The sequence below is a fragment of the Neoarius graeffei genome, chromosome 10 (assembly GCF_027579695.1).
Source record: "Neoarius graeffei isolate fNeoGra1 chromosome 10, fNeoGra1.pri, whole genome shotgun sequence".
Classification (NCBI taxonomy): Eukaryota; Metazoa; Chordata; class Actinopteri; order Siluriformes; family Ariidae; genus Neoarius; species Neoarius graeffei.
Window position 1 is genome coordinate 2,705,090 of NC_083578.1, and position 72,089 is coordinate 2,777,178.

Sequence of the window (72,089 nt, forward strand, 5' to 3'; positions counted from 1 at the left end):
CTGAACACAGGTCTAAATCCTATTAAAAACCTGTGGAATGACCTGAAGAGGGATGTGTACAGGAGATCTGCTCAATATCTGATCGATCTGGAGCATTTTTGTAAGGAAGAGCGGAATAAAATAACCAAATGAAGATGTGCTACGTTGATAGCTTCTTACACAAAACACTGAGTCCTGTGTTACAAGCAAAGGATGCTTTAATATTGTGCTAATTAAGGGGTGTAAATACTTATGCAACCAGGTTACTGTACATTTTTTCTCTTTATTTCTTTCCCTAAAATGTTTCTATTTGTTTTTCGCTGGAATCGTGTTGGTTGTTATATCACTTTAAAGGTTAAAAAAAAAGATCTTATATGATTTATCTTGGTTTCATATTTTTTCTTCACAAAAACCTGCAATTTTAACAGGGGTGTGTAAACTTTTTATATCCACTGTATGTTCCTGTTTGTCAGTGATGGAGACCTCATATAAATTCTCTCATAATGTTCAGCTGCACGGTGAAGTGTAATTCATCCTAAATCTGTGTGACGGGATGTGGTTCAAGGCAGATATATTTTTTTACTTCCTGACTTTTATTAGCTGTAGCTCAAGTGCAAAACTAAAGAAGCAAACTTCAAAGACCAAACATATTTTGAGTGAGTGACTACATTTGGAGTAAAGAGACACTAAAATGCCTTTAAGACTGAATATTTTACATGGTGAGACCACAGAGAGGACGTTTAGGAGTCAGACGTCTCAATCTGGGAATAGATGAAAGCCAAAATAAATGACTGCCTGTAAGAACAACCCACACTTCTGTCTGTGTCCTTCTCTCTCTCTCTCTCTCTCTCTCTCTGTCTCTCTCTCGGTCACTGCTCAGCTTTAATAAAGACCAATGACGACGTTACTGAGCAATTAGGGCTGCGCTCTCTTACCACACTCCACCAATTAGTCTCATCCCTCTGCACATGTACATGGCATATGGCGAGCTTTATTCCATAACTGTGCTTTTCAATGAGCCATGAATTCAGACACAGATATTAGATGTCAAATTCAGCACTTCATGTTTTTAATAATCTTTTCAATCGGGTGAACGCTGCTGATATACAAAAGTGTTTTTACTTTAGGATTGATTATTGGTGTTTCACACTGCTGTGGTTTAAATTACCAATTAATTTGCATTTTGGGAAACAACCTTTAAAAACAAAAATAATAACTACACAAGGCGGCACGGTGGTGTAGTGGTTAGCACCGTCGCCTCACAGCAAGAAGGTCTGGGTTCGAGCCCCGCGGCCAGTGAGGGCCTTTCTGTGTGGAGTTTGCATGTTCTCCCCATGTCCACGTGGGTTTCCTCCGGGTGCTCCGGTTTCCCCCACAGTCCAAAGACATGCAGGTTAGGTTAACTGGTGACTCTAAATTGAGCGTAGGTGTGAATGTGAGTGTGAATGGTTGTCTATGTGTCAGCCCTGTGATGACCTGGCGACTTGTCCAGGGTGTACCCCGCCTTTCACCCGTAGTCAGCTGGGATAGGATCCAGCTCGCCTGTGACCCTGTAGAACAGGATAAAGCGGCTACAGATAATGAGATGAGATGAGATAACTACACAATCAGGTGGGGTTGGTCAGACCTCCTTCAGATGCCACCAGAACTGCTGAGAATTCCTTTGAAATAGGGCAGTGTTGGTAGGAATTCCTTCAGGCGTAGATGGGATTGGGTGGAATTTAATACAATTCCTTCATGGGAGGGATGGAATGGTCAGAATTATTTTGGGAGTGGCCAGAATGGTCAGAATTCCTTTAAGAGTGAGGGGAATGGTCAGAATTCCTTTGGGAGTAGCAGGAATGGTCAGAATTCATTTAAGAGTGAGGGGAATGGTGAGAATTCCTTTGGGAGTGGTGGGAATGGTCAGAATTCCTTTAAGAGTGAGGGGAATGGTCAGAATTCCTTTAAGAGTGAGGGGAATGGTCAGAATTCCTTTGGGAGTGGTGGGAATGGTCAGAATTCCTTTAAGAGTGAGGGGAATGGTGAGAATTCCTTTGAAATAGGGCAGTGTTGGTAGGAATCCCTTCAGGCGTAGATGGGATTGGGTGGAATTTAATACAATTCCTTCATGGGAGGGATGGAATGGTCAGAATTCCTTTGGGAGTGGGGGGAATGATCAGAATTCCTTTAAGAATGAGGGGAATGGTCAGAATTCCTTTGGGAGTGGTGGGAATGGTCAGAATTCCTTTAAGAGTGAGGGGAATGGTGAGAATTCCTTTGAAAGTGAGGGGAAATGGTCAGAATTCTTTTGGGAGTGGGCAAAATTAGTCAGAATTCCTGCAGGGCAGGATCTGTCAGAATTGCTTCAGAAGCAGTTGGGATTGAGCATAATTCCTTTGAGAATGTGCAGGTTTAGTTAGAATTCCTTGAGAAGTGGGCAAGATTTCTTTGACAGCAGATGGGAATGGGATTTAAAAACCATCTAGCACTTTTAGAACCTCTACTTAGTGGTAAAAAATGTAAAGTGTGTTATCCTGACATGACCGCGAACAGAAGGACACTGTGGTCCTGATACTATATCACTGAGGGAGTCGACCACAAGCAGGCAGCAGGTGCGATCTTACACCTGTTCTGTGATCTGATGATGAACTTGAATGTGAAATGACTTCTTTTTCTTGTCCTTCTCCTCTGAGTTTCTCTCTCTCCCTCCATCCTGTTTTATCTGGTCTTTTATCGCCTCCTAGCAGACATGGACTGAAATGGAGGAGCATGTTACCCAACCATCCATATCTCACACACACACACACACACACACTTAGAAGCTTGTAGCAAACCATCCGTTCAAGCATCTCCAAATCGATTTCAGCCTCTGCTCGAGTAACTAGATTTAAATGTTTACAGTGTTGGCCTTTTCACACTGCAGTTCCTGACTAAACAAATGGAGGAGGATTAAATGTTAGATTCTGTTCCACAACATGACTGGGAACTGAATTCTGGGAACGGGACTTGTTCAGTGGGTCTATTTAAACAGTGTGTGTCATTTACACCTCTGACATCACGAGACTGACGTGATGAACTGCTCCAGAGGTGTTCATTTTCAGTGAAACCACAGAGCCGAATATTAGGATGTTGTATGTCTTTCTAGTTTCGCGATAACATTTACAGTTTTTTAGGAGACACCTTAAAACTACAATTTTCTACTTTTTCAGCTAAAACAACACCAAGACAGGGTATCACTAAAATTCACGAGGTGATCTTGTGAATTTGTATTTCAACATAGGACATGAAGGATGTGAATTTGTTTCTGGTAGCAGTTATTCTAACTTCTTCAACTTTGTCTGGGTGAACCGTGACCTGTGAATTTCTAAGCCTTCGAGGGTACTTCAAAAAGTTCTTGGCCTCACCCAGAAAATGTCACAGGAGAAAGATTGTTCTTGCATTATTTTTCAACATCGTCACCTTTAACTTGAATACGCTTGGTCCACTGATGTTCAAGCTTCGCTATCCCTTTGCAGAAGAAGGTCACATCTTGAGCCTCCAGGTCCTCCTCAACAGCATGGAAGACTTCTTCATCACTCTGAAAATGACGACCACGCAAGTTTAGGAAACAGATAGAAGTCAGACGAAGCCAGGTCAGGTGAGTAAGGTGCATGTGGCAACAGTTCAAAGCCACATTTGGCTGCCCCTGCCCCCTGTGCTGTGTGGATGGACACATTGTCCTGGAGAAACAGCATGCCAGCTTGAAGCGTTCCTCCCCTTTTTTTCTTTGATTGCTTCTTTCAGTTGAGTTTTTGTGGAGAGTGATATTTAGCTTTATAGCATACAGTTGTGCCACAAAATGGGAGTTAGGCCCCTTGTTTCCAAGTGAGGCCAAGAACTTTTGAAGTACCCTCGTAGGTCTTGTGATCCAAGAAACCAAGTGTGTAGAAATTGGTCTGTTTGGCCAGTAATAAAGGACGAACTGGTGAGTTAATAAGTGGCATCACAATGGACTTTTGCCTCACTGTTTTCTTACTGTTCCTTGGCATGTACGTAGGGAAAGAGTCCATCTTCAAGTCTCCGGGTTTTGGCATAAGTAGTAGTTCCATCTTTTCAGTTCCTTTTCCTCTGCCTGTTGTATGTTCTTGTTAGTGGCATTGACTCCTCTGCTTCCTCACTTCAAAGATCTTTTCCCAGTTCCACACAGATGGCCTCCTTTACTGCTACTTATTTGCCCATAAGTTATACACAATTCCTCAATAACAAAAAAAAAAGTGTTCCTTGTCTCCTAGAGTGTCATGAATCTCATGATGTCACAGGTGTGAATTCTGCGTGATAATTGGATACGTAGCTGCTCGGATGAGCATTGAAACATCTATAGAATTAAATAAGCCCAGTCGTCAAGATTTGAAATAACCTGAAGGATTGAAAACTGGAATTAAAAAAATCTCTTTATAGCCATGTTGCAAAACACATCCTTCAGCAACCCTGCTATTTTTCCACATGAGAAGCTTGTTAAAGACTGAGCTAGCTTGTGAAATAATAATAATTTGCTTGACATGACTCACTAGACTGACATAATATTACGTACTATGACTACTGTGCATGTTATTAAACATGCCCTTGTCATTTCCCCTTGGAGGAATAACCATTGCTATCATAAAGGTCTGTTATGCTCCAAGCTGCACAGCTATTCCATCTATATACATGAGAGCTGACATACTTCACTTCATTCTGCTGGTTAATTAGTGGGCTAGCAGCACCCTGGTGGTTCAGCTGTCTATGGTTTCACCCTCATCCACTGTGCCACATCGTTGGATGTCCAACAGCTTAATTGATCTTGCTCTCTGGGTCAAAAGAAATAGAGGTCTGGTTTCAGTCTTTTCTCTTGCTTAGCATAACAGGCTAGTTTTCTGTGATGCAGTGGCTTCCTGTATCTCATGATATATACAGTATGTGGTGTGGTAGGTTTCACCCATCCAGATTGGCAGCTGTTAATGGGGTGGGAATTCGTGCCAAAATTGGATTGATTGGGTAAAGAAAAAGGAGTCCAGTTAATTTGATTGCTCATAATTCAGAATTTCTGACATCCGACTATGAAAAACCAAAGAAAACTCTCCTTGAATGTGGAATTCCTACTCAGGAAGGATTCATCTACATATGATGCAGAGTTATTATCATTTTGAAATTTTCATTAGTTTTTATTTTGGTCATTCAATGTTTTGTTTTGTATTTCAGTTTAGATTTAGTTTAGTCAGTTTTACGACTACGGGTTTGTTTGTTTGTTTGTTTGTTTGTTTGTTTGTTTTATTTTGAACTATTGACTACTTTTCATTTTATTTAGAGGTTTGAGAATCGGTTAGGAGTAGACATCCAACAGATCAGGAGAAACATGATGTCAAAATCAGGCTTAGCACTACTGCTGAAGAAGGCAATGTCCAGACAGTTGTACCCCAGGATCCGGTGATTGAAGTGCGGAAATTGATGATGATGATGATGATGATGATGATGAGTCTACATGTAGTTGTATTTAGTGTTAGTTTTAGTTTTCCAGGTATTCCACAGCAAATATCTTTCGAGTTTTACAACAGCTGGCATTACATTACTGCCACCTTCTGGAACTAGTCCGTTACTGTCTTGAGGAGGAAAACAAAACGAAAATGAGAATAAGGCTAATTTTACCTGCAATTCTATTTAATTTCAGTTCATATTGAATTGTTCATAATAGTTTTTATTTGGTTTTCGGGTTTATTTAAAAACGGTCTTTTTTATTGCAGTTAACGAAATTTATTTTTCACAGTTAGTTCTAGTTTTAGTCTTAATTTTTGTAAACTATAGTAACCCTGATACGATGGTCTGTGGACATGACAACTCACATTGTCAGCACTAAATAAAATGACACTTTCCTACTGTTAAATGTGATTACAATAATTGTAGTAATACTATAGTCCTTCTATATACAGAATACAAGCCGTAGGGAAGCCATGGCCTAATGGTTAGAGAAGCAGCTTTGGGACCAAAAGGTTGCCAGTTTGATTCCCTGGACCAGCAAGGATGGCTGAAGTGCCCTTGAGCAAGGCACCTAACCCTCACCTGCTCCCCAGGCTGCTCTGGGTTTGTTGGGTGTTGCTCTGGATAAGATCGTTTGCTAAACACCTGGAATGTAATGTAATACAGAACACGGTGTGATCAGAAAGTTCTGGGACTGTTCCTGTTATGAATGAACAGAGCATGGCATGGTCATATGGTACTTGCACAGCAGGAGTGAGCAGTAACTTTCATGAGTCAGTTTGCCACGTGATACTGCACCAACAGCCTGTATGACACACCATTTTACTGTGGACCTCAAACTTGAGCAGAGAACAAACATCAAACTGTGTTAAATTCAGGAAATCGACAACAGAGACCCTTGAAATGCTTCATGAACACAACCCCCGAACATGTCCAAGAAATTGAGTGCATTGTGTGTCAGGACTGTTGGGTTGCCCTGACCTCTGCTCCTCTTGATGCCACACAAAACACCTCGTCTGGCTCAGTGCTTATTGCCATCGGCTTGCTGAAGCATTTCACTGGTCTCCATTGCCAATTTCCCGAGTTTGACACAAGTTGATGTTTGCTCTCTGTGTAAAATCACAAATTTGCGTGTGCGCATTGTCACAAAAATGCATGTAACACAGGTCCTGATGTTGGCAGCGCAATGTCATGCGGCATACTGACTCAGGAAATTTACAGCTTGCGCCTTCTGCATGAGCACAACTGTGCTGCAGTCTGTTCATTCGCAATGGGAACAGCATTGGAAATTTTTGATCGCACCTTGTATAGTAGTCCATGCTTTAGACTAATCAGCATTGGTCAAATCTCTCACATTGATCAAATCGTTCACTATTTTCACAGCTAAAATCCAGATTCATATATCAGTAATATCACTTGCAAAATATCTGCACACTCATACTGTCATTCTGTGCTCACTGTTACTTATATTATATTTATACTTATTTAAATTTACTATTCATCTTTGCACTATGCACCATATTGCACCAAAAGGGAAATCCTTTCTGTGATGAACAGCTAAAATCCAGATTCATATATCAGTAATATCACTTGTAAAATATCTGAACACTTATTCTGTGCACACTGTATACTTTATATTTATTTAACTATTCCATACTTGACTTACCTGGATTACTTTGCACTATGCACCTATTTTTGTTGTTGTTGTTGTTTGCTTGTTTGTTTGTTTTGTGTATACGCTTTTTTATCTGTTTTGTACTATGAGAGCTAAGTGAACCGGAGTCAAATTCCTTGTGTGTATCCACATACCTGTCAATAAAAGTGTTTCTGATTTTAATAGGTCACTCATATCACTAATGTTAATTGGGTAGCTGATTGCTAACAAAAAATAACCTCTCATGGAAGCGTCCATGTGGGCGGCACGGTAGTGTAGTGGTTAGCGGTGTCGCCTCACAGCAAGAAGGTTCTGGGTTCAAGCCCAGTGGTTGACGGAGGCCTTTCTGTGTGGAGTTTGCATGTTCTCCCCGTGTCTGTGTGGGTTTCCTCCGGGTGCTCCGGTTTCCTCCACAGTCCAAAGGCATGCAGGTTAGGTTAACTGGTGGCTCTAAATTGACCGTAGGTGTGAATGGTTGTGTGTCTCTATGTGTCGTCCTGCAATGATCTGGTGACTTGTCCAGGGTGAACCCCGCCTCTCACCCAGAGTCAGCTGGGATAGGCTCCAGCTCACCTGTGACCCTGCACAAGATAAGTGGTTACGGATGATGGATAGAAGCATCCGTGATTTTTTTCCCCACTTTGGTGCTCAAAACTAGGTTGAAAATGACGTTCTGCATAAACCCCTGCTGCCATTCATGTTACAAAGTCTCCTTGTCCTGGAAACGGCCTTGTATACACTTATGAGTCATGAGAGGAAGTCAACAAAGAGTTTTTAAACACATTATTGTAAACTAATGTGTGTTTGTTTGGGACTTTTCACATGACATCACCTTGCTGCGTGTTTTAAGAATAGTCGATGCAGAAACATAGACCTCCATTTTCTTTCGAACAGACACAAAGTGGTGCAAACTGCAGCCATCGATATGTAGGTGGTGTGATTGGACTGAAGTGCACTAAGTAGGGAGCAGATTCAGGTTACACAAGGAGGCTTAGAGAAGCAGGAGTGGACTGGAAAGCAGCGATAATTGTCCTTTTGCTGTGCAGGATTTGAGCCGCATTCATTCCTCCTACCTGCGGCGACTTTCTTTTTCCTCACAGCATCCTTTCTTTTCTCCTCACTGCTGATCCACTCACAATGCTGTGCCTTTCAACATTGCTCTCATAATGCTTATGCCAACAGCACTCTGTGTGCGTGTGTGTGTGTGTGTGTAGATTCACACAGAAAGACCTTGGCTGAACAGCTTCATTATTTAAAACCTTTGGTGTACAACACATGCAAAAGCTTTAAAAAATGACGGTGAATAACAAACAGGAATATTTGGAATTATGTGTGTGTGTGTCCCTTTTTTCCTCACTGAACCATTCTGTACTCTCACGGTGCTCTGCCTTTCCACACAGTTCCTGTACTGTTTATGCCAACAGCTGTGTGTGTGTGTGTGTGTCTCAAACAAACCCTGAATAGACTTATTACTAGATTTGGGACCTGAATAGTTTAAACAGATTCATTATTTCGCGTGTTTAGTGCACCGACCATGCAAAAGTGATAACGGCACTGACTGTGAATGCAGAATGTGTGTGTGTGTGTGTGTGTTTGTGTGTGTGTTTGCATCCCAGGATGTCTGCTCTCAACATTTAATAGGTCCAGAAGGTGTAGCAGGACATCCAACTAACTCCCTTACTGTGGCTTGTGAAGTGTTTCACTTCGAGACAGATTTCTCTTTGGCACAAAGCAACACTAAATTACTCCAGCGTTTATATTCTGATTGATTGTGTAATGAATAAAACACGGTGTGTGTGGTACGCTGTTTGAGTAAAGTAATTAACTTTGAGGTGGTGTGATGAGTTACCTTTACCACCACAGAGTTGATTATTTTCCTCTAACAGCACGTCCTTAAGTGTTTTATTCCTCTTACACCTCAGCAATTTACCAACCATTACAATTTTTATTAAACATTACGCTTTTTATCTCTTAATGTTGTCTAAAATCCGAGAAACAAGTTCTCATTTACATTACAGCAGCTATAAACAGTCTTTTCCTCACCAGCTTGTCACGTTACACAGAAACCATAAAGAACCGTAAACTCCTCTGTCCTGGAACCTTAAAGTTCCAGTTTCACCTCTGACACTGGAGACTCCTTCCATAAATGTTACAGAAACACATTCCTCCTCATAGAAAACTTCACCACATCAACAATGACTTTCTTTATTATTAAAAGCACTACATTTCAAAACAAGAAAGGCTTGTGATTTTGACTTTTGGTGTGTTTCTGCTCAGTATGCAGTCAAACGTAATAACAATAAGGATTCTAAAATAAAGAGAAAAATAAAAGAAGGTGACGATATTTTGAAGCATCCACGTGAGCAAAGTGTCTCATCTCTCAACTGGGATATGAACAAAACCATTTCGTAAACCTTTCAACACGAAGTCATTTTGCTGGTAATGCGGTTAGTTGGAAAAAACATTCGTGTCCGACGTTTCACTCCTGAGTTTCCGTATAAGGAGACTCGCTAACGTGAAGCTCGACTGATCGGATTTAAATCGAATACGTGTTGATGAGTTACTTTCTGAGATTTTATATACGGATTACAGTTTCCAGTTTAAATCACTGATTTATTTCAATCACACACCAATTTAATGAAGTTTTTTACATTGAAACTCCAAAACAGGAATAAAGGCAAAACAGCTACCAGCAGTGCTTACTTTTGTTGACTTTAATAAGGTGTTTGACTCCATACACAGAGAATAAGTTGACATTCTTGTTGAACATCTTGTTGATATTCTATTATACATTCATTGAAAGTGTTTTAGCTTTTTCTATATGCTGCTGGTATCACTCCATTACTGTACAGGATAGGAACCGCCTGCATAATATTGTCAAGGTGTGTTCTAAGATTATTGGACTTCCTGCTCGCCACCTGAATACTGTGTACGAGCAGCAGGCTAGCGGTCTGGCTCGTCGAATTCTTAAGGACTCGACTCATGCTTTGTTCCCGGCATTTGAGCAGCTGCCATCTGGTCGCAGGTTCCGCTGTCCGGCCTGTAAGACCCAGAGGAGGAGAGCAACCTTTGTTCCAAGTGTTATTCTCCTCCTGAACTCTAAGAAGTCTAAGACAGTTACAATAACTTAAGTCTTCTGTACAATACTCTCGTGCAATATCACATGTCCTGATGTGCAATATTACAATATCACCTTGTCACTTTAACTGCAATGCCACTCTAATCATATTGTCATTTTAATTTTATCCACGCGTCATTTTATTTATTTGCCATATTTTATCTGCTGCCTTTTTTTTTTTTTTTTTTTACACTTTGTTACTGGCAGCAGGCCTGCCATTGTACATTGTACATAATACGCTGGGGTTTTTTCCCACCCATTTTTGTGATTTTATTCTTTTTGTGATTTTATTTTCTTGCTCTTTTAATGTACTGCTCTTCGCCCTTCTAATTGCCCTTTGGGGATAAATAAAGTTTTGTCTAAGTCTAAGAAAAGTGGATGGAAATACTGACAGTCTACAGAGTGCCAACTAAAATGGTGGAATCAATTAACATCCTCTACAAAGACACAAGTACTAAGACCTAACAGAGACAGTTTTTTGATGTAGTTGCAGGTGTTCTCCAAGGAGATACCCTTACACCATTCTTATTTATAGTTGCATTAGATTACGCCCTTTGCGAAGCTACCAGAGATACAGAAATAGGGTTCATGACATCAAAATGACAAGGCTCTCGGCAACCTGCTGTATTTATCACCAACATAGACTTTGCTGATGATTTGGCCTTATGTTCAAACTATGTCGAGCAGGTCCAATTACTCTTATGGCCCTTTTCCACTACCCTTTTTCAGCTCGCTTCAGCTCACTTCAGCCCGACACGGCTCGCGTTTCGACTACCTCAGAACAGCACGACTCAGCTCGCTTCAGCCTTACTCAGCTCCCAAAACTCGCACGGTTTTGGAGTGGAGCTGAAGCAAGCCAAACCAAGCCGAGTGGGGCTAGGGGCGTGAGCAGACACTCCCCTATGCACTGATTGGTGAGGAGGAGTGTCCTCACACGCCCACACACGCCCCGCAAGCACGCTGGGATCTGTAAACACCGTAAACCCAGAAGAAGAAGAATTACGAATTACGAGAATTTCTGAAGCCTTATGCGCCAAAGACATGCAGGTTAGGTTAACTGGTGACTCTAAATTGAGCGTAGGTGTGAATGTGAGTGTGAATGGTTGTCTGTGTCTATGTGTCAGCCCTGTGATGACCTGGCGACTTGTCCAGGGTGAACCCCGCCTTTCGCCCGTAGTCAGCTGGGATAGGCTCCAGCTCGCCCGCGACCCTGTACAGGATAAGTGGTTATGGATAATGGATGGATGGATGTTCATGGATAGAATCTAGCAAGAAGGCTATGGAAATAAGAATTGGACTAACTTGGCAAGCACTGAACAAAATGGACAAACGATGGAAATCTAACCTAGAGAGATCACTAAAAATACAGTTCTTCAGAGCGACAGTTGAGAGTGTTTTGTTGTACGGTGCAGAGTGCTGGACACTTACAAAGGATATGAACAGCCGATTAGATGGCACGTACACACGAATGCTAAGAGCAGGTGTCAGTGTTTCTTGGAAAGATCACAAATCAATAATGATCTGTACGGAAACCTCAGCAGCATATCGCCAACACTTTGTGTAAGGATGCTGAAGTTTATAGGGCACATGTGGAGGAGAAAGGAGGAATTAGTGAGTCAAGTGCTTCTTTGGGAGCCAGAGTAAGAAGGAGGGGAAGATCAGCACTTACTTATGTTGACCATTTGAGGAAAGACACCAGATTACCCACTGAGGAACTGAAAAACATCATGGATGACCGTGAAGAATGGAGGAAGCTTGTCGATGATGTTCAAGCTAGCTTGAGATAGACAGAAAGAGATATTCAGGTAAGACAAAAGTAATGGCACCTTATGAAACAAAGAACAGGTATGCGTGTTAATGAATGCTCAGCGATGACGCTTGTTCACCCTTTAGTTGTCATTTGTGTCATTTTCAGCTCTTGGTCAGCTTTCCTTTTTATGCAGGTTTGTGGGTGTGGCTAAATGTAAATCAGCTGTCTCCTAAAAGTGCTTGGTAAATGACTGATTGACAGTTAGTGTTACATCTCATCTCATCTCATTATCTCTAGGCACTTTATCCTGTTCTACAGGGTCGCAGACAAGCTGGAGCCTATCCCAGCTGACTACGGGTGAAAGGCGGGGTTCACCCTGGACAAGTCGCCAGGTCATCACAGGGCTGACACATAGACACAGACAACCATTCACACTCACATTCACACCTACGCTCAATTTAGAGTCACCAGTTAACCTAACCTGCATGTCTTTGGACTGTGGGGGAAACCGGAGCACCCGGAGGAAACCCACGCGGACACGGGGAGAACATGCAAACTCCGCACAGAAAGGCCCTCGCCGGCCCCGGGGCTCGAACCCGGACCTTCTTGCTGTGAGGTGACAGCGCTAACCACTACACCACCGTGCTGCCCTGGACTTTAACATGACTTTACAAAATTATTGATAAAGAGGTCTTTATTTGTCACATGCATATTACAGCACATTGAAATTATTTTCTTCACTTATCCCAGATTGCTAGGAGGTTGAGGTAAGTCATGATACAGCGCCCCCTGGAGCAGAGGAGGTTAAGGAATTTGCTGAAGGGCCCAACAGTGGCAGTTTGGCATCGCTGGGATTCAAACCTCCAACCTTCTGGTCACTAAACAGATTTTCCTATCTGTTTGTATGAAGCCATAGTTTCATAGGCTGTGACTTTCTGTCATCATAACACACAGCTTTTCCTGCCCAAGTATTTTTTTTTTTTTTTGATGGGGGTATAACCTTCATTCTGTTGCCATCTCAGCTGAGATGACTTTTCAGAATAAGGACGACAGAGCGCTATGGTGAAATGTCTTTAAATTGCCATAAATTAAGCTGTCAACTCTTTTTTTGTGGGCCTTTTTTTCCGTTGCACGGCAGTGAGAAAGAAAAAGGAGTTTTGCTCCATTTCCTGATGTCACTGCGGCAGTCAGAAACTGTCGCGAGCGTCGCTGCTTCAGAGACACTGATACGTGTGTGTGTGTGTGTGTGTGTGTGCACTTGTCGAAGTCAACGGGCTTTGTCCTGCCAGGAATCAAGAAATATCAATAAATGCCATGGGGATCATAAAAAACACTCAGGAGCTTTTAGATGTTGTTTCAGAGAAATTAATTTAGAAAAATGGGGATTTTTATGGCACGAGATTAAATACGAGCCTGGATTAAAGAGCACTGCGACTCATTTCCTTTCCAATATGTATTAGACCACACTTAACGTTATTGACATGTCATCGTTTCTATAGTAACACCTCCTTCACATGTTTAAAAGAAGTATGTAAATGTTGATATGATTGCGTTTTCTGTAAAGAAACATTTCTGAAAGGAGTCTCCGGTGTCAGCGCTTTGAGGTGAAGTTGTAACTCGGTTTTCTGACATCTTCAGGACAGATTCTCAAGAACATGACAAGCCGCGTTTTTGCAAAAGAAAAATGAGAAACGAGGGAATGAATGTTTGTAGCTGCTATAACATACAGTAAGTGACAACATGACGACAACTTTATTGTTTCTCAAACGTTAACAGTAAATGTAACGATAAAAGGATAAGAAGTACAGGATGACATTGTTCTTTAATAAATACAAATTGTTAGTGTTTGGGAAATTTTTGTTGTGTACAATAAATATAAATAAAACTAATATAATAAAAAATTAATAGAATGAATAAAACTCTTGCTCATGATATGTTGTAATATAAATAATAAACTTCATTGTATGCAATGTACCAGTGAATCTGCTTCTTCACAACACCATGGCCTAATGGCTGGCTGGGGAAGCAGCTTTGGGACCAGAAGGTTGCTGGTTTGATTCCCTGGACCAGCAAGAATGGGAAAAATACCGAACCCCCATGCTGTTCTGGGTGTGTTGTACATCGCTCTGGATAAAAGCGTCTGTTAAATGGCCATAATGTAATGTTACTGGTGTGTTCGATTTGTACTGGGAAGTCTGGATTTCCATGTTCCTAGGCAGAAATGTCAGCTGGAACTCCCCTTGAGGTCGCATTTCCAACTAGGAAAGTCAGAGGAATCAGAAAAACCCCGATTTCAAAATCCAAGATGGCTGTTGTAATGTACTGTTTATTATCACTTCTGTCTTATTTGCGTCTCATTAAACCAGTCAGGGACACAGTACTGTCCAACATCCATCTGTGGACACGTTACTCCAGTGCTTCTGTTCGCAAAATACCGTGTAATGCCTTGATATTGACTGGTCATGCTAATGATAGCTAACCTGGCTAGAATTATGCTAATTGAATTATGGAATTAGGTTTCTGACTTATTAGCTCATCCGGCCAACAGGTGATGAGTTTATGCCATCATGTGTCATCCGTCATCCATCATCTGTCCGGCATCGTTCACATTTCACGAAAATCGCTTCTTCTCTCTCAATTCTTCACCAATTTTTATTCTTTCTGGTATGAAGGTAGGGGTACCTAGGGTGCATATAACTTCTACCCAGATTAATGAAGTTATGGACTAATTAAGCCTTAATGAGCAGTTCAACAAAAATCGCTTCTTCTCGGTCAATTCCTCGCCGTTTGGATTCTTTCTGGTAAATATGTCGGTATTCCTAGGGTGGATATCGCTTCTATATATAGCTGGTATACAGCTTACAACATTTATTGCGCAAGGTGGCCCACTTTAGATCGTTCCTTCTAGACTGGACAGGGCCGGAGTGAGCTATGCCCTCAGTGACGGTCTCGTTGTTCAACCACTGGAATACAGTCAACGCGGGTTGTGACATTATTCCCAACTCCACCTTCTAACTTCAGAGGTAAATGGAATGCAGCATAATTATTTTCCTATACCAGCACCACACACGCAGTGTTTTTTATTCCTTATCTAATCATGAATCGACATCATAGAGCTTTTTCTTTTCTGAACTGAGTGTGTGAGAGACTGTGTGACTGCCAGGAAAAAGGCACTGTTAAGTATCTGGAGAATATGGGTTCTTAATTATAGAACAGAATCGGTTCTTCTATATCCACATTCTCCCAAAGCAGCTTCTCAGACATCAGCAGTGACTCACAGAAATGGAGTTGGCCTTGAAAGGAGCTGAAGCACATACATGTCTTTATGATTGGACAGAAATGATGGTTTATATGGAGGTGATAATGGTGTGAACAGAATCAGTTCAAGTGAAGACACACAAAAAAAAAACCTCAGGAGAAGAAACGTCTTCAGCTGTTGATAATTACTGGATTTACACTCTCTGGCCACTTTATTAGGAACACCCTAATCAGCCGATCCATTGATACATCAAAACCCGCAGATACAAATCAGGAGCTTCAGTTAATGTTCACAATGTTCAAACATCAGAACGGGAAAAACTGTGATCTCACAGTGTGACTTTCTTTCTGTCACTGTGGTATGGGTGTTGGTTTGATCCAGATGGACTGGTTTGAGTATTTCAGAAGCTGCTGATCTCCTGGGGTTTTCACACACAACAGTCTCTAGAGTTTACACAGAATGGTGCAGAAAACAAAAAACACTGAGTGAGTGAGCGACAGTTCTGTGGGTGGAAACAAACGCCTTGTTGATAAGAGAGGGTCAGAGGGAAATGGACAGATTCGAGATGGTTCAAGCTTCTTTTTTTTTTGCCAGGAAGCATATAGTAACTCATATAATCACTCTTTACAACTGTGATAAGCAGAAAAGCATCTCAGCATGCAACAGCAGAACAGAAGAACACACTGGGTTCCACTCCTGCAGCCAAGAACACGGATCTTACAATCAACAACACGTCCCTATTAAAGTGGCCGTGGAGTGTGTATTAGTTTTTGTTTGTTTGCAGTGAAATAAGTAGTTTATTTCTAACATCATTTAAAGATTTTATTTATTTTAAAAATGCAAATTTACACATTTAATTAAATGAAGACTCATTTACATTAATTATAAAAAAAAAAAGTTCCTCTGCATGAAGTCCTCGTTCGAACATCACAGATCACCTGGAGATGATGAATTGTGGTATCTAATGTAATCAAATATTAAACCCTGTTCACCTGCCTGTAGTGTCCTGCTTTAAGAGGATGTGATGGATATAAATCCTAATTTTCAATGAGTTTCGTCATTTTTCAACAAAAATGAGACGCCGCTGCTCATCGCTCATGGCGTCGGCTTCAGCTGGAGACACTGAGGAGATTTTATAATCACAGGGTCTGCTAATAAAAGTCATGTTTAAGTCTCAATGAATTGTGTTGAGAAAACACACACACACACACACAATGTGATCAGAGACCAAGACATTCTTTTTTCCTGCAGGAAAGCAGCGCCCCCTGGTGGTCACTGATGGTCAGTACACACAGGAGAGCAGAACATTGGGGGGGGGGGGGGGGGGGGTTTAAATCAGGTTTTATATTACAGCTACTCCTTCTCTGTGTAACACCAGAACAGTTTTATTTCTATATCCTGCTGAAGCACTGCTGTCCACACTGTAGTTTAATAAAACTCACTTTAACTCATTTTATCACTTAAACTAAATTCCGTTCCACACAACATCATCCTCCTCTTCCTCAAGCTCCAAGTGGAGGAACATAACTTAGTCATGCTGTGAGTTTGTAATGTTTGTTTGCTTGTTTTAAATCTATATAAATGTGGGTGCTTCACTAAGGAGAGTAAACCTGGAAAGTCTCAGCGGTAGCTTTGGCTCTGTGATTCCGGCATCGGGTCATGACCCATTTGCCCCACTGTGAGGGCTCTAATGCCTGAGTTGGAGGGTTGCTAACTCCACCTCAGGCATCCAGACTTTCCCCTGCAGAAACCACACTGCTCTCATTCTCACTAACCCTCTCTAGAGTCTGGATACTCACTTCTAAAGATACAACCTTCTCCATCAGAGAACTAACTAACACACATTTATCACAAATAAAGCTATCATTAGTGACGGAGGAAGAATGACTAAACATCTTGCAATCAGCACACTGAACAAGCTGAAGGTGTGCCGTGATGAATGGATTTACGTACCTTAATCGAAGATCTGTTAATATTAAAGCAGATCTGATGTGAATGGCCTCCGCTTACAGTCTTTGGACAGGAAAATGGCATTTTTCAAAAAAAAAAAAGAAAGTGCAGCAGAAGGGAAAGTGAACGAGACCCCCAGTGATAGCGTAGCTCACTCCGGCCCCATCTAGTCCAATAGGAATGATCTAAAGTGCGCAATAAATGTTGTAAGCTCTATACCAGCTATATATAGAAGTGATATCCACCCTAGGAATACCGACCTATTTACCAGAAAGAATCCAAACGGCGAGGAATTGACCAAGAAGAATTGATTTTTGTTGAACTTCTCATTAAGGCTTAATTAGTCCATAACTTCATTAATCTGGGTAGAATTTATATGCACCCTAGGTACCCAACCTTCATACCAGAAAGAATAAAAATTGGTGAAGAATTGAGAGAGAAGAAGTGATTTTTGTGGAACTGCTTATTAAGGCTTAATTAGTCCATAATTTCATTAATAATTGTAATGAAGCAAATCTGTGTAGAAGTTATATGCACCCTAGGTCCCCCTACCTTCATACCAGAAAGAATCAAAATCGGTGAAGAATTGAGGGAGAAGAAGCGATTTGTGTGGAAACTGCTCATTAGGGATTGATTAATTACTCCATATCTTCATTATTAATTGCAATTATGCAAATTTGGGTAGAAGCTATATGCACCCCAGGCAGACCGACCTTCCTGCCAAAACGAATAAAAATCGGTGAAGAACTGAGAGAGAAGAAGCATTTAATGTGAACGACACTGGACAGACGATGGACAATACATGATGGCATACTGTAAACTCATCACCTATCGGCCGGATGAGCTAATAATACAACAAAAATAAAATGCTAGTGGAGAAATATTGATGAAAAAGGCTGTAGCTTAAACTCAGACACGAAAAAAAGACTCGTGGCAAACAATTCGTAAACAGGAACTATGTCACAGGAAACTGCATCGCTGTAAGAGGTAAGACCGAAAAAAGGCCGAGGTCACTGTGTTTATAATCACACTATCTGTTATCACCCAACGAGGATGGGTTCCCTTTAGAGTCTGGTTCCTCTCTCGGTTTCTTCCTCGTGTCGTCTCCGGGAGGTTTTCCTCTTCACCATCACCTCAGGCTTCTTCATTCAGGATAAAGTTTAGAATTTATACATTTCTGCCAAGCTGCTTTGTGACAGTGTTTACTGTTAAAAGTGCTGTAGGGGAGAGCGGGGAAACTCGGGACGAGTTTCAGCTTTTGTAGATTGTGTGAAATTCTTTGCAAGTTGTGTCACGTTCATATTGCGTATTGAGAGAGTATTTACTCTTCCCTCTGACCACACCATGAGTTTCTCAGCTTGTCACATTTACTGGCCTTCAGACTTCACTTTTTTTTCTCATTATGTTTTACAGGGAGACACGGGACAAAAGTAAAATCCTTAGCTGAATCCTACATGTTTAATTTTTATTTATTATTTTATAAACTTGTCCCGTATGAACTGTATGAACACACGATGCTGGTACAGCGACAGAAAAATGTCCGTTTACCCAAAACCTGACTCAACAAAAACAGTTCCATTCTCAAGAAGGAATGAAATAAGATTAATCCTCATGCAAGGACACGCCCACATTTTTAACAAACATTTTAAACAGTTTTATATTTTTGAACCACAAGAACAAACCTGTAACATCATGAACTGTCCCAACTCTCCCCATCTGGACACTGTGAAAAAAAAATCCTGAATTTTTTTTCCCCAGAATTTAATTTGAATAAATAATACTATATCTGGTAACTCGAGGCTACAGACTTGAATAATAGACGGCCTTTCAGAATTTTCAAGTGTAGGTCGCAAAAAAATTTTCCCCAACACCCAATTATTTTTGTTTAGTGACCGAAAGCTACTGAATTCAAATAACAGACTTCCAAATGTATTAGTTTATTTTTAAATCAAACAATTAATGAATTCATCTCCACGTGGCCCTAAATTCTCTGCTATTTTTTCCTGCTTCACCATGACCCAATTCAAGACACTACATCATGCATCACGTGGTGGGCTTTCCCCGTTTGCACAAGGCATTGTGGGATACAAATTTGAAACAGGAGAGAAAAATGGAGGATGTGAGTGTGCGAATGAAACGTGAAAGAGCGACTACAGTAACGGAAAGAAAGCGAAAAGAAAAGACGTTATGTTATATACGAAGGAAAGGAAACGCAGGACCAAACTAATAAATATGGGCGCTCAGCGAGCACCTCGGTGTGATCAGCTGTTCGTTTAGCGACAGAATGATGGAACTGTCAGTGCACGCTCAAAGGGAAACCTGTAGATGGCAGTAATGCAACACTGTGGATGCCAGCTGCCGTAAAACCCAAAAGAAGAAGAAGAAGGTAAACCTGCGCATGCGCACACGGACTTCCTCTGTCTGCTTGACTGCGCCAAGCGAGCGATTTCATGCACATTATTTGCTTTAATCCCCTCAAATTAAATAACTTCCCAGCCACAGAATGGCCTGATATTTTGTGAGATAATACAGAAATAAACAGATATCACAATCACCACATTTCAGACGGAACTAAATTTCACCGATTTTATGAAATCGAAAGGCCGTCTCGCTGTAATTTCTCATGAATCCCCAATTCTCCAGTGTACATTACAGTATAGAACAGAGATGGCAGTGACATCTAAATTCTGATGGAATCTAAAACCTGATTGGGTGAAAGTGATTGATGGATTTATGGAAATACAAACTGTCCCATGTCTCCCCTGTCACAAGTGTCCCTGCTCTCCCCTAATAATAAAAATTGAATTGAATAAATTCACAGTGTCTGAATTTCAGCAGGAATCAGAAATACAATTTAATTCCATAATCAAACATACAGTATCATCACACTCAGTTTACACACAACCCAAATCTGCAGTTTTATCACTTTTACATTACATTACTTTTATTTTCACTTTTTAACCAAGCTGGTTCAGGATTAATATCACATTTAAATGGAAAAAAAAAATATTGAGATAATTGTTTCACTAATTATGCCATTATATACAGCATTTTCCTCAAACACACACACACACACACACACACACACACACACACACACACCATTAACTGTTTTTTTAAATATCTGAGACCACAAATGAACTTATCTGAGAAATATTGTCCATTTCTACACATTTACACACACTACACACACATTTACACACACTACACACACATTTACACACACTACACACACATTTACACACACTACACTCCGTCCCTCATAATTACGAGATAAATAACTGAATGATGTGTCTTTAACAGGGTTAAAACATACATTAGTGAATACGCGAGTCAATAAAAACTGACTCTTGGTAGTGCACTCACTCTTTATGATGAGTAATGTTAGTAAAGAGCTGGGAGACAGGACACAAGTATCATATCACAATTCTCAAAGGCATTTCTATCATATACAATCTGAAAATAAAGCCTGTTTAATTATTTAGCCCATATCATGTATTTTTATTTGCATTTTATAATTTTACACACAACACCATGCAAAGAAATGCTGCAGAGCAAAGATGCCTTCAAAAATAAGGAAATTAAATGTTTTGATTTTTTTTTAAATATTATAAACAGTAATCAGTGAGCCATAAGAAATGAAACAGAGTCAGTATTTGGTGTGAGATGACCCTTTGCTTTAAAAATAAATAAATAAAATCTCCGTCTCAGGTCCAGTGAGTGCAGTTTTATGTGGAAATGATCTGTAGGTTTTCCTGAGCATCTTACAGAACCAGCCACAGTTCTTCTGGACACTTTGACTGTCACACTCACTTCTTCATTTTACACCAAAACCCAGCAGCCTTCTTTTTTTTTTAATTTATGTCTGAAAAGTTTCTCTTAATATCTTACAATATGCTGCTTTCTTCACTTTAACATTTAGGCTAATGCTGTGCTGGAAATCTAACATTTTGGAAATTTAAAATTTTTCTGGACTGATTTGACAGTGTAGAAGTGATAAAATAAAAATTTATAAGAAAGAAAAAAGGTTGATGTAAGAAAAAACAGGGTAATGAATTTTACACAACGTTGTATGTTCAACTGGAAAAAAAATTTCAAAATTTATGTAATTTTTTTTGCATCAAATCAGCTGCTTCTAGTCAAATTATAATTAAACAAAACCAAATTTATAATTTTATTTGTGCATATTTTGACATAATTTATCGCAGTATCAATATCAGAGCAATTCTTCAGCAGAGAGACTAAAATGATGAACTGATTAAGATTGCCTTAATTTATCAGGGCTGAGTTTCCCAAAAGCATCATATCACAAAGATCATCGTTAAATGGTCAAGCGAGCAGCACAATGAACTCTCTCTCTCTCTCTAGTTAAGATGCTCTTAACATTAAGAGGCTTTTGGGAAACCCAGCCCAGCTCAGTGATCTTGCTAAAGTCTGGAATCCAAGGCAAAATGTGCTGAAAACCAAATTTAAAAATCATCACAACCCCAATTATAGCAATGTCACTTCAGGGGGATCTGGGTTTGAATTTTAAGAAATGAAAGTTCTATTTTTTTTTTCTGATGTAATTCCGTTACTGACTTTTCTTTCCTTGTAAAAGATTTGGTGTTCAGGGTTAAACATAGCTGCTTTTTTTAGGGTCAAAAGACCCCATACAGTGTGAAAATGTATTTAATACCCTTATCTTGAGAACCACAACTAAAAGAGTTTTGCTGTGAATGTGATTCCGTTCCTGAAGAACGACCTGATTATACCGGTACTGTCATATCAACCAGCACTAGTAACATGTATAAATACAGTCTACATAAATCTCATTTTTTAAAAAAAGCAGGAATCACAAACACACATGGTTCATTCACTGATCTGGGGACGGTTCTAATCTCTCCGAGTTTTATCGCTGTTATTCAGACATTCCTGGAAATAAAGTAACAGGCTCCGGAGTCACCGTGTGCCATAAATACTTCAGGACATGAAACTCACATTTGCTGCGATTAGGAATTAAGCAAGAGGTTAAGTGGCTGAAGATCAGTCACTCTGGAGGAGAAGTGAAACTCTAATTGCCCGTGAGCTCCCGACACAATAACAGAAATCAGGAAAGAGGACGAAGAGTGCTGGCTGAAGTTCAAACTGAATTATGATCCAATCTACAGCCAGTGCAGAAGGTCATGGTGGTTTCAGTCATATTCTGCTGAAGTTGAAATTTTCACAGATTATTTATAACAGCGGAAGAAATGAGTGTGTGTGGTTTGACTATTGTGGGGAGACAAAAATACCGTACAAATCAAGTGGTGCCTCAACCTCATACACACTTTCACACACACTTACATCCCAAATATCTGATCAGAGTCCGAATCTACAACTGAAATCTGCAGTTTCATCGTTTCATCAACATTAAATTACCCAAGAATCCAATATTGATTGTAAGATCCCTGTTCTTGGCTGCAGGAGCGGAACCCAGTGTGTTCTTCTGTTCTGCTGTTGCGTGCTGAGATGCTTTTCTGCTCATCACGGTTGTAAAGAGTGATTATATGAGTTACTCTATCCTTCCTGGCCAAAAAGCTCAAACCACCTCAAACCTGTCCATTTTCTGATCTCTGACCGTCAACAAGGCGTTTGTTTTTTCCATCCACAGAACTGTTGCTCACTCATCAAAAAATGTTTTCTGTTTTCTGCACCAGTCTGTGTAAACTCTAGAGACTGTTGAGTGAAAACCCCAGGAGGAGATCAGCAGCTTCTGAAATACTCAAACCAAAACTACTCATCTGGCTCAAACCAGCACCCATACCACAGTGAAAGGAAGTCACACAAAAATTGAGATCACAGTTTTTTCCATTCTGATGTTTGAACATTGTGAGCATTAATTAACTGACGCTCTTGATTTGTATCTGCGTGATTTGATGCAGGTAAATGTTCCTAATAAAGTGGCCGGTGAGTGTATGGGTGTTTGGGAAATTCTTACATCCTGTTTCACATCATTTTATCGGCACTGACTACTGACAAAATTGCCCAAGCAGCACATCCTTATGATGAACAATGCTTTCGTCCACAGCCATGCTGAATTCTGGACTCTGATTGGTCAGAAAGTGTTGATTCGTTTTCTGTAACAGCAGCTCTGACAGTAATCACAGGTTTATATTAATGCGCTCGTTTCTATAGTAACAGCTCGTTCACAGGGACTCGTTCAGCAGACGTTCCACATAAACTGATCAAAGTGACACAGGTCGAAGTGCTGGTTCAGGAACCATTCAATCCCCTCCCCTTTCTGAAATGTTTGAGCTGATGCCCATCCGCATACGGTAGCTGGTACACATCATCTTGTTTCAATACATTTTATTTTCTGATGCAGGGCGTCCAAACCACGTTAGTCCGTTTACAAACTGCTCGCTCAGCAGCCAGTTCGGAAAAGTCACATGAGATCATACACGGTTCAGAGGTCACGACCGTGGAGCCACAGCAAATATGGCGGATCGCCCAGATCAAACGAAGACTACTAAATTGAGACAAAAACCAACGATTTTAAAGAAGTCTCTGGCAAAAACGCACCAGTAGAGAGAGAAAACACAGCAAGACAAGCCGAGGAAATACTGCTGGGTCTTGAGCGCTTGCTTGTGTGTCAGAAGCTGCCGGTTCTGCCATGTTTGTCACAACCTCGCTCATTATAATATTATAATGAGGATAAACTTCGGCTGTTTCTGTGCCCAGGTGTAAACATTAGCGCGTGGTGTTTATCCAGCTCACAGGCACGAGGCAGCGGGGAATACAGCGAGTACCTCGGGGTTATTCTAGCTCCACAGGGTACTATTCATCTTTTTAATACATCAACCTGTGTCACTTTAAAGGGCGTGGCATGGAAGGAGTCTCCAGTGTTAGCACTTTGTAACACTCACATGTAAAGCTGTAGCTTTAAGTTTTCTGGCATGACAATTTTTTTTTGTTGTTTTATATGAAAACAGAAAGAAACTAAATATTAAATATAATTACAAATGGATAAAAAGTACAGTGTGTCGTTCTTTAATTAATTTTAACAAATATTCCTGATGGCTGGCGATGATTGGTGTGATATAATAGGATATAATAAAACACTTGGGGATGCGCTATACTAGGAAAAGAACCAACTGTGGCGTGGTCACTGTAACTCCACATCACATCACGTCACGTCACTTCACTTCACAGCACCACGTCCACGTCGTGATTTATTCCTGACACGCGAAGGCCTCGCTGGATGAACTCAGTGTTCTTTTTTTACCCACAATCATAAAACTGGAGAGAAGTACAGTGACGACTCTTGTTCATTTCTTCACAGATGACTTGCCTTATTTTTAAAACTTTCACAGAAAGATGTCCAGGTTATTCGTTTAGAGAACTACTTTTGATTTTCAGAATCACGTTATCATATGGTGAAGTGTCCTTGTCATCTTCAGTCCTATTCCGTATTCCTGGCATCCTGCTTTTCTCTCCTCTCTCTCTTTCCTGCTCGGGAATTCTGGCTCTCCTGGGAGGTTTGGGAACGGCGTAGTCGTCCACTTGCGCATTATAAGGGAACTCGTGTCCACTGGGATCATGTAAAGCACCCAGGGTCTTCCAGGCATTCCCTCGGACTTCTTCGGGGTCATCGTAGAGTGCGACCGGAGCAACCGGCGTCGTGGCGCAACCTTCGGGTTCATCGTAAATGTGTTCCACTGGGGAGTATTTATTTGAATGTCTTTTGGGGGGGTTATGTGGCAAAGATCTGATGGCAGACTCATCGATGCTGTCATAAAGTGGTTCCGCAGATTTTTCTAGATTTTCATCACTCAAACCATGTTCCAAATGCGATGATGTCAAGATGTCCTTCATGCTTTTCTTGGCAATGTTGTCAAACGGAAGTGAATACTCCATGTCTGGGGAACTGGAACAAGGGCGGAGTGTTTGGTGTTGCTCTTCTTGCTCAACTCTGTCTGGAATCTCTTTATCTGAAAGTGGTGCCGTGACCCAGGAATAGGCTTCGTCTTCCGTGCTGGCTAAAGGACAGCTTCGGAAGTTCTTGACCTGGTTCTTTCTTGGCAGTGGCCGTGTGTCGAGGTTTAAACTCTTAACCCCAGTCAAGTGTTTATCTGTTGGTGTTTCCAGTCTGGTACGGTGAGGTGGGGATTGTCTGGCTTTGTCCTTTACACCTGTTTCACTCAGCATGCTGTAAATGGTACTGGAACCATCCTCTGTGGGTGTTGTGATTCTGGGCAGCTGGGGCATTGGTACCGTTTCTCGATCTCGAGCACCACTGGAAGATTGTTGCTGCATAAGTCCTGCTTTCTGTAAGTTAATGGCAGCTTCCACATACTGGAAAATGGCATTGCCTTGCTTGGTGTCGAACTCAAAGTTGCCTTCGCCAGAGTCGCATCTTCTTCCGGCCTCGAAAGAGAAAGTTGTCTGTTTTGACAAGGACACAACATGGAAGACGAGCATGTTATGAAGATGCCTGAGTTATTGTTTAGAAATTGTTGCTTATCGTTGTGTCACAGGAAGCAGAGGAATCGTACCTTGTCTCGTCCGAACCTACGGAGGTACCGATACGGCCAGGTGAAATACACTTCTCCGGTCTTGGGCTCTTTCAGGAGCAGGCTGTCAAAGTCTGTACGGAGCAAGTACTGTCCTTTCAGCCCACACCTCTCTGCAGCATCGGAACGTCGAACAAACACCTTGAAGTCCCTCAATGCTGAAGACAAAAAAAAAAAAAAAGATTTATTTTAGTGTAATTATTAACATTGAAAGTGGCGCATTTGTTTAAATCATGCTATGAAACAACAAAATACTGTAGGTTCTTCTGGTTCACCTTTGATGGGTGTCTCTCTGATAATGAGGAAAAAACAACTTGTACAGCTCTGTGCAAAAGTCTGAGGCGCATGTAAAGAAACACTGTCGACCAAAAACGGCTTAAAATAATGAAATGAAATGTTTCCACATTAAAACAATGCTATAAGCAGTAATCAGTGAGCCGTAATAAATGAAACAAAGTCAATATTTGGTGCGAGACGACCCTTTGTGTTAAAAAAATAAATAAATAAAATCTCCGTTGGAGGTCCAGTGAGTGCAGTTTGATGCGGAAATGATCTGTAGGTTTTCCTGAGCATCTTACAGAACCAGCCGCAGTTCTTCTGGACACTTTGACTGTCACACTCACTTCTTCATTTTACACCAAAACCCAGCAGCCTTCATTATGCTTTCTTTTTCATTCTGTGCTCTCTTATGGAATACGCTGCTCAGACATGTTACAATTTTTTTTTCTGTGACATTTAATTTTGTGCTGGAAAAAAAAAATTAACATTTGGAACTCGAAAATGTTTTTGTAATGCTTTGATTTGATAATGTAGAAGTCATAAAATAGAAGTTGATAAAGTTTGTATGGAAAAAAATAGGTTGGGGGTTAAGACTTTTGCACAGTACCGTATATCAGAAATTATTCTCTCCACATTCACTGGATATGAGCAGTGAATTTGCGCGCTCTGATTGGCTACTCGACTACTAGGATATCAGCTCATATACTGTGAGTAGAGAAAAACAAAATGGCGGAGTGTGTTACTGAACCAACCGAGGACGAAATAAAAACTCTACTCGAAAACAAAACCACAAAAAAAAAGCAACAATATATGGAATAAACATATTTGATGGTAAGAACATATCTTTTTTTCAATAATTATTATCATATTTTTCACAAATTGCTCCTGTCATTTCGCCGGTTTGTTTACGTTCTAAGCGGAAATTATTTTGTCGGATGTTTTGTATGACGTTTTTATTTATTGAATTTGCAGAAAATAAAAATGCTCTGTTTCTCAAAATCCAGTGAATGTGGATTGAATAAAACAGTTATTCCACTCAATCTCGTCATACATGGATTATAGACAACTCGGTGCTACGCGTCTTGTCGCCCATCAGCTCATGTACGACTCGATTTTGTGGAATAACTGTTTAATGTAACAAAGGAGAAGGTTTTAACATTGATAGAAGGAGTCTCCAGCGTCAGCACTTTTGTAAAGCTGTAACTCTTCCGGCATCTTCACAACAGAAGAGATTCCACATTCTGGTTTCTCTCGAACATAAAAAGCTACACTTTTTTTTTTTGAATGAACCTCAAGAAACTGCTGTACTGTAAGTGTGAACAGGAACCCTCTTATTTTTGGAGATGTTCCTCATTAGATTGAACTCTAAAAGGACTAAGGGTAAGACGTGTCATTTTTTTTTTTTTTTTTTAATTAATGCCAAAATGGTGTACAAGCAATAAAACACTCGGGACATGCTGAAAAGACAAACACGTTCCCCATCACATCATCAGCTGTTTAAACCTGGAACATCTCAGCAGCCTCCGGGGTACATTTATTTTCGAACTGCAGTGCCAACATGCAGCAGCTTGTTAAGTTCAATCACCATCTTGGAGCAACGGATCAAACTGGGACATTTCTGTAAAACTTTTCAGACAGTTTAAGTCAGGTATTGGGTTTTTTTTGTTTTGTTTTTTTTAAGCACAGTATGGCTCTTATATAAGATAGGACATGCTGTGTTTAGAGACTTGCACAACTCGTGCAGCAAATAAAAATGAATAAATGCTGCTCATGCACAGGAAAGATGTGGTTTGCAGCGACTTATTTTAAATGCAACATGTGGTTACGGGAGCTCCAACTTTTCCCCTGAGAGGAAGTGTATCTTTTGAACAACGACCAAAAACATATATATATATATACTGTATATACTAAATTCAAGCTTCTGTTTGCAGCTTGCTGAGCTACTCCCTCTCGAAACAGAGCAAAGGATGACACAGTTCCTTCCGGCACTAGTTTTACAGAAATAGTACATGAGAGAGAGAGAGAGAGAGAGAGAGAGAGAGAGAGATTGCTTACTTCCAGGTGCTGAACTTTACCAGTTCATCCCAATCAATCAAATTTATTTTTGAATATAATTATTTCAATATTCTACACTAATGTCTCTTTTGTGCATTCTTTCAGTTTTGCCTTCATAAATTCACCATCTAATGTTTACATAAAACTTTTTTAAAATGATCTTTTCTCTCGTCCCTTTCTTGGCTTGTCTCCTCCTCTACCAGGTGAGTGCTGTGTTCAGGAAGTTTGGGGTTTGTGGGAAAACTCTCTCACACATCACAGCAACGAACCTTGACATAAAACCTTCTTGCGTGCACATGAATCCGGGGGCAACCTTATTTTATGAAGTCACGTGCAACGCCTAGAAACGCTCGAGCTCCTTTTATGCACTGTTTATGCTTTATGTCACTTATATCCTGCACTGGTGGAGAAAAACCTAATTATTTTAAATAAGTATTTCTTACTTCATATCCACAAGAACAGCACATACAGTATAGATGTAAAGAACAAACCTGACAATAAACATGTAGACATATCGGAAAACTTAGAGCTCCAGCTTCACTTCTGACTCTTACAAAGCACTGACACTGGAGACTCCTTCCAGAAACTAACATCTGCTTACAGAAGACGTGATGGTATCATTCACTGACTGCACACCAGGGCTTTACATTAACTTTCTTGCTCGCCGGCCACTGTGGCTAGTGGTTTTCCTGAGTCACTAGCCATTCAGCCTTTTCACTAGCCACAATTTTGTCGCCAGGAAATCGCAGTTTTTTATTCACCATGATACGTTAAAGTTCGGAAGATCTAGATTTAATTATGAACGGCAGCGTATAATGTATCTCTACAGTAGCACTCAAGTATTCAGTGCTGTTAAGGTCGCTCCCTATATGAAAACATGCAACCAGTTCAGACAAAAATATAAACAGAGTATTCTGTTAATTGAACTCATATTCAAGCCCCTTACAATATGAAATATCGTATAATATGAAAAATAACATTCAGTACAACTGAACTGATTCTAATATTAAAAGTCCAATTCAAAACATTTATCACTGAAAAACATTTGTTTTGATATGCAAGTATTATGTGTATCATCAAGTATTATTATGTATATTATGTATTATCTATTAATAGTGTGTGTGTGTGTGTGAGAACATGTGTAGAGAGAGACATTAAATGTCCTCATTGCATTCATCATCAGATGAGTCTGAATGGTCCATGAAAAATGGTCTTCATGACCTGAGGCTTCCAGCAGGCCGTAAGTTGATAGCTGGGGCGGATCAACTTCTTTCCAATCGCGTGAACGTTTCTAAACAGCAGCTCCATCCTCTCCAGCTCAGCCGACTTCATGACAGCCAGGGACTGAAAGCAATGCTGTCCTGTAGTGAACCAGCCGTCTTCGCCGGTTTTGATGTTATAGTACTGATGTGTGCATTTGACTTTTCGTGGTCCTTTATAGTTTCGAGTTTAAAATTACTGGTGCCAGTCTTTGCCAGACTTTCTACAGTCTTCGCAGTACAGGGTATTTTCGGTTTTGCTATGAACTAGCCAATCTCACCCGAACTTCCATTTGTCATTGAACTGTCTTATCTTCCTATTAGCGTCTTGTTCATCTCCATGGCCGCAGCCAGCTCTGAGGCCCCCGCGGTCTGGACCTCAGTCATTTTTAAGAGCTGAAAATACATTTGTAGGCTAAATATTCAACTGGATAAAAAAATAAAGAATAACATTAAAATGTCTCCGTAAAAAGTGCATTGTTAATTATGTTAAACATTGATTCTGTCTTCTGTGTCTGTTTGGTGCGCACAGCTCTGAGACCAAGAACACAAAAGCAAATGAGCGCGCGACTTGGGGGAGGAGCGCAGTGCAGGAGACACGGGGTTTCCATGGTAACCATCAGCGCACTTTTATCAAGCTGTTAAATTGACATTTTCGAAGCAGCGCAGTTGTAGCCTGCCTTGTTTGTGATTTTAAAAATAAATCATTCGATAAGCCAAAGCAATAGAGGGAACAGTTTCAGCTTATGTTTGCCTTGGATAACTTTGCCTAAAACATGGTGGTGTAGACTGATCAGTGTAGACTGATCCCAGAATGATTTTGTGTGTCGGTGTAACGGATGCCAGGTTGTTAATGTATCTCAGTTCCATAGGCTACATGGTTAGGGGATCTTTTGTCCTCATTGCTTGGGCCAGATCAAACCATTAAACAAGCTTAAACTATTCTTTCTCTTGACACATACATGATTTTTTTTTTCAAAACTGATGATATTCAGTTCAAACACCATTAAAAGTAATTTCAGGAATTGATCTCTTGTGTGGTGTGTAATTCACCCTCTCATTTAAATATGGCGAACAGTTTTCGGCGCGCGCTTTGCGCATCACGGACCTCGGTGATTTTAAAATGCTGCTCCGGCCCTGATCATCTCTGCCCCTTTTCCCCTCAGCAGCAGGGTTTGAAACTCCAGCTATGTGCCGCCATGTAGTGCTCTTGTCAGTCGTCAGCAACTTTGTTGCTTCGTTCATTAACCGCAGGTTACCGCATCACTGATTTTATCTGAGCCGTTAACGAACGTTCTAAACAATGCTAACATGTTGTCAGAATGTTTATGCAGGGGCTCATGGGAGTTGTAGGCGCGTAATATTACATTGCAATGTGTTTATTATATCAGATGCCTTCAGAGAAAACTACAATTAAAATATATTGTCATACCACAGAATAAACCACCCGCCAAAGTGGCTAGTGGGACTAAAGTCATTCCCTGCCAAAGCCCAATTTTACCCGCATTTGGCGGGTGGGCGGGTGCTAATGTAAAGCCCTGCTGCACACATTTATCTTTTTAACCTAGGTAAAGTGTAGCATCTGCTCTCCTAGTTCCTGTGAATGAGCAGTTGCTATAGAAACAATAATGAAACACAACCCCAGTTCCAAAAAAATTGGGACACTGTGTAAACTGTAAATAAAAACAGAATGTGAAGATTTGCAAATCATGGAAACCCAATATTTCATTGAAAATAGTACAAAGATAACATATCAAATGTTGTCTTGAAACTGAAAAATTTTAAGTTTTTTGAAAAAAATATATGCTCATTTTGAATTTGATGTCAGCGACATGTTTCATAAAAGTTGGGACGGGGCAACAAAAGACTGAGAAAGTTGTGTAATATGAAAAAAAAACCTAATTTGGTTAATTGTCAACAGGCCAGTAAGATGATTGGGTATAAAAAGACCATCCCAGAGAGGCGGAGTCTCTCAGAAGAAAAGATCAGGCAGGGTTCACCGCTCTGTGAAAGACTGCGTGGGCAAACAGTGCAACAATTTAAGAATAACATTCCTCAATGTAAAACTGCACAGAATTTGGGGATCGCATCATCTGTGGTCCATATGTAATATCATTAAAAGACTCAGAGACTCTGTAGAAATCTCTGTATGCAAGAGACAAGGCTGAAAACTGACACTGGATGCCTGTGATCTTCAGGCCCTCAGGAGACACTGCATTAAAAGCAGACACGTGTCTGTAGTGGAAATCACTGTATGGGCTCAGGAACACTTCAGAAAACCATCGTCTGTGAAAACTCTTCATTACTGCATCCACAAACGCAAGTTAAAACCAGATATAAACAATATCCAGAAACCCCGCCACCTTCTCTGGGCCCGAGCTCTTTTACAATGGACTGAGGCGAAGTGGAAAACTGTCCCGAGGTCTGACGAATCAAAAGTAGAAATTCTTTTTAGAAATCATGGGCCCCACGTCCTCCAGGCTAAAGAGGAGAGGGACCATCCGGCTTGTTATCAGTGCACAGCTCAAAATCAGCATCTGTGATGGTATGAGGGGGCATTAGTGCACATGACATGGGTAGCTTGTACATCTGGGAAGGCATCATTAATGCTGAATGATATAAACACGTTTCAGAGCAACTTGCTGCCATCCAGACAAAATCTTTTTCAGGGAAGGCCTTCCTTCTTTCAGCAAGACAACGCCAAACCGCTTTCTGCACAGATTACAACTGCATGGCTACATGGTAAAAGAGTCCGGGTGCTAAACTGGCCTGCTGCAGTCCAGACCTGTCTCCCATTTAAAACATTTTGTGCATTATGAAGCGCAAAATACGACAACGATGTGATATTCTGAACTGTTGAGCAACTGAAATTGTATATCAGGTGAGAATGAGACGACATTTCTCTTTCAAAACTACAGCAGTTGGTCTCCTCAGTTCCCAAACGTTTACAGTGTTGTTAAAAGTAGAGGTGATGTAACACAGCAGTAAACACGCCCCTGTCCCAAATTTTCTGAAACGTGTTGCTGACATCAAATTCAAAATGAGTATATATTTTTCAAAAAACAATAAAAATTTCTCAGTTTCAACATTTATTATGTTGTCTTTGTACTATTTTCACTGAAATATCGGGTTTCCATGATTTGCAAATCTTCACATTCTGTTTTTATTTACAGTCTACACAGTGTCCCAACTTTTTTGGGATTGGAGTTGTATAAAACCTGTGATTTTCAGCTGCACTACAATCAGAGCTGCTGTTGATGGAAATTAATCACCAATCAGAACACAGAATCGCAGGAAAACCCATAAGACGCATTTTAAAATAATGAAACACACCAAGTTAACATTTAGTGTAAATGTTCACAAATTATATCATTTTTATTCAATCCACTGATCATCGTAATGTTCATTAATATGTTGATTACGCACTGAACCACTGTTTCAGCCTCATTTCTGAACAGTTAAAAATTAAAAATCGGTTCATTTCAGTTTAAATGAGTTTTGGTTTATTTAGAGCTTAATTATAGCATAGCTAATCCTAGCACTGGCGGTCTAATGGTACAATAATAAATAAATCATTTAAATATGCAAGCAGAATGTTAACTAGATATTGACTGGGACTAAAGTCACAGTAATTTGCGCTGGCTGTTACAAACCGGGACGTCTGGTCATCGTACCCTATAGAGCTGGAATGGTAAGAGATAGAGAATGACGCTCAGTGAGGAAAAGTTGTGCCCTGCCATCCTGAACAAAATTTTTAAAAACTGATTGAAAAAATCATGAAAATTGACAGAGTGATTGAAAAAAATCCCATTTTTCATGGATCATTCCAGTTCAATGATCCAGATCAGCACCAAAAGTCATAGCAACGTAATTCAGCCCAGAGGGATTCTTCATGTGGAATTTGGTGATTGGTTGAAAACTGAGGGAGAAAATGTTCAGAGAAGAAGAAGAAAGTAGAAAGATCCTGAGTGAGAGTAATAATTTGCACCAGCACTGCTAGCGCAAATTAACAATAGTCTGAAATACTAATGAAATATAATTAAAGTCAGAGCATGTCTTCTGATTATACACAGCTATAAAAGATGTAGCCTGCTCTTTAAATCTCAAAACATGTTGTGCGTTCAAACGCAGACTAGCAACTGATTCATAATAAAAAATGAGTTTCAGTAAAACATGAGTTTCGTCCTGGTGTCAGGGTTTACTTTTACTCCCTGATGACATGAACGATGGTTAATACGAGTTTATTTGGATTATTATCACTAAAATACATGTGAGTTTGTGTTATTTACACTGTGTTAAGTTCAGAGGTGGACAGTAACGAAGTGCATTTACTTGAGTGGTTTTGGGGTTTTTTTTGGAAACTTCTGACTTTAACTTCACTACATTTGAAAGGCAAATATTGTACTTTTCACTCCACTACATTTCTATCAAGGTCCTCGTTACTCGTTACTATGAAGCAGCTTTGAAAGTGAATGTTTTTTTTCTTTTCTAAAACGTGATTGTTTTTTTTCGCAGGTGACGTTGAGACAGACGATCAGTAATCACTAGGGTCACGTCACGTCCATAGACTGGATAAAATCAAGTTCAATGATTTCTCCGCAGTATTATTTGAACATGATCAGTTGGTGTCAGAATGGAAGGAGGCGGTTCTTCTGGGGAACGCACACACTCATGGCTTTACCTAGAACCCATGTTTCAGTTTTTTGTACAGATTAAAGATTCTTGTTGTTTGCCTAAAACGAACCACATCACAACCTACAAAAACTCACCGTCCGACCTGCAGAAGCATATTGAGGTATATAAACGTTTTATTCCACGAGAAAGCTTGCAGTGAAGTTGTCTGTGCTTTTAGAGCTAGCGATAATGCTGCAATAGCTATGCAGTCTGGTTAGTCAAATGAATTTCTATGGCTTTGTCCGCCAAGTTGCCGTAGCCTTGTCCACAGCTAACGTTAACACATAGCTAGTTAACCTGGACACTGTTAGTTAGCATGTAAAAATAGGTCCCTTATGCGTCCATGCGGCTACTGCTTATAAATAAATAGTTTTCTGATCCCATGTCCATACAGTAAATATCACATATACATGTTATCAGTGATGCTCGCCTCATCTCTTGCAAGCATCACCAAGCTGTGAGCAGCATCAGGGCTCGGAGTATTTTGGTTACCAATTTTGTTTACCGTGTTTTGTTCAAAATCCAGTGCTGTAAACTAGATCTATTCTCAAAATAGTAAAAAAGAACTTGTTCATGAATTGTCTCAGAAGCATTATTTAGTACTAATGAGCACATTTTGGGGGCGGCACGGTGGTGTAGTGGTTAGCGCTGTCGCCTCACAGCAAGAAGGTCCTGGGTTCGAGCCCCGGGGCCGGCGAGGGCCTTTCTGTGTGGAGTTTGCATGTTCTCCCCGTGTCCGCGTGGGTTTCCTCCGGGTGCTCCGGTTTCCCCCACAGTCCAAAGACATGCAGGTTAGGTTAACTGGTGACTCTAAATTGAGCGTAGGTGTGAATGTGAGTGTGAATGGTTGTCTGTGTCTATGTGTCAGCCCTGTGATGACCTGGCGACTTGTCCAGGGTGTACCCCGCCTTTCACCCGTAGTCAGCTGGGATAGGATCCAGCTTGCCTGCGACCCTGTAGAACAGGATAAAGCGGCTAGAGATAATGAGATGAGATGAGCACATTTTGTTTCACAAGTGTAGTGTAAAGACTCTAAAATTAAAAATAAAATAAAAAAATGAATAGTTAAGTTGGATACTGTTAGTTAACTTATCTGAAGTCCTCATATTCAGAAATATGTTGAGCACAATCTTGCCAAATAAACAGAATGTAGAAATCTTTCTTTTCTAGTAGCGTTAGCTACCTAACATGATTTTGAGTTTGAAAAGAGTTTGCTAGCGTCAGGTGGCGCGTCACTGGCTAGCTAGCTTAGTGTTAAACCACCATGATGGTGCAGCATGCGTTCATTTTGTAAATCCAGTAAATCCAGTCGGTTGCTTCAGAGGCGTTAGGTTTTGTAAGCACTGTGGCAATAATACAACGATGTGTTGACAGAAAATGTACTTTAAATTAAAGCAAATAGCAGAAGTTTGATATCGGCTTCTCAAAATATCTGCCAGAAAGCTCAAAAAAAACTTACCAAACCTTTCATTTGACCTTTCAGGAGGACCAAACAAAAGCCGTGATAATCAAAAGGTGCACTACCGTTCAAAAGTTTGGGGTCACCCAGACAATTTTGTGTTTTCCATGAAAAGTCACGCTTTTATTTCCCACCATAAGTTGTAAAATGAATAGAAAATATAGTCGAGACCTTTTTCTGGCCATTTTGAGCATTTAATCGACCCCACAAATGTGATGCTCCAGAAACTCAATCTGCTCAAAGGAAGGTCAGTTTTATAGCTTCTCTAAAGAGCTCAACTGTTTTCAGCTGTGCTAACATGATTGTACAAGGGTTTTCTAATCATCCATTAGCCTTCTGAGGCAATGAGCAAACACATTGTACCATTAGAACACTGGAGTGAGAGTTGCTGGAAATGGGCCTCTATACACCTATGGAGATATTGCACCAAAAACCAGACATTTGCAGCTAGAATAGTCATTTAGCACATTAGCAATGTATAGAGTGGATTTCTGATTAGTTTAAAGCGATCTTCATTGAAAAGAACAGTGCTTTTCTTTCAAAAATAAGGACATTTCAAAGTGACCCCAAACTTTTGAACGGTAGTGTCAATTTTCTTAAGATAAACACCACTTACTTGATATCGAATTAGTAGCCTTGGCGAACCACGAGGTGAATTTCGTTTATTTTTTATCTCCCAATTATCTTCCGATACTATGAAGTTATAACAAGGTTTCTCTTATTTCGTTTCTGATTGATTCCAAAGTTTGTCAAGAAGTAGAACAGGTAATCAAACTCGATCAGGATAAGTGCTGACTGGTTATGAAGTTTCGCTATTGTTACGCTCATTCTTACAACACGACGACATTGTGGTTCCGCCTCACTTCGCCTCTATGAGGCAGTAGCCACAAAAACAGAGTTACACTAACATGAATAACGTTAACTTATCTGAAGTCCTCATATTCAGAAGAATAATCTTGCCAAATAAACAGAATGTAGAAATCTTTCTTTTCTAGTAGCGTTAGCTACCCAACATTATTTTGAGTTTGAAAAGAGTTTGCTAGCGTCAGGTGGAGCGTCACTGACTAGCTAGCTTGGTGTTAAACTACCATGATGGTGCAGCATGCGTTCATTTTGTAAATCCAGTCGGTTGCTTCAGAGGCGTTAGGTTTTGTAAGCGTTGTGACAGAGCCGGCCCGTGGCATAGGCAATATAGGCAAATGCTAAGGGAGCTGCATCTATCCAGGGGCGCAGAAACAGGGGGAGAAAAATTATGACTTCCACTATTCTGAAAACGAGTCAGCATTATAATGTCTTAGCCTAATTTAATTGTACAGCAAAGCATGTAGTCAGGGTGCGATTTGTCAAAAAAAGCGGGGTGTGGTGGTGGTTGTTAATCATGAAACAATAAGCGCTCAACAGTGGTTCGCCCCGTCTATAGTGTGTCTTCGGGCTCAGAAGTGCGCATCCGCGGCTATTCTCTGTTTTGGCCATGTAATAGCCTAAGTGTTGTTGGCTAAAGAGTGTTTTTGCATAACGTAGATAACTGACATACGGTAGATCTGTTGCTTGTTTTGAATCTGGCTGCACTTGGAGCAGTCTGTCGGTGTCGTTGAGCAGTCTGGGCTGAAGTAAAGGTCTTTTATGCACCGAACACGTTTCGCAGCGAGATATTCCAATGGTGCCTGGCACGTTTTTTTTTTTTTTTAATAAAACAAAGTTGCTTTGTTGATCTGTGTTCTCATTAAAATGACAGTTTAGCAGCTCATTCAAGCAACCATGTTGCGAAGAGCTTCCTGGAGGAAAATATAATAAACACGTTGAAAACAAGAAACAATCTCAGTGCGTCAAGACTGCAGGGAAACAAAACAAGCACTCAGATGTGTTCTCTTTACCAGCGCCGGCGATTGCTATAGGCGACCTAGGCAATTGCCTAAAGCGCAAAGTGTGCCCAGGGGCACCAAGGGCGACCAAAACCCCACCAAAAAGGAGGGATGGAGTTATTGAATGGAGATGTTACCAAGTGCATCAGTGGTGTACAGTGTTTTCAACCACTGTGCTGCCGAACTCTAGTACCGCGGAACACTAGTGTGCCGTGAGAGATCACCAAGTGTACCGTGGAAAATTATAGAATGACTGTATATTGTAAATATTGGCAACAGCGTTTTAGTTTCAGTCAACATTTTCTATTGGTGATGTGCCTTGAGATTTTTTCATTGAAAAAAGTGCGCCCTGGCTCATGAAAGGTTGTAAACCTTTTTTACAACACCTCTGATGTGGCTGGGGATGTAGAAATACGCGCTCCTTACCTCTGCTGTTGCACTACCTGTGACAGTAGCTTCTGCTGAAAGAAGTTTTTCAAAATTAAAACTGCTGAAGACATACTTAAGGTCAACAATGAGTCAAGAACGTCTGAATGGGCTTGCTCTGATGAGCATCAACCAAGAGATCTCAAGAGAAATATCATTTGATATTATCAAGGAATTTGCCATTAGGAAGACCAGACGAGTCCCATTATAATGTTACTTCAATAACAAAGTACCCGTAATAGCACTTTTGTTTGAAAATACTGTACAGCCCATTGATGTCCTAACAGGGTGCTTAAGTTTGCACAATTTAGAATTGTAGAATTTTTTATTCATTTAATTTGTTAATTCTTCAGAGATGACTTAACTTTTAATAGCAAAAAAGAAACTAAAAATAATTTCTTGTTTATTGTCCATGCACTACACTTTGAACAGGGTGCGGAAGAGTTTTTGCCCATTATATGGAGATATGTATTGAATTTGTGTGGTCATTTTACTTTGTGACACTTTATGTGAATAATGATAACAATAATAACAATAATGAAAAAGATAAAAATGACTACTTGTTTATTGTCCATGCACCGTACATTGTTTAATAGTAATAGAATAGAGTGATTAGATTAAAGTGTTATTTAGATGTTATTAGAAGGGTTTTTTTGCTTGGGGGGGGCAAAACTCAATCTCGCCTAGGGCAGCCAAAGACCTAGAGCCGTCCCTGCGTTGTGACAATAATACAACAATGCGTTGACAGAAAATGTGCTTTTAATACTTAAGTATTTTTAAAAAGCGAGTACTTCAGTACTTTTACTTAAGTAAAAATTTGACTGGACAACTTTCACTTGTATCGGAGTAAGATTTGACCACGGGATCTGTACTTTGACTTAAGTAATGAAGTTGGGGACTTTGTCCAGCTCTGGTTAAGCTGATGAAGTTGCTGGTTTATTCGTCCTGACACAGCAGTTTCTCAGACAATCTTTCAGCTAAGCCAAGTGTAAAATGTTCGCTATGAAGACAAACTGCTCGAATGGTGTGTGAGAAGGCCATGAGAACAGGGACGCTGACAGCAGGATGTGTCACGCTCTGACTGATAAGCAAACAGTCTGCACAAACAGTGATACTGGTGTTAGGTTTTCTTCCGCCGCACAACAGGAAAAATAGGCCACAATTTTCCATTGCGTAAGAAGGGAATGAAGAAGTGGCTCGAGTTTCAGTGTGTGACCAATGTGGTGTTAATGTACTGAAAATACTATACACACACACACACACACACACACTCAGGCCTATATGAGCCATTTTCAGATGTTCCCTCTGCACTTCCTCTTGCATAAACCCTTTAGTGTTTGAGTAAAGTCGAACGTGTCCTCACCAGCCTCTTTTCCGCAGTACAGCGAATTATCCTTCATCGAGACGTCCGACTCGGGGGGTAAACTGTTCCTCTTCGTCGCCCCTCTTTCACTCCAGTTCATCTGCAGCACAAACACAATCACATTAATCCACTCACTCACTCACTCACTCACTCACTCACTCACTCACTCACTCACATGTTCAGTTTAGTCATTCTTGACTCGTTTTTCCTTTGTAACACATCAAGTCACTTTATTCAATGATCCTTCGTGACACAGTTATCGTAAGGAATGGCAGAAATGATTTATGAAGCAATAATGGCTGATTTTGTTGCTGCGCATCATAAATAAATTCACTGATTGTGACTGGAGATTGTGCTGTGCGCGTTCACTAGCGGCTGCTTTAGCTTTGACAGATGACGACAAGGTTCTGTCTGTGTGAGAAATGTTTAATTAAGATCACGAGTGATGTGAGCACTGCAATAGTGTTAGTGTAAAAATCCACTGAGAGGAGAACGGGATAGCAGGAAGCGACAGCAACAAATACGAACAAACAGTCACGATGATGATGATGATGATGATGAAATGTAAAAAACACTTGCTAATGGACAGAAAAGTGTCTTTGTAAGCTGAAGCTTGTTTTGAGTTTGTATGTGAGAGTTTAATGTTCAAGCAGATCTGTGGACTGATGACATGAAACATGGTCATTGTCTTTAATCACAGGTCTACCGTTTGTGGCTCTCGAGGAAGCCATGGCCTAATGGTTAGAGGAAACAGCTTTGGGACAGAAAGGTTGCTGGTTTGATTCCCTGGACCAGCAGGAATACTCAAGTGCCCTTGAGTAAGGCGTCTAACCCCCAGCTGTTGTTCTGGGTGTGTTCTATGTCACTCTGGATAACAGCAGCTGCTAAATGCCTGTAATGTAACCTTGATTGTATGATATATTATTACCCATACAGGTCACTTTTTCACTGGAATAAAAATCTGTTCTATTCCTTTCTAGCAGGTTTCATTCATTTGGTTCGATAGCATGCAATATTGTTAGCATATCACTTTCCTACGTGTATTACGCCACTCTACCCAATGGAGAATGAGCGTTGAATATGGTTTACGATATTGCACGGTTGTCAAAACAACATGACGTCACACATCAGAGACGTAAAACTTCCACGCTAGCAAGCGACTGTGACAATTTGTAAACAAACATGGCCGCCAGGTTTGCTTTGTTACAAAATACGGAAGATTTTGAGAGAATTTTGAAAGAGAAAGATGTGTTGAACACCCGAGAGGAATGTGTATGGATAATAATATTAATATTGTCTGTGGTTTTTTCGTGGTCTATTAGATATATTCCATTCAGCTACTCGTCTTCGACTCGTTCAGTATCATGCGAGCTGAATGGAATATATCTGATAGACCATGAAAAAAAAAGCCAGACAATATTATTTAAATATTATATCTGCCAAGATTTTATTGGAAGCTTGTACATTGTGACAGGAAGTAATCTTAAAATACAGCTAAAACCTGCTTTATTTACTGTATCTACTTTATAGATGTTCATCTCACATGCTGGTGGTCCATCTGCATTCCAAACTGTTCCATTATAACATCCACGGGCACTTAAGTCGCCAAATGAATCATTTTAATAACTTTAAACTAAAATGGTAAACAAATTTGCGTTGCACTGATATGAAGCGTTGTGTATTCTGACTCTATTATGGAATAAATCTGTTTGTAAAAAAAAAAATGACTTAAAAAACATGGACGATGTGGTTCTCTTCTGTTCTATAGAAGTGAAGCCAAAGTTCCTCCACCATGTCTGACTCATTTGGTAAGCTCCGCCCCTTCTCTGAATACCAAGGTCTAGTGCATCACCAAGGCTGTCAATCACTTCATTCCCAAGTGTAGCCACGCCTTCTTACAAGTATACAGTACAATAACACTTTAAAAATGTTGAAAAGATTAGATTAGATTAGATTAGATTAGATTAGATTAGATTAGATTAGATTAGATTAGATAAAACCTGATTGATCCCTTTGAGAGGGTTCCCTCAGGGAAATTAAGAAATGCTCGGATACCAGTGTAGAGAAAACTAACGATTCGAGTTTGACCCTGAAAATGGAAAGACAGCTTAGACGAGAAAAGTAACTTGGAAATCAGGCTAGTTTGTCATTAAAACACATGGGAATGGGCGGGGCTAGACATTATACTGCAGCCAGCCAGCCAGCCAGCAGGGGCACTAGACCTGTGGTGGAGTCACTTTTTCGAGACGATACACCGTCCATGTTTTCTACAGCTATTGGTTTAAAAAAAAACAATAAATCTAATAATCCGTTAATAAATTCTCCCAAACTGCTTAAAAAAAATCCATGCAACATTTATAAAAAGCAGAGCGCAGAGTGACATCGTCCACTTTTTATCTCTTAACCAATCAGATTACAGCTTGAGATTCACCTGAGGAAAAGGAAAATGGAGAACAGAGAGCTGTAAAAAGAAAAGGAATGCAAAGCGCTGAACAATACGTCCAGACAGAGATAATTAATTAATTATTCCAGGAAATCGAGTCGTACATGAGCTGAGAGCCGACGAGGCGCGTAGCACCGAGGTCGAGTGGAATCACTGTTTTATTCTATCAACATTCACTGGATTTTGAGAAACAGAGCATTTTTATTTTTATTTTTTTGCAAATTTGATAAATAAAAACTTCACACAAAACATCCGACAAAATCATTTCCGCTTAGAATGTAAACAAACCGACAAAATGACAGGAGCAATTTGTTAAAAATGTGATAATAATCATAATTCTTGAAAAATTAAAATAAAAAAGATACGGTCTTACCATCAAATACTTTTATTCCATATTTTGTTGCCTTTTTTTGTATTTTTGTGGTTTTGTTTTCGAGTAGAATTTTTATTTCGTCCTCGGTTGGTTCAATAACACACGCCGCCATTTTGTTTTTCTCTACTCACTGTATATGAGCTGATAGCCTAGTAGTAGAGTAGCCAATCAGAGCGCACGATTGCTCATATCCACTGAATGTGGAGAGAATAAATAAGAATGCTGCAATGCAACTCGAGATATTTTTATTCGATGTTTGCTAGTTTCGTGACATCTGAAGTCACAGACGTTCCAAAAGTTACACAGAATGGTTTAAATAAACGCAAACGCTGTTTAATTGAGTGAGCACGCTTCGTTTTCTGTTTCACAATTCAAAGCTCATTTAAGCTTCCTTTTCTTTGCTTAATTAAATATATCGAATATTAACAACTAGTTAGCCTGTAAAACTTGTAGGTGTGTTGTCATGGTTACGGTGTGCCCGTCGCCATGTGTGAAGTCAGACGTTCTGTAATCCGTACAAATCTGATGATCAGTGTGTTTTTATCCATCGGAGATGATTGTTAACAAGTTTTAATAAATATCTGATGATGAGGTGATGAGTGGAAGGGCGTGTCATCCTAATTCTCTCAATTAATATTTCTATAAAGTTCCAAAAAGACAAATATTTGATATGCATTCTTTTAATAATGTAAATTAATTAACACACGTTGTGCTTCTGTTTTAAAATATTACAAATGGGTTTTTTTTTGTTTGTTTGTTTTTTTAAATAAAAGTGAACTCGTGCACATGCACGTCGATCTATTTTCAGAGCGGATGAGTGCTAGTCACCAGGTCTGACCTTAACCTCAGGTCCAAACCTGCACTGAAACTACCAGTTTAAAGCAGCAGGTTGCGTTTTTGCATGCATGTGCGTTGCCCTTTCTCTTTGTGCATGCCTCAAAGGTCATGTTCAATCTCATGGAAAGATTTGACACTTGTTTTGTGATTTGGTGTAGATCTCTATCAGCATCTTGTGATGTGAAGGAGTCTCCAGTGTCAGAGGTAAACCTGTAACTTTCTGACATCTTCAGGGCGGAGAAGTTTGCACTTTCTTTACAGTTTCTCAGTAAGAGGACAAGCTACTTCAGGAGAAATGAAAAAGGAAGTAGTACCATGAACTAACTAGTTTTAACTGAAATGTTCCACAACGTTAAATATAACCAGAAATGGATAAAAAAAAAAGTCGACTTGTTTAATTTTACTTAATAAAACATTGTAATAGCTGGTCAGTTTCTGTTGTATATGTCTACTTCCATAAAACCACACCTCAGTTTCCTCTGATGAATAAAATTGTACATTTACTCATAATAACTTTAGGTTTCTGGAGACTTGCATCCAAAGCCAGAGTTCGTAAAAATCCTGCATGCTGTAAATCTGGTGTATGTGAGTTCATTGATGTGAAATATTAAAATATTAAAATATTTCTGTTCTACATAAACATTTCACATGTGCCATGCCAACAAGAGTTTTTCAGTCAGCTGAAGAAATGAACACGATGTGTTAAAGTGTTGCAGCAGAAGTTCTGACTTACAGGAAATGCAATTTCACACAGTTTCTGCATCCAGTCCTCCGCTTCAACCATTTCTACAGCAAAGACAAAAGTCTTCTCAGTGGTTTCCACCAAGAAGGCCTTGCAGTCCTTTGGGCACCCGTCCACATCCACGGCCTCGGACACACGAACGCAGTCACTCAGCCTGATAATCTGCAACATTCACGTGTTAAGAGTGTGGAGACCAAAATGGCTTCAAAAACAATGAAATGAAACGTTTCCACACTTAAAAAATTACTATAAACAGGAAGCAGTTAGCCAAAATACGTCAATATTTGGTGTGAGACAAAATTCCCTTTGCTTTAAAAAAAAAAACATTTTTTTAAATCTCCGTCTGAGGTCCAGTGAGGTCAGTTTGATGTGGAAATGATCTGTAGGTTTTCCTGAGCATCTTACAGAACCAGCCCCAGTTCTTCTGGACACTTTGACTGTCACACTCACTTCTTCATTTTACACCAAAACCCAGCAGCCTTCATTACGTTTTCTTTTTTCATCTGAAAAGTGTCTCTTATGGAATACGCTGCTCAGATACAAACAAACTTTTTTCTGTAACATTTAATTTTGTGCTGGAAAAAAAATGAATGTTTGGACTCTAAAATGTTTTTGTAATGTTTTGACGCAAATCATAAAATAGAAATTTATGGGGGAAAAGGGGCGCCAAAAATTTTTGCACAGTGCTGTATGTTTGGATTTTCAGTTGTAAAATGGAAACTGTTTGTATGAATCATGTTGTACGGGTCCATGAAGGAAAGCAGACAGTCAGTCTCACATCTGATACGGCAAACTGGTTCTTAATAAACAATCATGTGGTTGTTTTTTTTTTCTTCAGCGTGATCACATCTAATCGTCGCTCTCTATGAAGATGTCAGACAAAATATGTCCATGTGCTGGAACCATTGATACTATCTGTATCCATGTGACATCTTCACCACTGCTCTTCTTTTATTTCGTTTTATTTACTCACCTTTTTGTTGTCCTGCCTGCATTTGCATTTCTCCAGCGTCCCGGTCCCGGCATCGAAAAACTCGAGGCGTGAGATCGAACGGGTGCTTTCTTGGTACAGAGTGGACCACACCTTTCTCCATTTCTGCAAGTGGTGAAAAAATCCAGATTCAAAATAAAAACAATAAAAACGGGTTTGTTTTAAAACACAAGCCTCAATTCTCAGGGTTTAAAGGTTTCCTTTCTCAGCCGAAACTCCTCTTAGATTTGTCTCTCTGGGTCAGGGATTCTGAAATCCTTTTTTTTTTTTTAAATGAATATAATCCAACTACTCACACATCAAACTCTTCATTGAAACGGATACAATAATGTTCTGGATTATTATTATTGCAGCCATAGAGCTTTGCTGAGCTTTATTTCATCAGTATACACTGATATTCTGCATCCAAGTTGATTTAATTTAATGTTTTTGAGTTAATAAGTAGATGACCTTGACCAGACCCCCTGACAGTCCCAGACTCTGGTCTCTGGTCTTCGCTTTGAGAACTAGAGCTCTAGGGCAAACCCTTAAGGTTTTATATAAACCCTACACCAGAGGATTTCTTCATCAGAAACGGTTTCAGAAACATTTAAACAGTTAACCAGGAGAAGAACCCTTGAAGAACCTTTTCAGAATATTTGACCTGAAGATTACAGTCTATATATCATAATTTCTGATTTGAGAGTGTAGACGAAAGGGACTGTTTTCGAAGCAGGATAAATAAACTATTCATAAATATAGTACGGTACATGTGGGGGGGGTTTACCCTTTTTTAACCCTCTGTCCTCTTCAAGGCCCGTCGTACGTTAATCATGCTTAGTAATAATTTTGGGACAGAGACAGAAAGACTGACACACTGACACTAACATCATGTCACTTCCAATTTACAAAACCTGCAACTAGTGTTGGAGTAAAGAGCACCAAAACCGAGAGCAGAGCGTCTCGAGACCAAGACTTCAAGGGTTTGAGATCAAGTCAAGACCAAGGCCAGGAAAGGCAGGGCGAGACCGAATCAAGACCAGAACCAGACCAATGGGTGTGAAGGAGGCAGGGAGGGGTGACAACCATGAACAGTAACAAAAATTTAAAATTAGCAATGAGTCACGTTATCGGTCACATTTGAAGCAGAAGGTTTTACATCCAATCATGGTTACAATGTTAACAAATAAATCAGACAGTGTACAGGCAGTTTAGTGACCAGTCTTGAAATAAAATCCCGAGTCCTCTGCGTCCGAGACCGAGTAAAAATACGGTCGATTCCGAGACGAGACGAAGACCAAAATCAGGTCCTACAACACGACCTGCAACTTCATACGATCTTTGGTGATATTAGTAACAATTTACTCTGCAATGAATTGAACAATAAATCATGTCCCTTGGAAATGATGTCCAAGCAGCGTTCATGGAGACGCCATTGATTGGATTAAACACAACCAGGAAGAGTTTTAATCATTACAATTTATCTATAATAATCATAATTCAATTTGCACAATGGACACAAGACACAGAAAGCTGCCCTAAAACACTCTGGCACTGTGTGAACAATCATTCACAGACTTTAAACAGAAAACAAAACCTGCTCCTCATCATCATCATCATGTCCATGTGAACACAGGCATAGTGTCTTACCTTTCCAAATCTTTGCTGCTGCAGATACAGCATACCCTTCTTTCTAATGTCCTCCTCCATGTCTGTCTGTTTCACACTCCTCTTTAAAACAACGACAGCGTACAGCTCCTTTCATGTCACGTAACACCCCCTTCCTGCGTATTTGCTTGTGACGTAATTAACATCTCCAAGTTCCGGCATTTGTACATCCTGTATAACCCCAATGAGTTCTTTTGCAACACTCTGCAAAAAGAGACGTGCTCGATGTGTGTGTCCCCGAAAACTACCATCATAAACATGCTGAAACTCTCACACTTCAATATTTATTTCCTGAGTGTTCATTCCTTCCAACAACCAGATGTCTGTGTGATAAGTTTTTGTTTTTCTCATGTACTGTTTGCAGACAGAGATGTTTTATTTATTGCAAACTGTCATAAGCGATGACAGACTGTTACAGTTCGTTAAAATATTGATGAAACTCTGGGTTCGCCTTCCAACGCGATGGTCAGTAAGAGCTGCACATCTCAGAATAGCAGATTTAACAGTGAAGGCGTCGTCTCAACTCTGTGGTCAGCTGTTCTTGCTAACATCCTGTTTCCATTGTCAGAAACACACACACACACAAACACACACACACACGCAGTGTAAAGCAAATAGTGTACTCTGTCTTGCACTTTAAAATTAGAGCTTTATTCATTTCTGACACGTTCCAAAATAAAATAAAACTATCAAAGATCACAGAACTCATTCTATTCAAACTCTGATGAAACGCTTTCTTTTTCCAATATTTTGACTCATTAGTGCCCTCTAGGAGAAATTAAGGTAAATTATATAAATTGCAAGCACACTGTATAAGACATCCATCCATCATCTGTAGCCGCTTTATCCTGTTCTACAGGGTCGCAGGCAAGCTGGAGCCTATCCCAGCTGACTATGGGTGAGAGGTGGGGTTCACCCTGGACAAGTCGCCAGGTTATCGCAGGGCTCTGTACAAGTTGTCTCATCTCATTATCTGTAGCCACTTTATCCTGTTCTACAGGGTCGCAGGCAAGCTGGAGCCGATCCCAGCTGACTACGGGCGAAAGGCGGGGTTCACCCTGGACAAGTCGCCAGGTCATCACAGGGCTGACACATAGACACAGACAACCATTCACACTCACATTCACACCTACGCTCAATTTAGAGTCACCAGTTAACCTAACCTGCATGTCTTTGGACTGTGGGGGAAACCGGAGCACCCGGAGGAAACCCACGCGGACATGAGGAGAACATGCAAACTCCGCACAGAAAGGCCCTCGCCAGCCACGGGGCTCGAACCCAGACCTTCTTGCTGTGAGGTGACAGCGCTAACCACTACACCACCGTGCTGCCCCGAGACAAGTTGTCTAAAATAAAATAAAATAGCCTCCATGAGGGGCGGCACGATGGTGTAGTGGTTAGCGCTGTTGCCTCACAGCAAGAAGGTCCTGGGTTCGAGCCCCGGGGCCGGCGAGGGCCTTTCTGTGTGGAGTTTGCATGTTCTCCTCGTGTCCGCGTGGGTTTCCTCCGGGTGCTCCGGTTTCCCCCACAGTCCAAAGACATGCAGGTTAGGTTAACTGGTGACTCTAAATTGAGCGTAGGTGTGAATGTGAGTGTGAATGGTTGTCTGTGTCTATGTGTCAGCCCTGTGATGACCTGGCGACTTGTCCAGGGTGTACCCCGCCTTTCGCCCGTAGTCAGCTGGGATAGGCTCCAGCTTGCCTGCAACCCTGTAGAACAGGATAAAGCGGCTAGAGGAGATGAGATGAGCCTCCATGAGGCTGTAGTTCATACTGGCCACTGTTGTTGTGTGTGAGTTTGAAATCGATTCAATTCTATTCTTTTAGTCCTGGGTATGACTTTAAACTGCAACCGGTGGTGAGTCTCTGGTCCAGGAGGACTTGAGTATTGGGGAAAGTGGAGTAATCACCATTGCTCCCAGGTCCACTCTGACCAGGAGTGGCAGCACCTGCCTGGGTTCCAGCTATGGGTTAAATAGTACATCACCAAGAAGGTGCTGGCAGCAGGGCGCTTTTTGGTGCAGTGTGGCAGATGAACCCAACAGGGTCAATGGTACACCACCTGATGGCATGCAGAAGAGCCACTCAAATGGCCAATGGATGGCATCACTCGGCAAGTCAGTTGTCACTGCAAGGAAACTTCCATACCCGTCAGGTCTGTGGCACTTTTGCGCACTACTTGGCATCGGGTCTGGAGGTCCAGAGAGACAACACGATGGGGGCACGACATCATTTGTCTTACCTTACTGTGCAAGGCGCTTCATTAGGAGAGGAGAATAGTATGCCAAAGCTCTCAAAGCCAGACATTCTGTGGTGGCTCTGCTGGGCTGTTTGTGCTGCTGGTGCGGGCAACTCTGTTACTCTAGTGCAGGCCTCGCAGCCCATCTGCGTTTCTGCGCATCCTAATGAAGCAGTCATCATCACTAGAGATGTCCAGCCAATGATGAATTCCAATCAGTCCTGTAGGAGGAGTAGCGATTTTTGTGAAATTACATATGGCCCCTGTGTAGCTGCATCCATGGTAGGTGGCACCACCTGGTGGACAATTCTTGTTAGAATATGTCTTTAGAGTCTTCTGGGTGAGTTTCAGTGAAAACATCCCAGCAGTTTATGAAGAGTAGTGTTTGTGATGAGTCACCCAAAAATTTCAGACACCCATAAAATCATAAATATGGCAGATAGTGCCGCCATCTTGACAACTTTTATGCACACCCACCTGCGGAATATTGTATTTGAGTTTGATCAAAATCTGATTAATCCTGTATGAGGAGTAGCGATTTTTGTAAATTGTGTACAGACGACAGATAGATGATGCATTATCACATAAGCGCATCTGGCCTGGCCTACAGCGGGATGAGCTAACAAGGGCCACATTTGCTGCTATCCTTGGGATTTTTTCTGACAGACCCTGAAGTGCTGTGGAGGCTGATTTATTATTAATCACTTTGACTGGTTTCAAAATGTGCTTATATTTTTCTTGCTCACAGAACAGAAACTAACTCAGATTGATTTAACAAATTCACAACAGTTCTTCAAACTTTTTTCCCCCAAATAATTGCAAAGAGAGATTATGAACTGTAATCTCGAGATGATCACACATAGCATCCCACACTGATGAGATTTATTTCCACCTCAAAGACATCTGGGTGCCCTTCTGAGACCAGTCTTTGCTCCCCACTAATTGACTCAGGTGGGACTTGAACCCACAATCCTCAGCTTCGAAGGCTGATGCCTTATCCATTAGGCCACTGAGCCTGTGTGAGCCTGCCCACTCCTGCTCTTCTCGGTCTGTTTACATGAGTTTCATGCTCACAAAGCACGAGACATTCGAGAAAACGATTTCGGATTGATCATCCACATTCCCAGCTACTCTCTAGATTTGTTTGGAGGATCCTGCAGATGCATTATCAATTACCCTCACTAGTTTTTAGATATGCTTTGATAGTTATCTCACTCACACGTGAAAGAAACCCTCGTGAGCACTTTCAGATTGATTTTCCACATTCACAGCAATTCTTCAGACACTTTCCAGCAGGAACTGGAAAGCAGCACGACAATCTGTGCAAGGCAGGACTCAAACCCTGTTCACAAAACATGAATTCTGCAGGACATAAAGACACTTTGTTGGTGTTGACTTAGAACTTCAGAAGCTTTTTAACCTATGACTTACCTTAAGGGTATCAGAGTCACAACACATTCAATTTGGTTATGCATTATAAGAGACTGCACCAGCTGGGAATCTTGCATGATACCATTACACCACTGGCACAGTCTCCAAGAGGGACATGGCTGATTTTACAAGTTTCAAATTATTAATTGTCACACGTACTCCACGAATACAATGAAATTCTTATGCCAGAGTCAATCTTCCAGTTAACTGAGAATAGGTTAGAAAGGGCAGTGCAGAAAACAGCAGACAGCACAATACAACATAAAGTGCAAGACGTGAGAGCAAACCCAACATCAGTACAAACAACATGAAAACTGCTGTCTTCTTGGTTGTGTTCAGACTCCATGTGATGAAGGAATCCAGGAATCTCTGGCTTTTGACCATCTCAACAGGTGATGCATGAATGAATAGTGGGGAGTGGATAAGCTTTATTTTTCTTAAAGTTGATGATGATCTCTTTGGTCTTGTGGACATTCAAGGAGAGATTATTCTTGTTGCACCACACAGTCCGATCCTGAACCTCTCTCCTGTAGGTACTCTCGTTGTCGTCACTGATAAGGCCTATGACCGTGGTGTCCTCAGACAGTTTTATTAGGCTGTTGGCTCTGAATTTTGCAGGACAGTCAGGAGTGGTACAACGGGGGCTGAGGCAGCAGCCTTGGGGCACACCAGTGCTGAGGTTCTGGATTCCCAATTCTCACTGTTTGAGGCTGGTTGGATTAGATCTGGCCTAGTCACCAGCTTGTTTGGAACAACAGCATTCAACACAGAGCTGTGGTCTGTGAACGGCTTCCTCACACAAGTGTTCTTTTGTCAACTGTGTTCCAGAGCAGTGTGAAGAGTTAAAGAGATGGCATCATCCACTGATCTGTTGTGTCAGGATGCAAACAGTAGAAGGTCCAGGTTGGTGAGCTGGATTTATGAAATTACCAGTTTTTCAAGGTGACCAAGACCAGCAGGATAAGGTAAACATCTGGATGCCCTTTTAAACTAAAGTCTTTACTCACTGCTGGCAAACTGACCCAGGTGGGACTTGAACCCACAATCCTCAGCTCCGAAGGCTGATGCCTTATCCATTAGGCCACTGGGCCAGTGTAAACCAATGCTTCCAGGTCCATTTACATGGTTTTCAGGCCCACATACACACAAGACACTTGAGAAAATGGTTTCAGATTGATTGACTGATTGCAAGTCCAACATCAGTGCAAACATGAAAACTGCTGCGTCTTCTTGAGGATGCTGGTGGTGTTCAGACTCCTTGTGACAGAGGAATCCAGGAATCTCAACAGGTGATCTATGAGTGGGGAGTGGATGGCCTTTTTTGTCTGAAAGTCAGTGATGATCTCTTTGGTCTTGTCGACATTCAAGATGAGATTGTTCTCGTTGCACCATGCAGTCACATCCTGAACCTCCCTCCTCCTCCTGTAGGTGCTTGAACAAATGGTTTCATAGTGATTTCATGGTTTCATATTCACAGCTACCCTTTCAACGGTTTCTCGCAGACGCTATAAAGATCCAGAAGCTGATGCATTATCAATTACCCCAACTAGTTTTTAGATACGCTTTGATATTCTCTTGCTCACACATGTGATAGAAACGATCACGAACACTTTCAGATTGATTTTCCACATTCACAGCAATTCTTCAGACATTTTCCAGCAGGAACTGGAAAGCAACAAAGTATCACAACAGTTATTTTTTTGTTAATCGGGTTATTAATTACTAATAACTCTTTCTGAGGGTTTCTCCATTTTTGTGTAGCTCATGGAACAGACACAATCTCAGTCTGGTGGAATCTGTGGTATGATTCAGTTGGTTTCGCCTGCTTGTCTGCTCCCTGGTCCTGATTAACAAGGCCAGGTATCCTATAAACATTTTATAAGGTTGGAGATCCAGAGCAGGGCATCTGAGCCCATTCCTCTTTCCACAATCTCTCCAGATCATCCAGGGTCCTCGACCCTCTCTTGTGCTCTCTCCTCTTCAGCTCCGCCCACAGGGTTTCACTGGGGTTCGGCTCAGGGGACTGAGATGGCCAGGGCAGAAGCTTGATTCTGTGCTGAGTGAACCATTTTTGTGTTGATTTGGACATACAGTACCCTCCACAATTATTGGCACCCCTTGAAAAGATGACTAAAAAGGGTCAGAAAAAGATCCACCTTTCGGTGAAGTCGCTTCATCTCACACTGAAAAAAAAATGAGAAAAATCCAAGCTTTAATTGAAACAAATTTATTTCGAGAAAAACAAATTCCTCGTCAAGAAATAACAATTTTCAACAAGAATACATGTGCCACTATTATTGGCACCCTGGAAATGATAGTGAACCCAATGTAACTGAAGAATGTTTCCCATTTAAATTGTACAGTATTTCTTAGTTGATTGGAGTGTGTAGGAACTTTCAAGCTGTAATCCATGACTTCCTGATAAACTGGGGAACAAATATGAGGTGACACAGAGGCCAAATTCCCTTAGTCATCCATCAACATGGGAAAGATAAGAGAATACACAAACCAAATGAGGGAGAAGTGTGTTAACCTTCATAATTCAGGGAATGGTGATTTTAAAAAAATGACTTGCCTGAAAATATCCATTTCTACTGTTAGAGCAATAATAAAAAAAAAAAAAAATTGGACACCAGCTGGAACTGTTAGAAATCTGCCTGGAAGAGGACTGAAGTTTATTTTGCCCCCATGTACAGTGAGGAGGGTAAGAGAGGCAAAAATAAAAATCCCCAAGGATAACTGTTGGTGAATTATGAGAAAAAGTAAAATCTTGTGGTTTCCAAGTCTCCAAAAGCACCATCAGACACCAACCCCAGTGCCAACAGATTGTTTGGAAGGTTTGCCTGAAAAAAAAGCTTTTTTGTTCAGTTAACCACAAATGTAAGCACCTGAAGTTTGTGAAATGCTACTACAGCTTTTGCTGGAACTGTATTCTGTGGTCTGATGAAACAAAAGTGGAGCTTTTTGGCAATAAAGACTCGCAGTGGGTTTGGCATAAAAAGAAAGATAGCTATAATGAAAAGAACCCAATCCCGACTGTAAAATATGGTGGAAGTTCTGTGATGTTTTGGGGCAGTTTTTCCTCCAAAGCCCCTGGAAACTTTGTTAGGGTCCATGGCATCATGGACTCCATGAAATACCAGAACATCTCATTCATTCATCTCATTATCTGTAGCCGCTTTATCCTTCTACAGGGTCAGAGGCGAGCTGGATCCTATCCCAGCTGACTACGGGTGAAAGGCGGGGTTCACCCTGGACAAGTCGCCAGGTCATCACAGGGCTGACACATAGACACAGACAACCATTCACACTCACATTCACACCTACGCTCAATTTAGAGTCACCAGTTAACCTAACCTGCATGTCTTTGGACTGTGGGGGAAACCGGAGCACCCGGAGGAAACCCACACGGACACGGGGAGAACATGCAAACTCCACACAGAAAGGCCCTCGCCGGCCACGGGGCTCGAACCCAGGACCTTCTTGCTGTGAGGTGGCAGCGCTAACCACTACACCACCGTGCCGCCCATACCAGAACATTTTAAATCAAAATCTGGCTCCTCTGCCAGGAAACTAAAACTGGGTCATCATTGGATCTTCCAGCAGGACAATGATCTGAAGCATATGTCCAAATCAACACAAAAATGCTTAGCTGACCACAGAATCAAGCTTCTGCCCTGGCCATCTCAGTCCCCTGACCTGAACCCCATTGAAAACTTGTGGGCGGAGCTGAAGAGGAGACTGGACAAGAGAGGGCCGAGGACCCTGGACGATCTGGAGAGATTGTGTAAAGAGGAACGGTCTCAGATGCCCTGCTCTGGATCTCCAGCCTTATAAAATGCTACAGGAGAGACTCAGTGCTGTTTTACTGGCAAAGGGAGGTTGCACAAAGTATTAAATACAGGGGTGCCAATAATAGTGGCACATGTGTTTTTGTGGAAAATAATTATTTCTTGATGAGGGATTTGTTTTTCTCTGAATAAATTTATTTCAATTAAAAGTTGGATTTTCTCATTTTTGTCAGTGTGAGATGAAGTGACTTCACCAAAAGGTGGATTTTTTTCTCACCCATTTTACTAATCTTTACGGGGGGGGGATAATTGTGGAGGGCACTGTATGCGTCGGATCATTGTCCTGCTGGAAGATCCAATGACGACCCAGTTTTAGTTTCACAATCTTTAATGTTGCTTAAAATTGTTTAAATCAAAACCACATTGGGATTTTGCAGTTTGTTTCTTAGTGTGCTTCAGTATAAATAAATGGCATGTAACAAATTAACGACAAACAATAGTTGAACTGTCTCCACATTCCTCACTGGATTTGAAGCAGTTTGAAGTCTTTGCCTCAAGTGGCTTTTACATAGCATGCGATTGTTTTTTCTTATTTTGAGGTTCGGAGGAATGTCTGAATATTAGCCTCCTTTATCGGACCTTGTTCTAACTCCTGGTTAATGGATTTGATCTGTTCTTTGAAAGACATGAAATCACCAGTGTAAAGAAAGTAATGTCTGGAAGTAGGAACCTTTATTCAGACTTCCTGAGAACCTGATCTCCTGGAGAGTCTGGAGGTATTTCCCAAAGGCTACCATGTGGCACCATGAGTTCTACAGAAATACTTCGTGTGGTAGTTGCTTGTGATTCCATGGAATGTTCAGTGTGAACAGAAAACAGATTGAATTTACATTCCACTTTAACATGTTGTTTAATTTTATCTTCAGCTGTTTCCAACAGGACACAATCGAATCGTTCATTCACTGCTTTGTTCGTTTTAATGCAGACGTGGAGGTGACCTGAACTCCTCTTTTTGCCAGTAATGTCTTTTCAATGCAGGACGTTAATGGCTGGTTTAGGAAAAGAGGGAAGCCCCCTGCTCCTGCTTCTGGGCTCTCTTCCAATCCCCCAAAGACTTCTCCTGTTTTTTAAACAAGTCTGACAGAAAGTGGAAAGGAATGAAATGATTCCATAGAAGCGAGTTAACCCTATGGTTCTAAGCAAAATCTTGGAGGAAAAAAAGGGAGTCCAGGGTCTCACAAGAGTGTAGAACTCTTATCCGCCTGGAAAGACGCAGCATGAACATTGTTCCTTTGATACTGCATCGAGACTAGCTATAAAACTGGCCTACTGAGCTTTTCTTTAACCTGGTTATGGTCTGATTACCACATAAAATATTTCACAAAGGACATATGAACAAAACCAATGTTTTATGCTTTTATTGTAATTAAAACAATAGTAAGGTATAAAAGTACTCATAAATGGACATTCTGTACTGCTGAACATACTGCAATGTGTTTATGTGAACCTGAACATGAAAGTTTCTCAAAGTAAAAATGGCCTCTTTATATAATAACGAGACCGTCACTGAGGGCGTAGCTCACTCCGGCCCCGTCTAGTCCAGAAGGAACGATCTAAAGTGGGCCACCTTGCGCAATAAATGTTGCAAGCTATATACACTATATACAAGCTATATATAGAAGCAATATCCACCCTAGGAATACCGACCTATTTACCAGAAAGAATCCAAAACGGCGAGGAATTGACCGAGAAGAAGCGATTTGTGTTGAAACTGCTCATTAGGGCTTAATTACTTAATATCTTCATTATTAATTGTAATTATGCAAATTTGGGTAAAATCCATATGCACCCCAGGTAGACCAACCTTCCTGCCAAAAAGAATAAAAATCAGTGAAGAATTGAGAGAGAAGAAGCGATTTTCATGAAATGTGGACGATGCCGGACGACAGACGGATTACACATGATGTCATAAACTCATCACCTGCCGGCCGGATGAGCTAATAAGTACATAAAAGTGAAGCAAGATACTGAATAGCATACACATGATAATAAATAGGCATACACTCGCTGGCCACTTTATTAGAAACACCTATACACCTACATCAGCCGATCCCTTGATGCATCAAATCCCACAGATACAAATCAAAAGTTTCAGTTAATGTTCACAATGTTCAAACATCAGAACGGGAAAAATTGTGATCTCACAGTGAAGTGTGACTTTCTCTCACTGTGGTATGGGTGTTGGTTTGATCCAGATGGACTGGTTTGAGTATTTCAGAAGCTGCTGATCTCCTGGGGTTTTCACACACAACAGTCTCTAGAGTTTACACAGAATGGTGCGGAAAACAAAAAACACTGAGTGAGTGAGCGACAGTTCTGTGGGTGGAAACAAACGCCTTGTTGATAAGAGAGGGTCAGAGATCAGAAAATGGACAGAGTGAGCAGTTCAAGCTGCCAGGAAGGATATAGTAACTCATATAATCACTCTTTACAACCGTGATGAGCAGAAAAGCATCTCAGCATGCAACAGCAGAACAGAAGAACACACTGGGCTCCACTCCTGCAGCCAAGAACAGAGATCTTACAATCAACAACACGTCCCTATTAAAGTGGTCAGTGAGGGTATATAGCTAGTCTGAATCAAAGCTAAAAAACAAAGAAAGATCTCACTTTCCACAGCCTTTTCATCTGAGAGTGGAACTCGAACCAGTCGGAAATATTACAAGGCCAAAGTACAGTATGTCAGGATTTTGTCCATAATCATAGTTTTTATTGAAAATGTTAATGATCGCACCTTAAAAGAAATTTAAAAGAAATTCACAGGCTTTAAGACAGATGTTTTTAAAGAAATCCAGCTGTGGACAACGCTCCACCCTCTGGGAATCAAACCAACATCCATGCATACACACAGAGGGACGCCGCATATGGAAAACTATATAAACTCCAGAAAGGGAAATGTTCCAAACTTGGCCTTCAAAGGACACATGAAATTAGAGACTCAACAAAGAGTTACAGTACATCTGGAACGTTCTCCGAGGTTCCTGTTCAGAAGCATTTATATTTATAGCCGACATCACAAGAGGAAATATATAACGAGCAGCAGTTAAAACAAAAGAAATATTCATCCTCCATCATGCTCTAATTAAACCCTCCATCGCAGATGTTTTACATCCATCAGTGATGTCTCTTTCATTTCACTGGACTGCTGCATGTTTTCTCTCTCTCTCTCTCTCTCTCTGTGTTCTTTTAGTCTGTAGCTCCAGATATCGAGTCTCTCCCAGACACAGGAGGCTGTTTTGGTCTTCAAGTAGATCTTTTCAAGTCTTTTGTTGAGGAAGTGTTTCAGTTCAAAAGCAGTTCAGTAGTAGTCTCCGTCATAGTCTGTGATTGGATCGTATCCCATCAACTCTTTCATGCTTTCTTCTAAAAAAGCAGACATCTCATCTAGGAAAAAAATCCAACACTGTTTTTTAGATCACATCTTAGTTAAAAAAAAAAAAAGGAGGGTATTTCTACACTGCATGATTTGAGCGATGTTTTAAGATTATTAACCCTTTGATGCAAAACATGGGTCAAAAGTGACCCGGCTGAGTTTTTATCTTCTATATCTTTGCAATAAATTAATTCCATCATTCAGTATTCAAGGTATTCCTCAATTAACTTGTTTTTGATCATCATACATCCTTATTTTATTTTTTCCTTTCTTACTTTTTGAATAAAAACCCTTTTTGTATCACTACCCTTCTAATGCACAACATGGGTCAAAAACGACCTGCATTCATTTTCCAGGTTATTTCATGTATGGCTGAGTGTTTCTATGATCTACTTTTGAAATACATTCATTTCGTCATTTACTTTTCCAAATATGCAGTAAATATCTTGTTTTTGTTTAGCACAAATCATCATTTTTATTTTTCCTTTCTTAAGTTATGAACAAGCACAGCTTTTGTAATTCTACATCAAGTTTACACACATGGGTCAGAACCGACCCGCATGCATTTACTCCAGCGTTTGGTGGGAACTGTGAATTGTGCTTGTGTCAGACATTTCACAGCTCAGCACGGCGCCCTTTGCCCATCTCATACATGTAAGTAATGTTTTTCAATTGTTCTAACATTACCTTACAAAAAAATGGATTGTGTTTAGGTTCCCTTGAGAGTGAGTAGATTACTTGTCAGAAAGTTACAGTAATTATTATTAGCTACCGAGCTGTCGACATATTCTACTTTAGTTAGCTAATTTTATTGTAGTTGGCTTAGCTAACGACATAGTTAATAAATAAATAAATAACTGGCCCCATTCACTGCTAAAGTAATTACTTGAAACAAATTATTATTATAGTATTAAGACATTTAATTTAAATCACACTTGGATGACCCATGTGTTGTAATATAAAAAGTATTTTTGTTCATAAAGTAGGAAAGAAAAAATTAAATTAATGATTTGTGGTAAGGGTGGCACGATGGTGTAGTGGTTAGCACTGTCACCTCACAGCAAGAAGGTCTGGGTTCGAGCCCCGTGGCCGGCGAGGGCCTTTCTGTGCGGAGTTTGCATGTTCTCCCCGTGTCCGCGTGGGTTTCCTCCGGGTGCTCCGGTTTCCCCCACAGTCCAAAGACATGCAGGTTAGGTTAACTGGTGACTCTAAATTGAGCGTAGGTGTGAATGTGAGTGTGAATGGTTGTCTGTGTCTATGTGTCAGCCCTGTGATGACCTGGCGACTTGTCCAGGGTGAACCCCGCCTTTCGCCCGTAGTCAGCTGGGATAGGATCCAGCTTGCCTGCGACCCTGTAGAACAGGATAAAGCAGCTACAGATGATGAGAGATGAGATGAGATTTGTGGTAATTAAAAACAAGATATTCAAAGAATATTTGGAATATTCAATCATAAAATAAATTGATTTCAAAAGATAGAGCAAAGAAAAACTCAATCAGCATGAAATAACCTGGAAAATGAATGCAGGTCATTTTTGACCCATGTTGTGCATTAGAAGGGGTGTGCATATGTTTTGCATCAAAGGGTTAAATGTCACACTGATCATGGCTGAGATTATGCCAATCTCAGACATTATAGCTACGATGATGAGCCTCTACTGACAAACCTGTGATTAAGGAAGATGAGATGATTCGACTGTGATTAGATCACCACTCAGCCTGCTGGAAACAGGCTCTCATAAACACAAACAAACACTCGGGATAATAAACTATCAGTAGAAAAGTTATTCTGGGAGAAAAACCCTGAAAGGAAGAAGAAGAAGAAGCAGAAAAAGAAGAAGAAGGGTTTGGAGCCATTTGTGTCTGGGTCAAAGAGGACACTACTGTAGAGTGTATCATGGGTCGGTCTTGAAGTTAAAGTCAGCTTGAGGTAAAAAGAGAATAGGGTTGTTTTTTGTCCACTGGTGCTATTTGTTTGTTTCTCCGTCGTCACTACCATGTGAATTTGGTCTTATTCTCTCCACATTCAGTGGATATGAGCAATCGCGCACTCTGATTGGTTACTCTACTACTAGGCTATCAGCTCATATACCATGAGTAGAGAAAACAAAATGGTGGATCGTGTTGCTGAACCAACTGAGGACATAAATAGCTAAAAGAATATAATCCCCCCCAGGAGCTCCTGTTCCACACTCCAGCCCAGTTGGTGGTGCTAATGCACCTTTAGGTTGGTTTGCTAACCGACAAAACAACCCTAAAGAAGAAGAAAAAGAAGAAAACCCCAAAAATGCAAAAAAAGCAACAAAATATAGAATGAAAGTATTTGATGGTAAGAACGTATCTTTTTTAATTTTTCAAGAATTATTATTATTATTATTATCACATTTTTCACAAGTAGCTCCTGTCATTTCGCCGGTTTGTTTACATTCTAAGCGGAAATGATTTTGTTGGACGTTTTGTATAAAGTTTTTATTTATTGAATTTGCAAAAAAATTAAAATGCTCTGTTTCTCAAAATCTAGTGAATGTGGAGAGAATAAAACAGTGCTTCCACTCAACCTCGGTGCTACGCGCCTCGTCGGCTCTCAGCTCATGTACGACTCGATTTCCTGGAATAACTGTTAAATATTTGATCCCGTCGTCCTCGTAGTGGCTTTTAAATAAGAGTTGGAGCAACGATGACTCTCTGGCTGAATCTGAATACACACTCAGTAAACACTAATGTTAGTTAAGTTCCTACTCCTATGTATGACTGTTACCGTACGAGCAAGCACTAATAAGGACACGGTTGGGACGTGCAGTACACCAAAACTATCTTACCGTACCTGTCCTTTGACCCGGATGTTCACAGATGATGAATACCAACGATGCCTTGAAAATGTAAAACTGTAACAGAAATGTTAAACTGTTCCTGATATTTGCATTTGTACAGTACATTACCAGAGATCTCCAGTGGACGCTGGAACATCTGGCTTTGCTTCGGTCCGCCATCTTATTTCTGTTTTTCCCAGAGGAATCCTTCTTCTTGGGGATAGTTTAGTACAGGACATTTGCATGAGTCAAAATTTCAGCCGATGTTGTAGATCACATAGGTTACCGTTTGCCTGATATTAATATTAAATTCCTACTGGGTATCCAGACACCCTACGGATTATGTGGTACGAGTATTCAGATGTGCTCTGTCGGATTTTAGTCAAACGTTCAGACGTTAAAGCTGTCTTTGGTCACAGAGGAATTAACTTGGTCATGTGTCACATCAAGTGGAACTGAAGAATTTCTTTACAAAATGCAATTTTTCTCTGAAAAACACTGAGTGAATGAAATGTCGGTGTTTATGTGGTCGCCTGTTACCTGGAGGCAGGATCCCGAGCACTGCAGTGGCTGAGACGTTGCCCAGGACGTTCTTGGCGATGCATCTGTAAGTCCCCGAATCTGCCCGAGTCGCGTCCTCAATCTGGAGCCAACTCGAGAGCTCATACTTCTGAGGACCTCCTCTGGACTACAGGACAAGGGATATGTGAGTGTGTATATATATATAAACATACGTATAAACATAGTTCACATCCCAGATTATATGCACAAACATTAACCTGCACAGATATATGAGGATCATCTCCAGGCAAAACAACCTCATTTCCTTCTTTCCTCCATTCCACCAGCGCCATAGGGAAGGCGAAGACCTCGCACAAAAACACTGCACTGCTGCCGGTCACGTTCACCAAGTCACGGGGAGGAACTTTGATGACAGGAACTTCAGAGAAAGATTAAAAAAAAGAGAGAAGAAAGAGAGCAAGGGATCAGATGAGGGATCATGTTCAGAAACTATTTCCTGTCAGTAAAGCTCAAGAGCCACTTGTGTAAGTCTGATTGCATTGCAGTTCTTCAAAGGTCATAAATCTCCCCTTTAAAGCCAGCAGGAAAATTACAGGCTCCAGAAAGTCCGAAATTCCCAAACAGGCAGTTAAAAGGTTCACAAGACGAAAACATTTGTAAGAGAACGCATAAGCCGTATGGACATGGGGACCAAAAAAAAACAACCAAGTAAAGAACGATAGTGTAAAAAAATCCTGAATTGTCTATTAATCGGTTGAGAAGGCTGACACACCGGGATTAGTCATGAAAAAGAAAAGAAAAAACAGAAGAAACTCATCTATTCCATTAATTCTGATCAGAAGGTGTTTCATTTTCTATAACAGCTGCTGTGACGGTAGATTTCCGTTTCTATAGTAACAGCTCATTGTACAGTGGACGGACGCAACACATACATGGATTAAAAAAGTGTAATTGTTGATGTTTTCCGTAAGGAGAAATGTCTTTATGTGATGTTTATGGAAGGAGTCTCCAGTGTCAGAGCGAAAGCTGGAACAGATTCAGGACGGAGGAGTTTACACTTTTTTTTTTGCAGTTTCTTGGAAACACACCAAGCTGCGATTCTTTTTCTTTTTATTTTTTTAATAAAATAAAGCGACTGGTTAGGGGCTGAGTATATAACAGCTGGAACATAAGTGATAACAGGAACTGACCTGTTTTAAAGGGGAATTGAAGTCATTTTTAAACTTGCTTTATTTCTTAATTAGCGTGTTATTCAATTACGTTTTGGGTTTTAGTAACCTTATATCGTGATTCGTATTGGCAACTAATCGCAATTAAATGTTATACTTATCGGCCTATTCGGTTTTTAGCCGTGTTGAATTTAGTTCGTTTGGTCCACGGCAGGCGTCGCTTATCTGCGCGATCTTCACGAGACTTGTGCGAGACTTCGAAACGTGAAGTGTCAGTCAGGTGTCAGTGCCGCCATTTTGAAAACTGTTTTCCAAATGAAATATTGCACAAAAACGAGTTTAAATGACGATTACTGCCTACTTTTTTCAAACTTTCCTGATTGCTATCAAAACAAACAAAACTTCCGGCTTGATTACATCAGCATTCGAAAGATGGCGTGCGCGTCTTTTAACAACTCGTGTCCGAAATCACTCCCTAATCACTATATAGGGCACTGTATAGTGAGGACGCCATTTTGTAGTGCTGTCCAAAACCTTAGTGAGGATTATTTACACCCTATATAGTGCACTCAAAGTATCCCACAATGCATCACGAAAAGTAGTGTACAACGATGATCACTAACCAAAGCAATATATCCCATCATGCATTGCGGTCGCGCTGAAAGAAATCAAATTAAGAGTCTGAAATGTGATTTAATAAAAGGCAGCGTCGAAGAAGAAAGGATTCAGCCTTGATTTAAAAGAACTGAAAGCTGCAGGGACTTTGTATTGATTAATGTGTGAAATGCGCTCAGTATAATATGGATTTATCACATAAACACACGCATGTATTTATTATTTTGAAACCCACCAGCCGACTGATCCGGCACGTTTTAATCATGCGACAGTAATGACGTAAATACCAGCGCGACGGACTCGTGTCTGAAAGCGTTTTTACACTTTACCGATGAGCTCACTATACAGTCCTCTATATAGTAATTCCCTATATAGGGAGTAGGGAGTAGTGAACGAGTGAACGATTTCGGACACAGGGAACATTGGCAGATGTTGGTCACTTTGATTTCCGCTGTACGTTTTACTTCCGTCCTACGATGTCTCGCACAGGTCTCAACCAATCTCGTTTACAGCCATTGCTTTGACATATGGACTGATCTATTACAGAGCATATCTCACACACTCAGAACTTGCTATAGCAGCGACAAAATAGCGATCAAACATGCATTCCTATATTTAATAAAATGAGATAAATAGAATTTTGATAAAAAATTGCCTTCAGTTCCCCTTTAAAGATCATTAAATGTGATTATAAATGGATAAAAGCTGTGATGACGTGTTGTGATTTGGCGTAATAAATGTTTGCTGTGGTATAAGAGGAATAAAACACTCAGTGACTCCAAACAGAGCTGTGTATTAGAGGAGAGTGGGGAAACTCAGGACAGGGGAGACCTGGGACCGTTTGTATTCCCATAAATCCATGAATGAATTTCACCCAATCAGGTTTTAGATGAATCAGAAGTTCGATGTCCCCCTGAGCGTGACCTCCTTCCTTTGGAGCCGAAGCTGGACTCTGCAGTTCGATTTCTGCAGTTCGATATTTTATCAACTGACACTTTCTCCTCCTCCTCCATTCTCTGGTGTAACGGACGCTGGAGAATCGGGGATTCGTTCAGAATTAAAGTCTGTAGCCTCGAGTTACCAGATATAGGATTATTTATTACACTTACATTCTGGGGGGAAACAGGTAAGGGTTTTTCTTGTTTTTATTTTTTCAAAAAGTCCAGATGGGGAGAGTTGGGACAGTTCATCATGTTACAGATTTGTTCTTGTGGTTTACAAATATAACACTGTTTTAAAATGTGGGCGTGTCCCTGCATGAGGATTAATCTGATTTCATTCCTTCTTGAGAATGGACCTGTTTAGTCTCGTCAGGTTTTGACATTTTGTCAAATGGACATTTTTTTTATCGCTGTACCGCCACTGTGTGTTCGTACAGTTCATATGGGACAAGTTTTGATCTTCATCTTTCGGCTGCTTCCTGTCTCTTTAGGGGTCGCCATGGTGGATCTGTTCCGTGTATTTGATTTGACATAGGTTTTACACCGGATCCCCTTCCTGATGTAACCCTCCCCAGTCTATCTGGGTTTGAACCTGGCACTAAGTCTACGCCGGCTTGTGTAACCCCAGCAGCTGGGGATTTTCCTGAATCTACATGTCTTTGGCCTGTGGGAGGAAACCAGAGCACCCTGAGGAAACCCACAGAGACACGAGGAGAACATGTAAACTCCACACAGAAAAGTCCTCGTCTGTTGTGGAGTTTGAACCCAGAACCTGGTACAAGTTTTGATAATAAATAAAAATTAAACATGTAGGATTGAGCTAGGGATTTTATTTTTGTCCCATATCTCCCCCAATATGTCCCATGTCTCCAAATATAATGTCCAATGTCTCCTCTCAATGTCTCAGGTCTTTTATTATTCCGAATGTATTTGTTACGAGTCTTTGACTTATTGTACATATTGAAGATAAATAAAGCTATGATTGATTGATTGATCGATTATGACTCCCTGTAGGGCGGCATGGTGGTGTAGTGGTTAGCGCTGTCGCCTCACAGCAAGAAGGTCCTGGGTTCGAGCCCCGTGGTCGGCGAGGGCCTTTCTGTGTGGAGTTTGCATGTTCTCCCCGTGTCCGCGTGGGTTTCCTCCGGGTGCTCCGGTTTCCCCCACAGTCCAAAGACATGCAGGTTAGGTTAACTGGTGACTCTAAATTGACCGTAGGTGTGAATGTTCTCATTATCTCCAGCCGCTTTATCCTGCTCGCCCGTAGTCAGAACAGGATAAAGCAGCTAGAGATAATGAGATGTCTCCCTGTAAACAGTAATGCTCAGAGGGCAGTGAACACTCTGTCATGCAGTGTGAAATGAGATGTGACCTGCAAAGAATTTCACACAATCTACACAAACTCGTCCCCGCTCTCCCCTGTATGGGTTCTGTAAGAGTGCTCCTCACTGAAAGCATGAACACGCAGTCTGTATGTGTTGGGTTCTAATCCCCAGAGTTAAGTGTGCAATGTGGATTACGCGCGTGCGTTCTGCGCAGTTCTGGATATGGAGCAGCTAGAAGGCAGAACCTGCCGAACCCATACCGGTGCTGCAGGGCCCGCGGCTCGAGGTCAGTCCCGGTTTGGAGAAGGCAGCTTCTCTGAACTTGCAGAGGTTCATGTAAGTGTGTTCATCTGACCCGCACACAGGCTCCTGGGACGCGCACACACACTGCGGCTCTCCGTCCTCCGGCGCGTCGCTCCGACACTCCAGCCCCTCTCCACACAGCCCGTAGTAGAGGTTCCTGTCCCCGGGGTCACACGGCTGTCCCTCCAGGTTCCCGCACTCGGAGCAGCAGCCGCAGGAGTCCCGGACGAGCCCCGCCCTGCAGCCCCGGGTCGGGGGACACAGCTCCGGGACGCACTGCTCACACACGGCGCTCGCGTTCCTGCCCTCCAGCTCCTCCAAAGCGCCGGAGTCATACAGGGCATCGAACTCATCCTCCGCCTCGTAGGACGGAAAACTTTCACCAGGTGGAAGCAGAACCATAAGGAGCAGCAGCAGCATGGCGCGGGAAAGGTCCAGAGGATCAGGGAAAGCAAAACAAAGAACAGAGGAGACCAGTAACAGGGTCGAGACGTGAGCGCGCGCCGAGGAGAACCCGAACCCTGACGCGTGGACTGGAGGAGTGTGGAGGAGCTCCGGGGCCCCTGTGTGTCACAGCACATCACACACACACACACACACACACACACACTTAGAGAGGGAGGGGAGAGAGAGAGACCCGACTCACTCCTGCTGCGGCTCTCACACCTTCCTGAGAATGTGAACCATCTGGAGGACAAATAAACAAGTTCGAGTCCCCACAAGCGCCTCACTTCTATCTATAGCTTCCTTCATGACACACAGTAAAACCCGCACTCTTTCATTAACATCTGCACTGCCTAATTAACTCTTACAGGGCGGAACAACACGCACGCGCGGCGCACAGCTGGATTTCCACAAACCCAGAGTCTAAGAATAAAATAGAGTTTATTTACAACAGGAACGTTTACTGGAACTCTGGACTGTGATTGGTCAGAAGGTGCTGAGTTTTCTGTAAGAGCAGCTCTGACATTTTTTAACACAGTTACTGAGACCAAATGGTCTCCCAGTGGCCAGATTTGGTCTCCTAGTCAATGCCAAACCAGCTTCACTGGGAAACCAAATTTTAAACCAAGTTATGTCTTATCATTTGGTTCAATCAGCTGTAATTTATAAGATATACACACAAGATCATGTCGGTTAAGAAAAACAAAACTAAAATTTGGTTACTGAGATGGCTGATGTCAGAATCCGATGTCATTACTGTGTAACTCTGAGTGTCTTTGACATCACATTTGTGCTTGGTAATTGCTCTTGATAGCTGTGTAGTCACTGTAGTGTGTTTGTCTGGATGGTGATTGGTGAACCATTTTGCATCACAGAATATGCCGCAGCGGTGCAGCCGCATGGACTCCGGGGCCTGTGATTGTATTGCCCAGACCTTGCCCAGGTCTCCTAGTGGAAAATCCTTAAAAAATGCTCTGCCTGTAGTGCAGCTGGTTTACAGGTTGATCAGAGTGTGTGTGTGTGTGTGTGTGTGTGTGTGTGTGTCAGTGCTGATGTGCTGAAGGTCTCTGGGAGGAGAAATGTGTTGATGGTGTTTATGAAGGAGTCTCCAGTGTCAGAGGAAAAACTCCAGCATGTTCAGGAGCTCACACTGCTTCGTGTTTTCTTGCTGCATGTTTTTGTTTCTCTTTTTAACCTCAGCAGAAAGAATAAAGATAGAAAGAGAGGCTGGTGAGGAAACAACTGTTTACAGCTGCTGTAACATAAATGACAACAAGAACTCATTTGCTTCACATGAACATGAAATGTAACTCTAAAGGGATAAAAAGTATGGAAAAAAAATAAAAAGTGATGATGGTTAGTAAATTGCTGTCAGCGTGTGTTATATGTTATATGAACCAGTCGAAAGACTCTGGCCCTGTCCACACGGCAACGGATTCAGGTGAATCTGATAAAATTGTTTATCATTTCGGCCTGGCGTCCACATGGCACCGGTGTTTTGGGTGCCCCAAAACGAAATCTTTTGAGAACGGGTTCCAGAGTGAAAAAATCTGGCAACGGAGCCGTTGCGAAGTCGTCTGGATGAGTAGAACGGATTTGTTTATGATGACATCACAACCACGTGTGCTTCACGCCGGGTAGAAGTGTAACAAACTCGATGCGAGTTGTCAACAAATCCTATAACTTGGTTCATGAAACGCGCTTACAAAATATTTTCACTGTGAATATTTATTGTGTAATGGTGCAAAGTGAGAGAGAGAGAGAGAGAGAGAGAGAGAGAGAGAGAATAGCCCTTAGGGCAGAGTCAATCCCGCCAGCAAAAATAGGGAAAAAAAGGAGCGATCTCACCTCTTCAGATGTTGGTTTAAGTCCGACAATACATTCCTCAAAAAGGGCGTAGAAGAACAAATTAATCCATCAATGTGTAGCATTCAATTTATTCCGGACCATTAAAGAATTCTGCAGGATATCAGAATGTTGGCGTACCGGCTTCCATCTACCCCCATTCATTCCTCTTTCCGCGTCTCCATTCAAAAACGAGCATGTGATTTAAAGGGACTATATCCATAGGATAGGGAGTGAGAAAGTGTGTGCGTGTGATAGTGACAGGGATAGTCACTGTGCGCATGCGCAGTTATGCGCATGCGTCCTACTTCTTCTATTGTTCTGGTGTCTCTGATGGGACCGTCTTACAGCGCACGTAGAGGTGTGGCATGTGTATTGCATCATTTTCAGCAAGCGTCGCGTTGCCATATGTACCTGATATTTTACTGATCCATTGCCCACACTGTAAAAAATATCTGTAGAATTAACAGTGAATTTATGTAAAATCATGACATAAAAAACTCTAAATACAAAAACAATGAAGCAGTGTGTAATTTACATCAATATACTGTAAAACTCCTAACCAAATACCACTGTTAATTTAACAGTAAGAATATGTTGAATTGATCATATTTTTTTGTAGAATTTACAAATTGTCGTAGCTTAAACACAGACAAACTGTAATACTAAAACAGAATGTGATAGTTAAAATTACATCATTGCCCTGTTAAAAAAATAAAAAAAATGTCAGTAGAGGCTCTCAGGCACATTTCGTAAAACTCTAAATCATATAAAATATCTGTCTAGTAGATCATTGCTTGTAACCATCATTTTACATTGAATCCCGGTGAAATGTTCATGCAATCATTGTTTATTGTACAATGAATATCCGTAAAATTAACAGCTATGTATTGATTATTGTACATTGAATACCTGTAAAATGTACATTTAGTTATCATTAATTGTACATGGAATCCCAGTGAAATGTACAAGTTATTCTGTAATGTTGTTTACATTGCACTGTATTTTTAACAGGATTATTCTGGCAACCACAGCTGCCAGTGTTTTTCCGTACAAACAACGGATTTTTTTACAGTGATGTGGACGCAATATTTTTAAAAAAAAATCTCGTTGCCGTTGTCATGTGGATGTAGCCCCCCTCTCTCTCTCTGTGTGTGTGTGTGTGTGTGGTGAAATCTGAAAGCTGATGTCACAACACAAATAAAATAGAATTAATTTTTAGATTCATTCTTCTATTCATTTATCTTTATTCATTAAAGTAACAGCAGCAGTGAAGCAATTAATTTTTTAAACATAAATTGCTGTTTTCTGTTTCTTTTCTTTCTTGTTTTTGGCCTAAAGGAAAACCTGTAAAATGTCTCTGTAGAGTTTAAACCTCGTTCCTTTTCACTGATTTCTCGATGCTGTGTGTGGAAGGAAAAGAGCACAGTGTAGGAACATGAAACCCACAGAATACAGCTGAATGTGTGATTTAAACTGTGTGTGTGTGTGTTTTATTTCCACAGCAGTTGCAGATTTCTGAACTGACACACACACACACACACACGTTCCAGAGAAGGAGAAATGAATTCAGGGATTAATTTGTTTTGAGCTGAAAACATCGAACACTGCGTCAGAAACCTGGGGATTAAAACCTGCATCCATGTGAACTGGAGACTTAAAGCTTCAGAGGTTCAACAAAATTCTGCTTTTCTCAGTTTATCATCTTCATTACCTCCTTCAGAACATCAGCAGCGCTCAGGGAGAAAAAATAAACAGGGAGCATCTGATCTGATCTAATCTCTGATCTAATCTCTGATCTAATCCACATTGACACACTGAAGAGGAGAACAGTACAGATTATTACAAAATGTAAATCTCTCTCTCTCATCTCTAAAGAAATCAATAAAATAAAAATTTGTAAATCAATCTCTCTCTTCCCATCTGTCTCTCTCTCCCTGTCTGTCTGTCTCTCTATCTGTCTCTCTCCCCCACTTCTGTTAGTCTCTTTTTAGCTGTCTCTCTCTCCCCATGTTTCTCTGTCATTCTCTCCCCATCTGTCTGTCTCTCTCTCCCCCCTCCCTCCTTCTCCTCTGTCTGTCTGTCTGTCTGTCTGTCCCCCATCTCTAAAGAAATCAATAAAATAATTGTAAAATAAAAATGTAAAAAAAATTGTAAATCTCTCCCCCTCTCCATCTGTCTCTCTCCCCCATCTGTCTGTCTGTCTGTCTCTCTCCCCCTCCCCCTCCCCCCACATGTCTGGTCCCATTGTGAATCTCAGACTCTTGGCACAGCTGCTGCTGAATCATGGGATAATGAACAAAGGGCTTCTGGGCCAAAATGACACCTAATGAAATAACTCTGCAGGGGCATTAAACAGAAGCGGGAGGTTTGGAGGGGCGTTGATCTGAGAGAATGTTCTGGCACCTTTTCCTTCAGCAGCCTGCAGACACACAGCCTCCTGTTCGACCCGGATTACGAGTGTGTTCTGAACACAGACGGGTTCTGGGACGGGTTCCAGCTCAGGGAGCTCGTCTATATAACCGGCCTCATGGGCCCCGACAGTGACAGCCAACACTCCGGAGCTGGTAAGAGACCACCACACACACACACGCACACACACACACACACATACACACACACACAGCATCAGGAGGCATTGATTCATTCTCTATAGCAGCAGCCCCGACAGTAGTGCAGCTGCACGTCACAGGGTCGTATCAATGCACTGGTTCGTTATGGTTTCCATAGTAACAGCTCATTCACAGGGACGTGTACAGCGAACACAACATTGACATTACACAGATTTATTTAAAAAAAACAGACACGGTGAAGTTTTCTGTCAGGAAACATTGATTTTTTTTTTTTATCCTGTGTGGAAGGAGTCTCCAGTGTCAGCGCTTTGTAACAGTCACTGCTGTGGTGGAATAAAACTCATTCGAAGAAAATGTATTCTTTACTTATTCCACTGTTTTATGCATCAGTGTGTGTGAAATGAAACCTCTGTTTTAAAGCTCGTCGCACCCCTCCTGGATCACTATGGCAACCGAACAACAGAACCCTACAACCAAACAACAGAATCCTCCATCCAGCACTTTCAAGGTGTCACACACATCGCTGTGTCTCTGATTTATTTTATTACACATCATCAACGGAAAACTGATTGTTTATTCTCGTGGCGCCTTTCAGCTGATCATCTACGACCAGGAGAACTTCCAAGGTCACTGCCATGAGCTGACTGGGATCTGTAACAACCTGCAAGAGGCGGGTGTGGAGAAAGTGGGCTCGATACTGGTGCTGTGTGGACCGTGAGTGTGTGTGTGTGTTGGAGATAGACTGATTATGCAAAACAAAAATGTCAGCATTATTACAACTTCTCAGGTAAGAAGGTGAGGGGGGAAAAAGACAATCCTGAAAGGGTTGAAGTTGTTGTTGCTGTGTGTGTGTGTGTGTGTGTAGGTGGGTGGGGTACGAGCAGCCCGGCTGTAAGGGTGAGCAGTTCGTGCTGGAGAAGGGCGAGTATCCTCGCTGGGATGCCTGGACCAACAGCCGGCGCAATGACTGCATCTTCTCCTTCCGCCCCATCAAAGTGGTAAATAACGTCCACCAAAATGACACGATTCAGATTTTTCACTCCGCTTTCACAGCGTTACTTTTCACACCACGTCTCTCCATTCTGGCTCGGTTCAGGACAGCCAGGAGCACAAGATCGTGCTGTACGAGAATCCCAACTTCGCAGGCAAGAAGATCGAGATCATAGACGACGACGTGCCGAGCTTCCACGCTCACGGCTACCAGGAGAAGGTTTCCTCAGTCCGAGTGCAGAGCGGCACGTAAGTACCGACACCAGTGGCGGAGCCAGACAATTTTTCTTGGGGTGGCCAGACTGAGACTGTTGTTCACACAGGGGTGGAACATAACCTGAGATCTTCTTATTTTTTCTACACTACCGTTCAAAAGTTTGGGGTCAATTTTGTGTTTTCCATGAAAAGTCACACTTTTATTTCCCACCATAAGTTGTAAAATGAATAGAAAATATAGTCGAGACATTTTTCTGGCCATTTTGAGCATTTAATCGACCCCACAAATGTGATGCTCCAGAAACTCAATCTGCTCAAAGGAAGGTCAGTTTTATAGCTTCTCTAAAGAGCTCAACTGTTTTCAGCTGTGCTAACATGATTGTACAAGGGTTTTCTAATCATCCATTAGCCTTCTGAGGCAATGAGCAAACACATTGTACCATTAGAACACTGGAGTGAGAGTTGCTGGAAATGGGCCTCTATACACCTATGGAGATATTGCACCAAAAACCAGACATTTGCAGCTAGAATAGTCATTTAGCACATTAGCAATGTATAGAGTGGATTTCTGATTAGTTTAAAGTGATCTTCATTGAAAAGAACAGTGCTTTTCTTTCAAAAATAAGCACATTTCAAAGTGACCCCAAACTTTTGAACGGTAGTGTATGTGGCGACTCGCTGTAGGTCTCGTGGTGTTTCTTGGTCACTCACTCGTTAATTTGGGCATCGGGCAGTGACTCCATGCAGAATTACATCATAAAGACCTGCATAATAAGCTTTTAAATGTATTACTAAGCTGGTTAAAAAAAAACCTTAAACAGTTGTGAAAATTGTGCCTTTTTAATTGGTGATAAAGCTCACACAACAATGAAAAAATTTACATACACTATATATGAGAAGGCACTTATAAGTACTTATACCCGTGACCGTGGCACGTTCCAATTTTTTAGAATTCCGTCTGTGATTCAGAAAGAGGAAACTCTGAGGCTTAGTACAGCGAGGAGACGAGGGGATCAGGACACTTCATCCAATAGTTAAGACATTTCGTCCAAAGCCTTTTTCATACGCACTATCAATTATTTTATATTTCAGGTATTCCGGTGTTCGTGAACAAAGCCCCCGTGAGAGCGCTGCTCCGTGTAGCACTACTGGGTTGAGAGCACGCTGTTGAATTGTGTCCGTATGGGAACAACTGCATACAGACATAGTTCCACAAAAAAGTTGCCGACAAAGTGGTGTTGGGGTGGCCGGAGGGGTGGCCAGACATTAATTTAGGGTGGCCTTGGCCACCACTGGCCACCCCCTTGGCGCCACCCTG

The 72,089-nt window shown here is 41.1% G+C and overlaps 3 protein-coding genes and 2 non-coding genes across 5 annotated transcripts in view; 1 reads left to right on the forward strand and 4 right to left on the reverse strand.

Moving 5' to 3' along the window:
- Positions 1–20,011: 20,011 nt before the first annotated feature.
- Positions 20,012–46,192, reverse strand: dok2 (docking protein 2). Its single transcript, XM_060931095.1, has 6 exons — positions 46,109–46,192; positions 44,462–44,584; positions 43,480–43,650; positions 39,094–39,193; positions 25,699–25,874; positions 20,012–25,588 (listed from the first exon to the last, which is right to left on the reverse strand). Exons 1-6 carry the CDS (start codon positions 46,166–46,168, stop codon positions 24,530–24,532), a joined length of 1,689 nt encoding a protein of 562 aa, XP_060787078.1. The 5' UTR covers positions 46,169–46,192; the 3' UTR covers positions 20,012–24,529.
- Positions 46,193–49,307: 3,115 nt separating this feature from the next.
- Positions 49,308–49,380, reverse strand: trnar-ucg (transfer RNA arginine (anticodon UCG)). Its single transcript has one exon. It is a non-coding gene; the product is annotated as a tRNA-Arg (tRNA).
- A 1,433-nt stretch (positions 49,381–50,813) lies between these two features.
- Positions 50,814–50,886, reverse strand: trnar-ucg (transfer RNA arginine (anticodon UCG)). Its single transcript has one exon. It is a non-coding gene; the product is annotated as a tRNA-Arg (tRNA).
- A 4,746-nt stretch (positions 50,887–55,632) lies between these two features.
- kazald3 (Kazal-type serine peptidase inhibitor domain 3) lies at positions 55,633–65,340 on the reverse strand. The gene is made up of 4 exons (XM_060930649.1): positions 64,661–65,340; positions 60,608–60,768; positions 60,369–60,516; positions 55,633–57,030 (listed from the first exon to the last, which is right to left on the reverse strand). Exons 1-4 carry the CDS (start codon positions 65,121–65,123, stop codon positions 56,945–56,947), a joined length of 858 nt encoding a protein of 285 aa, XP_060786632.1. The 5' UTR covers positions 65,124–65,340; the 3' UTR covers positions 55,633–56,944.
- Positions 65,341–69,422: 4,082 nt separating this feature from the next.
- The window catches only part of crybb2 (crystallin, beta B2), a 5,318-nt gene continuing 2,651 nt past the window's right edge, over positions 69,423–72,089 (forward strand). Inside the window, exons 1-5 of the mRNA XM_060931096.1 lie at positions 69,423–69,559; positions 69,986–70,073; positions 70,161–70,279; positions 70,431–70,563; positions 70,662–70,804. Coding sequence (XP_060787079.1) covers positions 70,011–70,073; positions 70,161–70,279; positions 70,431–70,563; positions 70,662–70,804 — 458 coding nt within the window. The 5' untranslated portion in view covers positions 69,423–69,559; positions 69,986–70,010. The remainder of the gene's footprint in view (positions 69,560–69,985; positions 70,074–70,160; positions 70,280–70,430; positions 70,564–70,661; positions 70,805–72,089) is intronic.

Excerpts from the sequence above, each read along its gene's own strand:
- dok2 (XM_060931095.1), bottom strand. The coding sequence starts at position 46,168 with ATGGAGGAGGACATTAGAAAGAAGGGTATGCTGTATCTGCAGCAGCAA. Across the intron at positions 39,194-43,479 it reads TGTGTGAAATTGCATTTCCT|ATGAACTGGAGTGAAAGAGG; the intron begins GTAAGTCAGAAC and ends TTTGTGCTGCAG. Across the intron at positions 25,589-25,698 it reads GTAGGTTCGGACGAGACAAG|ACAACTTTCTCTTTCGAGGC; the intron begins GTACGATTCCTC and ends TTGTCAAAACAG.
- kazald3 (XM_060930649.1), bottom strand. The coding sequence starts at position 65,123 with ATGCTGCTGCTGCTCCTTATGGTTCTGCTTCCACCTGGTGAAAGTTTT. Across the intron at positions 60,769-64,660 it reads CCGCGGGCCCTGCAGCACCG|TTCCTGTCATCAAAGTTCCT; the intron begins GTATGGGTTCGG and ends CTTTCTCTGAAG. Across the intron at positions 60,517-60,607 it reads ATCCTCATATATCTGTGCAG|TCCAGAGGAGGTCCTCAGAA; the intron begins GTTAATGTTTGT and ends CTTGTCCTGTAG.